A 72,089-nucleotide genomic window follows, 5' to 3' on the forward strand; every position below is an offset into this window, starting at 1 on the left:
TGGGAGAAGGTCCTTGGGTGGTTGGTTTAAAAAGTGCCTTAAATAGGTACTTTAAAAAAAACACAAAACCAAATATTTGAATTGATGCTTATGTCCTCTGGAAATTGTGATAAGACTTTGCACCTTATTTAATTTGTTTGATTAAATAAATTGTCTGTTGGAACAAAGTTGGGTTATGACTCTTTTAAAACCAGGTTTGAGATTAAATTAATTCAAGCAAAAGTTTTGGACTATGGAAAGGAAAAGGCATGGAGGGGAAGCAAGCATGAACCAACCACAAGAACCCCCCACTGGTCAGCTTGAAAAATCTGGGTCTTTTCTACACCTGCCTTTTTTCCCCCCCGGGATCGTTCCTGTGCATCCAAATGACACACAAGTGATCCCGGGAGCAGGCAGGGACGACCCCTCCATTTGCCTGGGATAATCCTTAGGTGTAGAAAGGGCCCTGGCTACACCTGGCATAAAAGGTGAGGTCACGTGATTTGGCTAACCAGGCACATTCTCAGGCCACTCATGGGGATGGGGTGGCGGCACATGCTTGATTTCCTAGTACAGCAAACCAAAGAGGGCAGCAATTGAACAGAAACTAGGGTGACCCTATGAAAAGGAGGACAGGGCTCCTGTGTTTTTAACAGTTGTGATGAAGAGGGAATTTCACCAGGTGCTGCATGCACACAGATGATACCTGCTGAAATTTCCCTTTCAATGCAACTGTTAAAGATACAGGAGACCTGTCCTCCTTTCCATAGGGTCACTCTACAGAAACACAACACAACTGTATGAAACCTGTTACTGTACAAGTCAGATTGTTTTATACAAGTCAGATTACAGGCATCCATTTTTTGTCCTATTTCGTCATGTTTTGACTTTGTCAGAAAAATAGTTCCGTAATCACCATGTACGAGCAATGCCGTGGGAGTATAGGAGTTTGCAAGCTTCAAATAAACTTCCCATCCTGTTTTTTTAGTTTAAGCCCTCAAAAGGAGCTCTTTCTCCATCCCCGGCAAGTAACCTAAAATGCTTCAACGGCGGCAAGTACTATGAACAGGTGTTCACATCCAGGTTTTGTACAAGGAAAGGCAGAACTGCATTGAGGAAAGAGCCATGAAACAGTTGCGTTGCATGCAAAAGATCACAGGTTCAGCCCCTGGGGGGAAAATCACCTCCCCAAATCCCCCACACACACCATTTACAGGCACTGAAATATGGGTGCAGGGGATGTTGCCAAATATTGTCCAACAGTTCAGGGTGGTAGTCCTGTTCAAAAAAGCTTGGGGTACATCTTTACAAGGGGAAAGCCCTGGGGTGGCTTCACAGTGGCGCTAGTTCATTTACATGATGCAGCCAGCATTGCGGAGTCATCCCAGGGCTTTCCCCTGAAATTCCTTGGCTACTTACCCCGACGTTTTTGGCTTACAGTGAGGTGACGGCGGCATCTGCCATCTGTCGACTTAATTCGGAGCTTCAGCTGGTGCTGACCCGTGACTTGTCACATCGGCTGGACAGGACAGGGTGGGCGGGCCAGCAAGCGTGCTCCCCAGAGCTTTGCATTGAAAGGAAAATTAATAATAATAATAATAATAATAATAATAATAATAACAACAACAACAACAACAACAACAACATGTAAAGCTCCACCCGACAAGCGTTTTATTACACGCTCGTTCCCGGGCACTCACGGAGTTTGCTCAGGTCCCTCCCATGACGTCGTCTGCCTCCCGCACCCCTTCCGCCCCTTCTGGCCTTCCTTTCGCCACAAAAAAACCCTCATTAAGTCTGATGTATTTTTAAACTTGGAATTGCTGCTCTCTCCTGCTGTGTGCAGGAGAAGCAGCGCCATTAGAGCAGCAGACTCAATGGGCCTCGTGCTCGTTGGGTACTTCCTCTTCTTTTGAAAAGAGGGAGTAACTGAGGAAGGAAAACACGGGCAAAGAAGCGAAGGTAGGGAGCGTGTTAACCCCCGCTGGGATGGAGCTTGTAGAGAGGCACTGGGTTGCCGGGACACAGGGAAGGGGTACCCAGTTTCACAAAGAAAACAAAAATGAAAAAGAAAGTAAGGATTTATAGCGAGGTGCTAGCATGCGCCAGGACACAGGGAAGGGGCACACAGCTAGCTGAATGGGCGCTGGGTCGCCTATGCGTGATCTTGCAATTGCACACTTACACCCAAATGGGGGCGGAATTTAAAAAAACGGTGCACGGCGTGGATCCCTTACAATCCCCACACTTGCGTTCCTTGTTGTCGGGATGTGCCTGAAGAAGGACAAATGCGAAATGTGGAATCATGAGGCACCAATGTGACCTCGTATAGACATGGCCTTGGTCAATGTTTCTTTGGCCATTTGCAGAGTGCGAGGGACAAAAACAAATCATCCCAGAAAAATCATAGAATCATAGAATAGCAGAGTTGGAAGCCTACAAGTCCATCGAGTCCAACCCCCTGCTCATTGGGGAGAGGGGAAGATTTCAGGGACATTTTGGGGGAGATCATCCCTGTATTTTTCTTTAATCCTCACACAGCACTAGAGTCAGCTTCCCTGGGCACTCAGCACAATGGAATAAAACGAATTCCTTTTTACTTTTCTTTTGTGTGTGTGTGGGTGGGAGGCCCCACACCCCTTTCACCACTCTCTGGTGTTCCACTGACAGCCTTCCTGGCCGACATGGCGTCCTTGAATGGCCATAGATTCCATGGGAGGAGGTCATGACATAACATCCTCCCATGAACACTCCAGGAAAGACGCTATCTGGGGAAGGTGGCTGCAGCAGTGCACTGTGCAAAGATTCCCTTTTTAAAAGTTACACATGCCTCCAAAATTCTGCTCTATCGAGAGAGAAATCTTTGGCTGGGAAAGGGAGAACTTTGCAGAAATGGTTGGTGGAGTTTAGCACAGCGTTAGTTCGGGGGACGCTTGGTTAGTTCTCAGGAACTGAGAAAAATGTTCCTGAGAAAAGTTTGGTGTAGCTCTACTCCAGCTGCCAAAGACTGAACCCCTGGAGAACAGCTGCTGATCAGTTATGATCAGACTTTCCCAGCCTTTAGATGTGAAGATTGGATTACAATGCTCTCCTAACCATTGGCCATGTTGGCTGGGGATGACGGGGTCTGTAGTCCAACACATCCAGAGGGCACCTGGTTTGGGAAGGCTGAACTACAGAACTGAAATGACTTTGTTCCCTTGTGGTCACCTAAAATTTATCCATTGCTTGCATGCAGCACCTGGTGAAATTCCTTCTTCATCACAATAGTTAAAGCTGCCCTCTTGACCAGATACAAAAGAAGGCAGGGCTCCTGCACCTTTAACCATTGTGAAGAAGAGGGAATTTCACCAGGTGCTATATGCATACAAATGACACCTGCTGAAATTCCCTTTTCTATACAACTGTTAAAGATACAGGAACCTCATCCTCCTTTCCATATGGTCACCCTAGCTTTGAATTGACACAATCTTGGCTCACTGACTTGTGCTCACACGCATAGCTGCCTACCAGCCAGCCAGCCTGTCTTTGTCCACTTCTCCAATATTATCGGTCTGGTTCTGCCTCGCAGGGCTGGTTTGTGTTTCTGGCTTTGCTTTGACTCAATTTCTGTCGCTTGGCTCCCAGCCAGGTGATATGTGTATTCAAGGCAGCCCCCTTTCCCTGATTCTTCTCTGAATGGGAAGAGCCTGAGGTTGTGTGCTTCAGAACAAACAAAAGAAAACTGAAGTAGTTTTCTACTTCAAACTGAAAACTGGAGATGTGCTCTTGAAGGGATAGTGTGAGCTTGAATACACACACACCTAAATCACTTTGAGTGGCTGCTGTGTTTCCTTGAAAAATCATATTTTTAGCAGTGGACTACAGGATAACCAGTTCACAAATCTGTCTGAAATTTGGTAGACATCAGGTCTCAAATGTTCATATGTCTACCTTGAAAAATAAAAAAGTTATAGGCATTTATTTTTTCCAATGCAAGTCTATGGGGAAATGAAAAATCGAAATAATTCAGACATCCAAATCTCAATTCAGATTCGGATCCGAGGTGAGGCGGACTGGGTCCAAAACAATTCAAATCGAATCGGGATGGATTCAGAAAGTCCAAATCGGGATCTGAAGCGAATCAGAAGGTCCGTGCACAGCCCTACTCAGAACTGGATGGCAAAATTCAGAGAAGTTTAAAAGTCTGAAGGATAGCTATTTCTGATGTACAGATAAGCCCAAGAAGAGTAAATTAGGCCCATTTGCTTAAAATTGCAGTCCAAATGCAGTCCCATTGTTAATAAACTAACTTCATATCCTCCATATAAATGATTTTTCACATAGACGCGGTGTGATCTGCCATTTTGCTGCGTAGTCACCTATGAATAAATGTGAGTTGGTGTTGCCAAAAGGAACATGGAGCCAGATTTTGTCTGCAAGTCATAAGAAGGGATTGGTTGAGGCTTTTGATTCCTCTGATTCTCCTTATGCATACAAAATCTGGGCTGAGAGTGACATAGAATCATAGAATAGCAGAGTTGGAAAGGGCCTACAAGGCCATCAAGTCCAACCCCCTGCTCAATGCAGGAATCCACCCTAAAGTCAGAGCGGGTGATCTCAAGAGGAACTGGTAGTTGAGCTCAGAAGCTGGCAGGCAGTTAAGCATGTTATTTATTTATTTGTTAATATCTCATTTATTTATTTATTTATTTATTTTATTTAATTACATTTATATACCGCCCCACAGCCGAAGCTCTCTGGGCGGTTTACAACATTTAAAAATAGTAAACATTAAAAGTATACAATTTAAACACACACACACACACACACATAAAAACAGTATAAAAACAACAGTATCCATTTTAAAAACAACAATTGTGGGGTCCATTAAAAACAAACTTAACGTTGTTAAATGCTGTTAAAATGCTGTTAAAAATGCCTGGGAGAAGAGAAAAGTCTTGACCTGGCGCCGAAAAGATAACAATGTTGGCGCCAGGCGAGCCTCATCGGGGAGATCATTCCACAGTCGGGGGGCCACCACTGAAAAGGCCCTCTCCCTTGTTGCCATCCTCCGAGCTTCCCTTGGAGTAGGCACTCGGAGGAGGACCTTAGATGTTGAGCGCAGTGTACGGGTAGGTTCATGTCGGGAGAGGCGTTCCGTCAGGTATTGTGGTCCCAAGCCATGTAGGGCTTTATAGGTTAAGACCAGCACCTTGAATTGGGCTCGGAAACATATAGGCAGCCAATGCAAGCGGGCCAGAATCGGTGTTATATGCTCAAACCTCCCTGTTCCAGCTATCAATCTGGCCGCCGCATTTTGCACAAGCTGCAGCTTCCGAACCATCTTCAAAGGCTGCCCCATGTAGAGGGCATTGCAGTAATCTAATTTGGAAGTTACCAAAGTATGGACAACTGAAGCTAGGTTATCCCTGTCCAGATAGGGGCGTAGCTGGGCCACCAGCCGGAGTTGGTAGAAAGCACTCCGTGCCACCGAGGCCACCTGAGCCTCAAGTGACAAAGATGGTTCTAGGAGAACCCCCAAGCTATGAACCTGCTCCTTCAGGGGGAGTGCAACCCCATCCAGAACCGGTTGAACACCCCCCATCCGATCAGAGGAACCACCCACCAGCAGCATCTCAGTCTTGTCTGGATTGAGCTTCAGTTTATTAGCCCTCATCCAGTCCATTGTCGCAGCCAGAGAGTGCTTAAGGTAGTAAATGGGTGAGAGGTAAGCTGGCACGGCCTGACTAAGAACCATACTAGGTGTGATGTTAAACGCATCTTCGTGAGCATCTGGTTTTGACTATGGATATCAGAGGAATCTGTTTTGGGAGCAGAGTTTGGTGAGTTTTTGGCAGCTCACCCCCTCCACCCCCTCCCCCACCCCAATGCCAGCCTCTGGATCCCTGAGCTGTCTTGACTCGGCACATGCTGAATCAGGCAAGCTCATGGTTCCCCACCTTTTCTTGGCGCATACCCTGATTCGTGCAAATCACAATTTGTGCAAATTCATGGCTGGGAGCAGCATTTACGAAATCACAATTTGCACAAGATTTCAGCTGTAAATAGTGCGATTTGAGCAAAATTGCAGGCACAAATGCTCCTTTATGCCTGCATTTTTACGGAAATTGCGCTATTTATGGACACAGTTTTGTGCAAAACACGATTTCCGTAAATATTCCCAGCTGCGAATTTGCGCAAATTGCAGCTTGTGGACAAAAAAATAAATTAGTGCTCTCACTGGGCAACCATGTGGCAGCTCACCCCGCATGCACACCAAGGTAGCGCCACCAGCGGGAGTCCAGCAGGCAGTGCGCGAACAGGATTTGGGGGAGTTCAGCCATCCCTATTTTTTATTATACTATTTTTATTGATTTTCAAGTAAGAACACATTAAACATAGAGAGTAAAAGAAAACACTCAGCAACAAATGTTCCTGCAGTACCACTGTAAAAAGCATGGGTGTTCACATCCACTTAGCACTTAGGCTATAGCTAGACCTAAGGTTTATCCCTGGATCGTCCAGGGGTCAAACCTGTTCATCTAGGTGACACACAGGGGATCCAGTGCTCAGGCAGGGGCGAACCCTGGATGATCCCAGGATAAACCTTCGCTCTAGCTGTGGCCACAGGGGATCCAGTGCTCAGGCAGGGGCGAACCCTGGATGATCCCAGGATAAACCTTAGGTCTAGCTGTGGCCTTAGTAAATATAGAAATCTTAACCAAATCTATACATTCTCGTACAGAAAAAGATGCAGGTTAAGTTAGAACAGCCATCCCTACATGCAAACTGGATCTCCTGCTGGGGGGTGGGGTGGGGGGCTGACCAGGATCACAGCAGATGGGGAGGGGGAGGAAAGACATGAGTTTTCCTCCCAGTGAAAATAGCTGCTTCAGAAAAGTGGCTTTCAGCAGGACTGCAGCAGTGGAAGGATGGGTTGAGCGCTCTGCTCCCTCCCTGCCTGCCTCCACAATTATCATCTCCTCTCCCACATCTGCTATTTGAGATATCTATCTATCCCACCCATCCATAGATAGATGGTACAGAATGCAAAAGTGCATTTGGCATCATGTCTACTTTGGCCCTCAGAAACAAGTTGTTCAGAATGAGAAGCCAGGCCAGAAGCAGGAACTATATACGATCAGATGGAACGCTATTGGCTTCCTTGTGTCACCTGACCCTGCTGAGCCAGTATCTGCACTACTGCCCTCTGGCCATGCACAGTGGTGGCGCTGGTGGGCACTAGAGGGCGGGTCTGCAGCTCCCTCCCTTGAGAGCTACCATGGTGGTACTGAGAGTAGAGGTACCTCACCTGGTCCCTGCTACCAGATTCACCTGTTCGACATGATCCATCAGGCTCTGAACCTCCAGGAAACAAAGGCCAGGGGGATCGAGGCACCCCGGAGTGGCTTTAAATGGTGCAGGCACCCACAGCCACGAGTGCCTTTTGTTTGCTTTGGCAGGTGGTCCAGTGGGGCGTGGGGCTACCTCTTGGCCACTGAGTGTCTGAATCCACCCTCAGTTAACATTCTCTTAGCACAGTGGGGCTTCGTGGGGCTGCAGAGCTCGTAGCCTTGGCTTTATCTTCGACTCCTCGCTCTCCTTTATTCCTCATATTGAGGCAGTAGCTAAATCTTGTGGATTTTTCCTGTATAATATTGCCAGAATTCGATCATTTTTGTCTGTCTCTTCCGCCAAGACGCTTGTTCATGCACTGGTTATTTCACGGTTGGACTACTGCAACCTTCTTCTCTCTGGCCTTCCTTCTTCTCACATCAGTCCGTTGGTTTCTGTTCACCACTCTGCCGCAAAGATCATCTTCTTGGCTCGCCGCTCCGACCATGTTACTCCGCTTCTGAAATCTCTTCATTGGCTTCCAATTCACCTCAGAATCCAATATAAACTTCTCCTGTTAACCTTCAAAGCTTTTCACGGTCTAGCTCCTTCCTATCTCTCCTCTCTCATCTCACACTATTGCCCCGCTTGTGCTCTTCGCTCCTCTGATGCCATGTTTCTCGTCTGCCCAAAGGCCTCTACTTCCCTTGCTCGGCTTCGTCCATTCTCTTCTGCTGCCCCTTACACCTGGAACGCTCTTCCAGAACATTTGAGAACTACAAGTTCAACCGCAGCTTTTAAAGCTCAACTAAAAACTTTTCTTTTTCCTAAAGCTTTTAAAACTTGATGTTGTGCAGACTTCTACTGTTACTTTCTACTGTTAGTTTTACCCTACCCTGTGCCTGCTTACCCTACCCTGTACCTGTTTGCATTCTCTTCCCCTCCTTATTGTTTTACTATGATTTTATTAGATTGTAAGCCTATGCGGCAGGGTCTTGCTATTTACTGTTTTACTCTGTACAGCACCATGTACACTGATGGTGCTATATAAATAAATAATAATAATAATAATAATAATAATAATAATAATAATAATAATGATGCTGTAAATACCTACACTGGATCGAATGTGCGTCTATTTGCAAAACGTGGGCCAAGGGGCAGGGTTTCCGAATGTGGTGATGAAGCAGCTTTCCACAGCTACCTTTCTGCATGCCAGGCTTCCGCTAAAGGCAGCGGGTTGGTGAAAAATTCCCCACCACACGCACCTACATACTAACGAGACCCCGTTAATCTAATGTTGCTAATTGAGGGGTAGCTGGCCGTGGGACGTGGAGTTGTAGAACCTGCATTTTACACCTCCTGAGGGGCAAGGGGCAATCCTTCTAAATGCCATCCTTCTGAACCCTCTTTTATTTCCCTTCTACCTGCGCTTGGCTTGGATATATATAAGGTCTCCTGCACCACAGCAGCAAGAGATAAGAAAGCCCTGGAGATCTATTTGCAAACATCAAAGCTTCCCAGGTAAGAGCTGTAAAACTCTTCTTCTCCTTCTGCCAGGCAGCTTTTTGCTTTGAAAGTGCAAATGGCCGTTTTCTTGGGAATATCTAAATTGAATCCAGAGGGGAAATATATACATTCTAATGGAGCAAAGCGGCAATGCCCTGGGTCCTTCGTGTTCTCTTTCAGAGTCATGGAGGTTGCTGTAAAAACAAAACTAATATAAAATGAACAACAGTCAAAAAGTCAAAGTATTTAGAATGGGTTTCGGCTGTTTTAGTTTTGATTAGTTTGTTAGCTTTGATCATGAGGGCAACAGAATTTTTGGCTCTTTAAGTAACATTTTCATAAAATACGATTTCAAAAATGCACACGTTAATATGGAGCCAGCGGGCTGATTCAAAAGCTCCCCTGCTACACATGGATGAATGTGCCGGTATTTTTAATGGCATTTTTAAAGTGGGCAAGTTTAAAGTGATGACGTTTTTAAATGCCAAATATGAGATATTTTCTTTTGCCTTCTTAAAAAATAATAATACATAAACTAACTGCCTCTTAGAAAAGCTGGTGGAAACAAGGGGAGTTTTTAGATAATCAACATGGTCTGGAGCGATATTTTAAAAAGTGCCTCGCCCACACCATCATCCAGTTCTTTCAGAACTTTTTGCACCCCTGTTGGACATTTAACAGTGGAGGCTGGTGGCTCCAATATCAGTGGGGCAGTGAATCCGTTCCGGGTTTCAGTCAGAACCAGCTGGAACTCTAAAGCAGCTGTGCACCTTGCATAGCTCTTTTAGAGGTCTGACTGAAACCCGGGGCAGATTCACTGCCCCACTGATATTGGAGCCACCAGCCTCCACTGCTTTTAAAGCATTTCCTCTGGAATCTCAGATCAGGACACAGGAGGCCTGCAGGTTTTGTGCATTGGAGCTAACGCCACACAATATTCTGAGGAACCGCTGGAGAGAAAATAAATGCTTGAATAGGAGATTGCTTTCAGTATGAATCCCTGTACTTAAACTCAACCGAAATTTCAAACATGAGAACTAATGAAAATGCTTGTTACACCAATACCATTTTGGAGTTTCTAATATTTTTTAAAACTTGATTTGCACACGTGCACACGCTCACACACACTACTGTCTTGTATGGTAGTGAAACAAAACAAAAAAGTGGGTCATGAAACCAAACGTCGTGGTGTGTCTTCCTCACCTCCTAGAAGGACGGCTTCCATCCAGGGTTCTAGATAGCCAGCCAGGTAGGTAGCTAGGTAGCCATGCTCGCCTCCAGGAAACTCATGGGCTCAAACAGACCAGTTCACTTCCCCATCTTGCTGCCACCATTTCCTGTTTTTTCTTTTCTAACTCACAGTATTACCTGGCTCTTGGAGGCCACCGGGCACGTTCGGTTCTCACTGGGGTGTTTGAGTGATTTTTGCCCCCCATTTAAACCTGTTGGTTTGCATCCTACCCTCTGGAGAAATTGAAAACAAATTTGCCTCATTAAAAGTTTCCTTCTTAGCAGTGTCATTTTGGCTCCAATTATTTTGGCACTCATCCACTTGGGTTCATTACTAGAGAGACTGATAAAGTTTGCTGAAACGATACGTCCCACTGATGAAAAATTAGCAGAAAGTTGATTTGATTCTCAGCCTACTTAAAGGAGCACGTCTTCTTTCTGTACCATCTCAGAAGCCTGGGTCTGGAAGGAGACCGTGAGGTCACCCAGTTGATAGCTGTGAAGGAGTCTATTATTATTATTATTATTATTATTATTATTATTATTATTATTATTATTATTTAAAGCCCTCTGTGTATAATTGACACAATTAATTGAGTAGAAATGGTCAGTGCTGATTTCCACCCTGAATAGCTTCCCAACGTCTCTTCTCTGCAGAGAAGCTTAAAAGATTCTAAAGGCTGCAGCTCATTCTTGTGCTGTGCATGTCTCTGAAAGAGATGCCAGCAAATCCTTTTGATTTTATTTGACATAATTCCCAATCGAAGGCTGCTCGCGTCCTGAACTTTCTCTCCTTTTCAATAATCCCGAGGCCTGGCGCTGAGCCCGGCTACGTGCTGATCAAAGGGAAAAGGGAAAAGACATTCTAGCAAATTAAAATCTCATTTAATCGTGCCACGAACTGTCATAAAGAGGGATAGCCTTAAGCAATAATGGAGTTATATCCAGTATGACCTAAATCATTTTATTCTGCGGTGGTGGAAGTTTGAGGCAGGCCTCATCTCATCCTTTGGTTAGTTATCAAGAGAATGAAAAGATAAGTTTGCGCTTTTTGGAAATGTTCCCATAACCTGGGGTGACCATATGAAAAGGAGGACAGGGCTCCTGTATCTTTAACAGTTGAATAGAAAAGGGGATTTCAGCAGGTGTCATTTGTATGCATGCAGCACCTGTGAAATTCCTTATTCATCACAACAGTTAAAGCTGCAGGAGCCCCGACCTCTTCTGTCTCTGGTCAAAGGGGAGGGCTCCTGCAGCTTTAACTGTTGTGACGTAGAAGGAATTTCACCAGGTGCTGCACACATACAAATGACACCTGCTGAAATTCCTTTTTCTCCAGTACTGTTAAAGATACAGGAGCCCGGTCCTCCTTTTCATATGGTCACCCTACCATAACCCCAATTTCTCATCCAAACAGATTTTGTGATTTTGGAAGGAAGCTGCATTCTGTCATGCCAGGCTCTTGGTCCAGTGAGTTTGCTGTTGTGTGCACTGATGGGAGAGTTGATCTCCAGGCTTCCAGACAGGACTTTTCCCCAGCCCTACTGGGAGATGCAGGAATTCCTAGAGGGCCACATGCTGGCTGATGGATGAGGCTGGAGCCCCCCACCCCCACCTCCACCCCCACATATTCTGTCACTCTCTTTCTCTCCCACTGGGTCCAGATATACTCGTAGGTCTTCCAGGTGAAAGCTAGGTCATTCTAGATTAGGATGACCCTATGGAAAGAAGGACGGGGTTCCTGTATCTTTAACAGTTGCACAGAAAAGGGAATTTCAGCAGGTGTCATTTGTATGCAGGCAGCACCTGGTGAAATCCCCTCTTCATCACAACAGTTAAAGCTGCAGGAGCCCTGTCCTCTTTTGTATCTGGTCACTCTAGTATAGCTCTTGCAGCTTTAACTGTTGTGCTGAAGGAATATCACCAGGTGCTGGATGCATACAAAGGACACCTGCTGAAATTCCCTCTTCATCACAACTGTGAAAGATACAGGAGCCCTGTCCGACTTTTCATATGGTCACCCTATTCTAGATGGGGTTTTTTTTTTAAGGATTCCTGCATGAGAGCCATGGGGTGAAGGAGGCAGGCCCACGTTCTAGGTGATGGAGCAGCTGGCAGGGACAGGAATGCTCCCCTCCCTTGGGAGTTTTCTTCAGTTCCTTCTCTTTCATAGAATCATAGAATCATAGAATAGCAGAGTTGGAAGGGGCCTACAAGGCCATCGAGTCCAACCCCCTGCTCAATGCAGGAATCCACCTTCAAGCATCACTGACAGATGGTTGTCCAGCTGCCTCTTTCCACTTTTAGGTTAACATTTACAGCCCACCTTCATGTCTAATTCTGTTTTGAATTTCTCTAATTGGTCGATATGCTGTGTTTTTATTTGCATTTGGCTAATAAGGAAATTATTTCGGAATTTTGACCACCAATCTGCTTCGTTTGGCTTCTGCAGCAACTGACTTTCTCAAGGCAAGGAGGTCTGTTGTCTAAAGGCAGAGGAGCCTGGTTAAAACATTTCATTTTAACAGTTGGCATTTGGGGAATTGTCTGAGGAAGCTGAAAAACTCACTCAGCCTGTGACAGCGGCAAGCTTTTTTCCCTCCATGCGTGCTTTTTGGGTGAGTGCTGGAATAAAACTAAAAGGTTCAAGTTATTATTAGAGGCATGCCTCAAGGAAGAGTGCTTTGTGAAGCCTTGAAATAAGGAGCAGATATGCTGTGGGGTGGGCAGCCCTCCCAATTCAAGGGATTCGTGGGGGGCAAATCAAACTTTTGACACACCTTAATAGGGGGTTCTCACACCCCTTAGAGGGGCTCAGTGGTTGAATCAGCTGCTTAACAGCCAGAGATTCAACAGGTAGAGCTTCTCCCATCACTGCACCTTTGTATTGGAGAAATGCTGTACCTGTTGCTCTAACAAAGCCCTATGCTGTAACAAACCCCTGTGAGGAGAGACTGAAAGAACTGGGCATGTTTAGCCTGGAGAAGAGAAGACTGAGGGGAGACATGAGAGCACTCTTCAAATACTGAAAAGGTTGTCACACAGAGGAGGGCCGGGATCTCTTCTCGATCCTCCCAGAGTGCAGGACACGGAATAACGGGCTCAAGTTAAAGGAAGCCAGATTCTGGCTGGACATCAGGAAAAACTTCCTGACTGTTAGAGCAGTACGACAATGGAATCAGTTCCCTAGGGAGGTTGTGGGCTCTCCCACACTAGAGGCCTTCAAGAGGCAGCTGGACAGCCCTCTGTCAGGGATGCTTTAGGGTGGATTCCTGCATTGAGAAGGGGGTTGGACTCGATGGCCTTAGAGGCCCCTTCCAACTCTACTATTCTATGATTCTATGTTGCAAATGTGTTAAAAGCACAGGGAGCTTAATTTCAAGCAGGGAAGATCTTTGGCTCAAACCTGTCTAGAATTCTCTCCTAATCCTGAAGATCCATCCTTAAGTACTCAGAAGGGGATCTGGGTGCTGGGGAAACAACATGGAGAGTCTGCATTTTTTTTCATGATTCAGTGGCAGTGAAGGTTGTAGTGATTCTATGGTGGTGGGACAAAGGCATTCTGCACATGCTCAACGGCACCTCTTCCTCTTTAACATTTACTTGCTCCAATGTTACTCTTTAACATTAATGTTAGTAGTATTGCACTGTAAGTAAATCAATGGATAAGTAACTTTCTGGAATGTTAACAGTCCATACAAAAGCATCCTGTGTAAACTTCATATCTGCAGTTTGATTTCATTTCATTTACCTCTTCTAAGCATTTTGGTCTGTCTTTCAAAAGGGGATGTGCTGTGTGTGAATTTCACTTGGAGGCAAGGGATTCCCAGACTGGCAGCTATGTGCCACCGGTGGCCATTCAGGTCACATCTGGTTTTTGTTCCCTTTCTTTTCTGTGGAGGTGCCCTTCGTTCGCTCATGCGGCTTTTGTTCACTCTCCTTCAGCAGATACCCAGAGGATGAAGACCTTGACAATGGGGAAGGCCTGGTGCATCGCCATCTTCTGGGCCTTGCTGGTTCCATCACACAGTTTGCTTCCGTTGGGCACTCTGCTTGGTTCAGGCTCTACGAAGTCTGGAGGTGGTGAGTTAAAATGCAGATGGAGGACATCAGGGCCTGCCCAAGTATCAGGGCCGCCTCCCAACTTCTAAAGGGTCATGTGTAGCAGCATTAATATGCAAGACTAGGAGGCAGCGCTCCCCCCCCCCACTGTGAAATGGAGCTGGCCACCTTGATGTATGGCTTTGCATGTCGAGAAGGGCTAAGAGGGCAGACCCCTTTGGGGCACATCTGATGGCAACTACCATGCAGTAGGTGTGTGAGTAGGATCTCACACGCAGAGGAAGGGAAGGCGGCCACATTGAGCACGGGATTTTACATGCTACTTGGAATGTCTAAATCAGACTGATTTGACCTAGCATAGGCATTCTTCCCCTGGAAGGTCTCCTGTTCAAACATCATTGAAAAGCACAGCTCCTGTTTGCTTCGAAGAGCCTTGAACAGAAGAACCTTGAACTCTCAAAAAGTTAAAGGTTAAGGGGAGTTGGAGATTAAAGATACTAGGGCTGTGCTCCGCTTCACATTGGAGCGTAGAAGCAATAGCGAGGCGGCCTGATTCGCCTCCGACAAAGGCAGAGACGAAGCGGATTGGGGGGGGCTGTGGATCGAGGCGAAGAGGATTGAGACCAAGCGGATCCTTTGCCTCGATCTGGAGCTCCAAAAAAAAGGTAACTGGGGGCTTACCTGGCACTGCTACAGTCTGTGCAGCGACAGCGGCAGAGCCAGGTAAGGGGGCAGAGGGGAGGGGGGCTTACCTGCCTCTGTCACGGTCAAGTGGCAGCTTCAACTGAGGCTGAGGCTCAAACTGGAAGACCAAGCCGCAACCGCTTCAACTGAGCCCAAGGATTCAAACCGGAAGACCAGGCCATGACAGACACAGGTAAAGGGGGAGGAGGGAGGGGGCCTTACCTGGCGGCGCCGCCACCACCGCAGTCTGTGCGGTGACGGCAGCAGAGCCAGGTAAGGGGACAGGGGGAAGGGTCTTACCAGAGTCTGTCGCATTCCGGAAGCAGCTTCAACTGAGCCCGAGGACTCAAACAGGAAGACCAGGTCGCCAGACCGCGACGGATGCAGGTAAGGGGGGAGGAATCATAGAATAGCAGAGTTGGAAGGGGCCTACAAGGCCATCATGTCCAACCCCCTGCTCAATGAAGGAATCCACCCTAAAGCATCCCTGACAGATGGTTGTCCAGCTGTCTCCTGAATGCCTCTAGTGTGGGATAGCCCACAACCTCCCTAGGTCACTGGTTCCATTGTCGTACTGCTCTAACAGTCAGGAAGTTTTTCCTGATGTCCAGCTGGAATCTGGCTTCCTTTAACTTGAGCCCGTTATTCCGTGTCCTGCACTCTGGAGGGAGGGGGGCCTTAACTGGTGCTGCCCCCGCTGCTGCGGAGCTCCGATACAGTGCAGTGGAGTGGAGTGGACCATAGGCGGATCAACGCGGGGTGGAGTAGGCCCGATCCAGAATTTGCGGTTCGTGTGCGAAGTGGATTGCACAGCCCTAAAAGATACAGTTACTTAAGATAGAATTAGATTATTGAGAAGTATTAAAATGTGCATTCAGAGGTTTGAATTGACGCTTGTAATAAAAAGTGTTAACTAACAGTAAGCATTTACAATGGTAATATTGATTCATATGAACAAATAGTTCTAACTATTATGTCAAATATATAAAAAGAAAGGACAGAGTGTGTGTGTGTGTGTGTGTGTGTGTGTGTGTGTGTGTGTGGAAAATCTGGCAGTGAAGAAAAGCGGGAGGGAGACAAGAGATGAGTTTGCACCATCACCACAGCCCATCATGGGTTATTTAAACCATGGTGGGTTGCAGTGCCTGCTGGTGGCCATTTTAAATATCATAGAATCATAGAATCATAGAATAGCAGAGTTGGAAGGGGCCTACAAGGCCATCGAGTCCAACCCCCTGCTCAGTGCAGGAATCCACCCTAAAGCATCCCTGACAGGTGGCTGTCCAGCTGCCTCTTGAAGGTCTCTAGTGTGGGAGAGCCCACAACCTCCCTAGGCAACTGATTCCATTGTCGTACTGCTCTAACAGTCAGGAAGTTTTTCCTGATGTCCACCTGGAATCTGGCTTCCTTTAACTTGAGCCCGTTATTCCCAGTCCTGCACTCTGGGAGGATCGAGAAGAGATCCTGGCCCTCCTCTGTGTGACAACCTTTTAAGTATTTGAAGAGTGCTATCATGTCTCCCCTCAATCTTCTCCTCTACAGGCTAAACATGCCCAGTCCTTTCAGTCTCTCTTCATAAGGCTTTGTTTCCAGACCCCTGATCATCCTGGTTGCCCTCCTCTGAACCCGCTCCAGCTTGTCTGAGTCCTTCTTTAAGTGTGGAGCTTAGAACTGGACGCAATACTCTAGATGAGGTCTAACCAGGGCTGAATAGAGCGGAACCAGTACTTCACTGTTTTACTGTTTTACTCTGTACAGCACCATGTACATTGATGGCGCTATATAAAATAATAATAATAATAATAATAATAATAATAATAATAATAATAATAATAATAATAATAATAATTCACATGATTTGGAAGCTAGACTTCTATTAATGCAGCCCAAAATAGCATTTGCCTTTCTTGCAGCCATATCACACTGTTGGCTCATATTCAGCTTGTGATCTACAACAATTCCACGATTCTTCTCGTTTGTAGTATTGCTGAGCCAAATATCCCCCATCTTGTAACTGTGCATTTGGTTTCTATTTCCTAAATGTAGAACTTGGCATTTATCCCTATTAAATTTCATTCTGTTGTTTTCAGCCCATTCTGTTGTTTTCAGCCCAGCACTCCAGCCTATCAAGATCACTTTGAAGTTTGTTTCTGTCTTCCAGGGTATTCGTTATCCCACCCAATTTTGTGTCATCTGCAAATCTAATCAGCGTTCCCTGCACCTCCTCGTCCAAATCATTAATAAAAATGTTGAAGAGCACTGGGCCCAGGACTGAGCCCTGTGGTACCCCACTCGTTGCCTTTCCCCAGTTTGAAAAGGTTCCATTGATAAGTATTCACACCTATAACAGCTCATGGGTTTTTGGAGGCTTGTTTCTCGTGTGGCGCAGAGCGGTAAAGCACCAGTTTCTGCAGCTGAAACTCTCCCCACGGCCTGAGTTCGATCCCAGCGGAAGCTGGTTTCAGGCAGCCGGCTCGGGTCGACTCAGCCTTCCATCCTCCCGAGGTCGGTAAAATGAGTACCCAGTTAGCTGGGGGAAAGGTAATAACGGCTGGGGAAGGCAACGGCAAACCACCCCGCTATAAGGCTTGCCAAGAAAACGTCAGCGAAAGCTGGAGTCCCTCCAAGAGTCAGTAATGACTCAGTGCTTGCACGAGAGGTTCCTTTCCTTTCCTTCTCCCTCCAACAAGCTATGCTGCCGGGGTTCAGATGACACTGCAAAATATTCAAAATGGCTGAATGTTCAAAATGGCCATTGGCACGTGCCGCAACCCACTGGGGCTTAAATACACCACATTGATTGTGTGTACAGGGCAGGGACTGAGCTGGACACACATGGAGTCCAATGATGGAAATGGGAAGGAGGTTCATCTGCAAATGCGGGAAGCTGAATGGGAAATGTTTAAGCAGGATTTGGGATCCCAGCCATCAAGGATCACAGTGGGAGCGAGAGGCTCATTTGGGATAAGTATAATGGACTTCCCAGGCATGGAAAATGGTTTTGGAAGGACGGAGGCTGGTTGTAGCAGGAAGGGGTTGAGACCAGGCTGATAGATGGACAACGATGGGGACCAATGAGGGGAAAGGAGATTCTTGCAAATGTGGGGAGACCAAGTGGGGTCTGGGTTACCTAGGTTGACCCTATGGAAAGGAGGACAGGGCTCTTGTATCTTTAACAGATATAAAAAAAGGGAAATTCAGCAGGAGCCCTGCTGTCTTGACCAGCTACAAAAAGGGGCAGGGCTCCCTCAGCTTAAACTGTTGTGATGAAGAGGGAATTGCATGGAAATGACACCTGCTGAATTTCCCTTTTCTATACAACTGTTAATGATACAGGAGCCCTGTCCTCCTTTCCATAGGGTCACCTTAGGGTTACCCTTTAAGTGGGGCTTGGGGCTTCTTGGAAGGTGGGAAAAAGGGGGTTCTGGAACAATGGCAGAAGAAGGAGGTTAGCAATAAGCAATAAAGAGGTTACTTTTTTAGAAGGCATGGAAATGGAGGTCCACCAAACTTTTGCTAATTGAAATTCCAACATCAAAACAAGTAAGCACCCCTTTCTCCAACTTCGAAACTGAGTTCAAGGTTCTGAGGACTGGGCTAGTGCTGGAAAGATGATGTGACATGTTTCCTTGCAAAGAAAAATAAAATAAGTAATGAAAATGTATTTGGAACAGGAGGTCTACTTGGCACGGGGATTGCTGGAGAATCGGGCCTCCTGGGCACAGGCCTTCTTGGCACTTCTGGTGCAGCCAGCGATTCCGACAAAGGCAGCGATTCCGGCAAAGGCAGCGATTCTGGCAAAGGTGGCCTTCTCGGTACAGGCTTGCTTGGAGGAGGTGGTGATGGTGACAGTGGCTTACTCGGTGTTGCCGGCGGTGGAGGAAGTGGTCTGCTCGGTGGTGGAGGCCTCCTCGGTGGCGCAACTGGAGGTCTTCTCGGAGGTGATGGCGGTGAAGGCGGAAGTGGTGGTCTGCTTGGTGGAGCTCTTGGTGGAGCCCTTGGTGAAGACGGCCTCCTGGGCAAAGATGGCCTCCTGGGCAAAGATGGTCTTCTCAGTGGGAACTTACTTGGCCTGGGAGGTCTCCTCGGCAGTGAACAACCCAAGGAGCCATTCAAATTGTGAGTTTATATGAGCAGGATAGCAATCATTATATCTGATAGGCCATGTCCCCAACCGGCAAAGAAGAGTGTAACTCCATCAGTATCTCTAGTTCTGTACAGAGTTACATTATAGACCAATTTGGCCCTCCCACTAACCTGAAGACGGCGTGTCTCCAGATGTACCTTCCTGGATCTAATCCCCATTCCTCCTATGTATCTATCAGATATTCAGAGACCCTTATTGGAGTGCCTCGACTACCTGCAGTGCAGCAGGTGGCTTCCGGAGCAAGGGCCTTCTCAGTGGTGGCACCCAGGTGGTGGAATGCCTTTGCGAGAGAGGTTCACCTGGTGCCTATCTGGGGGTCATTTTGGCACCAAAGACCTATTTATTTTTCCAGCCATTTCATTTGCTCCAGGTCTCATCAATTTTTATCTTTGCCACTTGTTTTATGCTGCCTTTCTATGTTGTACGTGTGGGAGCTGCTACAAGCTGGTTTAGTGTCTCCTCTTTCCTGGCTGGAGTGCTCCTGTACAGGGTTCAAGCCAGCCTTTCTGTACAAGCAGGTCAATCTACCCCCCCCCCAAAAAAAAATCCCACCCCTGGTTCTGTTTTTCTATTCAAATTTCACTCTTTACATCCAGAGCTTCAGCTATGGGGCAGTATAGAGATGATGATGATGATGATGATGATGATGATGATGATGATGATGATGATAGGGAAGGGGGTTACCCCACTTTTGTGCTTCTGCAAAACTTGAGGTTACCTGATACACCTGTTGATATACTTCCCTTCCCTGTTGTTATCAGGGGTCTCCTTTGGTTACAGTCATAGTGACACTCACCACCTGAGTCTGCTTTTAGAAGGAGTGGTTGTTGGCCTGTTTTAAGGAAGGACTTGGGACATCAGAGCAGAATGGCTTACAGATGTTTATACACTTTTTCGCTTCTACTGCCCTGTGACGTACCTCATCCACTGAGGCTTCCTGTTTTGGGGTGCTGCTCTTTAATGCCAAGTCAGTCTGCCATAAGACTGCACTCATTCACATCTTAATTGTGGATAAGAAGGCTGAGGTGGTGTGCATTACTGAGACTTGGGTAGGTGTGGTGGGGTTGACTGACTCAACTCTGCGCACCTGGGTACTCAGTGCAGGACAAACATAGGCTGGAGGGCCAGCCAGGGGGTGGGGGTGGGGTCGCTGTAGCTCATAGAACCTTCATTGTTTTCACCAGGAAGCCTTGAGGGTTTGCACCTGGTGTTGGGCCATAGAGACAGATGGGGGATGCTGCTGGTGTACTACCCACCCTGCTCCCCAGCATCCTCCCTGACTAGGGTGACCATATGAAAAGGAGGACAGGGCTTCCTGACTGTTAGAGCAGTACAACAATGGAACCAGTTACCTAGGGAGGTTGTGGGCTCTCCCACACTGGAGGCCTTCAAGAGGCAGCTGGACAACCACCTGTCAGGGATGCTTTAGGGTGGATTCCTGCATTGAGCAGGGGGTTGGACTCGAGGGCCTTGTAGGCCCCTTCCAACTCTGCTATTCTATGATTCTATGATCTTTAACAGTTGTATTCAAAAGCGCATTTCAGCAGGTGTCATTTGTATATATGGAGAACCTGGTGAAATTCCCTCTTCATCACCACAGTTAAAGCTGCAGGATCCCTGACCTCTTTTGTATCTGGTCATGCTAGGCAGGGCTCCTACAGCTTTAAATGTGGTGATGAAGAGGGAATTTCCCCAGGTTCTCCATATATACAAACGACACCTGCTGAAATCCCCTTTTCTATGCAACTGTTAAAGATACGAGAGCCCTGTCCTCCTTTTCATAGGGTCACCCTATCCCTGACTGAGCAGGCAGAGATGGTCCTGAATGTGGTGTTGGAGGAACCCAGGATGGTGGTTCTGAGCGACTTCAACTTCCAGGCTGAGGCCATCTCTGGAGCTCCAGCTTGGGACTTCATGGCCTCCATGACAACCATGGGGCTGTCTCAGTTTGTCATCAGCCCAACACATGAAGCCGGGCATAACCTTGAATTGGGTTTTGCATCCTTGTTGTGAGAATGGTAGTCTGAAGATTGCTGGTGTGTGTGTGCCTTCCAAGTATCCTCATCACCAAGGTTGGACCATTTTCAGGTGAGATTTGAACACACAGTGCTACTTCCCTCCTGCAGGGGTGGGGGACCCATTTGGATGGTCTGCCCCAGCAGACTGAAGAAATCCAATGGATTTCTGAATGCTCTTAGGGATTTTCCAGTGGGGCCAGCTCTACACCAAGTGGGATATAACATTTGAAAAACGCTTTGAAAATGTTATGTTGAATGTGTCCTAAGCCTGAACAGTTGTCAAAACCATTATAAACCATTATAAAGCAGTAGTATAGGTCCTGCCCTGATGATTCAGCCACAGCCTCACTGTGTTCCCTTTGAAGTGTTAATATTGCCCTGAGATGCACTTTCATTTTCTCCTTCCAATACACATTTTATTTCTGATGGATATATATTAAAATTAGGGCATGATCCGATTTGGTTCAAAGTCAGCATGCATAAGGTCCTATGTGGAAGCTATCATGGTGCCCAGCTACATGTCTTTAACTGTAAAAATGACGGAGATGAATGCAGTTTTGTAAGTGGAGGGGGAATTTTTAAAAAAAATCAGGGGATGATCTGATTTGGTTCAAAATTGGCATGACTAAGTATCTATTTAGAAGCAATCACAGTGCCCAGTTATATGTATGTATCTTAAAAAAATGATAGCGATGAATGCATTTTTGTAAATCGGGGGGAATGGTTGGGGGTTAAATTTAAAAAAAATCCCTAAAAATCAGAGGATGATCCAATTTGCTTCAAAGATGGCATACATAAGGTCCTATGTAGAAACTATCATGGTGCCCAGTTACATTTGTGTATTTTTAAAAATGAAGGAGATAAGTGCAGTTTTGTAAATGAGGGGAAACTTTTAAAATGTCCTAAAATCAGAGGATGATCCAATTTGCTTCAAAATTGGCATGACTAAGGATATATTTAGAAGCTATCATGGTGCCCAGTTATATGTGTGTATCTTGAAAAATAAAAAAGTTATGGGCTTTTTTCTTTTCCAATGCAAGTCTACAGGGGGGGAAATTCGGACTTCCGAATCTCGCTTCGGATTCGGATCTGAAGAGGTTCGGAGGAGGTCTGAATCGACCCTAACCAGATCAGGCCTGATTTGAAAAGTCTGAATTGGGATCTGAAGCGGATCGGGGGGGACTGTGCACAGCCCTACTGGCATGTCTTGGGATTGCATTCTTCAACCCAGGTGTTGATGCTTGTGCAATATGGACGCTTGTCAAAAAGATGCAACATGGATGGGATGCAACATGGAAAGTACTGTGGAAACATGTTGACGGTCAGTTCTTACCATAAGTGAACTGCAGAGGTGTCACTACATCAAGACCAGATTAAAGGAGAGGGGGAAAGCTTACAGGAACCAGCCTGTGTAAAGCAAATGGCATCTTCCAAAAGCTCTGGCCTTTCTGAGCCAGTCTGGGTCACCAGACTGAGGCAAGGCCACAGCTCAGTTATAGAACCCTGTTTGCTCATGCAGAAGGTCGCAGGTTCAATCCCCGGGCTCACCAGGTGGAGCTGGGGAAGACTCTTGCCTGAAGCCATGGGAAGCCACTGCCAGTCAGTGCTGACAACACTGAGCTAGACGGACCAGTGATTTTACAATGGAGGGGAGCTGACTATGTTCCCATGGCGCTATCTTCCACTTCTTTATCCTCCTTTGTGTTATTCGCTCCACAGCTTTAATGCCTTGAATCTTGAGATTGTCCGAGGATCATGGAAGGTCTTACGTGCGTCGGAATTAGTGCTCAACTTGCAGGCAAGAATCACCGTTAATTTACCAGGGTGAGTCATGACAAGTGAGGACGGCTTCCTCCACGTTCGATGTCTTCTTCGGAGTCGGGGTGAGAGGCCCCAACGCTGGTGTGGGGTCAAGCATATTGTTGACCTGCGTACAGTAGAGCCGGTCCACATATGGTCCTTTTCAGTTCCACACGTATTTAGTCCTAAGTCTGTTCCATCCAACTTCTGCATCACTGTGCCCTTTTGTCTTTAAAGACACACACACATTTCGTTTCATACGCAACATTCTTCTCACATTTTCTATGCTGGTATGCTGTAGTGGTTAGAGTATTGACCTGGATTCCGGCTCAGGCCACAAGGGTTACTGGGTGACTTTGGGCCGGTCACTGACTCTTTGCCTACTCAACCCTTCAGGGTTGTTGTGGAGATAAAATGGAGAGGAGGAGGGCCATCTAAGCCACCTTGGGCTTCTTGGAGGAAAGGATGTAACAATTTTGTACTCATCTTTCCCTAATGTGTGGATTTTTTTGTACATACTTTCTCCTAAAATACATGTTTCGGCTAGTAATTTTGGAGCGGAGAACTGCATCACTGATGCACATTGGCACTAATGCGTAGTAGCGCAAGTGGAGCTAAATTTTCATAAATTCGGGGGGGGGATCTGATTCTATCAATGAGCAGACAATGGAACGAAAAATGCCTCTGCCAATCCACGAAACAGAGACGGAATGAATTGAACAAAATCCGTACATGCCCAGTTCAGCGTGTTCTAGATTACACACTCGGCTCATGGAGGGAAACACTTGGAGGCCTAACAGCCCTGCAGCCATTGTTCCACGTGAACCAAGAGCACACCCAGAATATTCTCTGCCCCCTAAATGCCTCACTGTGCAAGAGTTCTTCTGCAAACAAGTTGGTATGGAATTTGCTCCCTCAGTAAAGAAAGCTTGAACACCATAGTATTAGGGGTATGCCAGGAGTTCTGACCCTTTGGCTTTTAAAAATATTATCTACAGAAATTCAGCAATGGACATCTGCATGGGTGGGTGTAAACATGCAAGTGTTTTACTATTTCCTCTGGCACCATAGAATCATAGAATAGCAGAGTTGGAAGGGGCCTACAAGGCCATCGAGTCCAATCCCTGCTCAATGCAGGAATCCACCCTAAAGCATCCCCGACAGATGGTTGTCCAGGTTGTCCATTTTCCATATCAAAGTCTCACATGCATTCCAACTACTATTTGTAGGCACTTATGTTTTATTTCCTTTATGAAGCAAAGAACAGCGGGTGTGGGTGGGAGGGGCATGGATTTTGATTGGGAAAATGACAGCAGAGAACTGCCCTGCCTCTAGTGTGAACAAATCCCCTCTCCAAAATGGCGACCACTTTTCTGAGATGCGGGGAATGGGACGGGACCTTGAGCTATCCATCATAGATCTCCCAGTGCAATCTGTAATTTTGCCCTTAGCAGCAGTTATTCTTTTAATTTTTTTTAACATTTTTATACCGCCCAATATCCGAAGCTCTCTGGGCGGTTCACAAAAAATAGTTATCTATCCAAGGTGGTGCAGGAAGCTTTCAGAGTGGGCCTCTAATTTATCCAGACAACCTTTGGGATGCTGTATCATCAGAAGCATGCAGGAGGAAGAACTGTGTGAGCTCAGGGGCTCATCTACACCTGCAGCCCTTTGGGGGGCGGGGTGGGGCGATCACAGAGTTTTCCACTTCCGGGATCATCCTTCAGGGGCCACACGCCAGCGAGTTGTCCCGGAAGTAAAGAGGGACATTCTTGGGTGCCATTTTTTTTTTTAAAAAAAGAGGAGACATTTGTGCAATTGCATGGGCACCATCCCAAAGATGGTGAAAATGTTCTCCCCTCACTCCCGATGCCCATGGACACCCCTTGCACAGTTCCATGTCCGTTTCCTGAGCCTTGCTACTCGTGGGGAAGAGGGAGGACCCCGGGAGGGAGAGCCACACTGCCTGCGGACCTCGGGATAGTCCCGAGACAGGGGGGGGGGGAATGGAACAAAAGCAGCCATTAACAAAAGGGTTAATAGCCAGTCTGATGCCCACCCCAAAGATCTCCTGCTATGACCCTTCTCTTAAATTAAGGGGATGCTCCAGTTGTTTTTCTATACACAGAACTGTCAGTGGCAAAGCAAAGCAGCCCGCAGCGTCATTTCTGAATGTTAAAAGTACACCTCCCCGCCCCTTGTGTGCCTTAGTGCGCTCGCTTTCCTGAGTGGGACTTCTGTGGATATGAACATCACCTCCCACCTGGCGGTCACCCAAGACAAACCTGGAGATCTCAAACTGGTGCTTAAAAATTGCCCGGACCTTGTTGCTGGCTTCACCGTCAAGCTGCCCAGCAGGTGAGTCTGCAGGGAATTCGGGCTTCTCTTGTCCAGTGAGAGCTGTGGAGTTCTCAAGACCTCAAGAATGGTCATAGAATCATAGAATAGCAGAGTTGGAAGGGGCCTACAAGGCCATTGAGTCCAACCCCCTGCTCAATGCAGGAACCCACCCTAAAGCATCTTTGACAGAGGGTTGTCCAGCTGCCTCTTGAAGGCCTCTAGGGTGGGAGAGCCCACAACCTCCCTAGGTAACTGATTCCATTGTCGTACTGCTCTAACAGTCAGGAAGTTTTTCCTGATGTCCAGCTGGAATCTGGCTTCCTTTAACTTGAGCCCGTTATTCCGTGTCCTGCACTCTGGGAGGATTGAGATCCTGGCCCCACTCTGTGGGACAACCTTTTAAGTATTTGAAGAGTACTCTCATGTCTCCCCTCCATCTTCTCTTCTCCAGGCTAAACATGCCCAGTTCTTTCAGTCTCCCTTCATAGGGCTTTGTTTCCAGACCCCTGATCATCCTGGTCCATGGAGCCTGACTCAGGGGGATGCTTCTCTAGAAAAGACCCTTGCTGACGAAGTCTTCTCAAAATGAATCTCTTCATTTCAGTCATGAAACGGGATGTATAATGTTCCACTTCCTTCCACTAGGAACAAGACTCAGTAATGATACTTATTTTCTTTCTTATTCAGGTCCACCCCCTGTCCCTTAAACTTAAATTGTATTAATGTGCATACCTGTGCAGGTAGCTGGCAAACAAATGGGGAGAACTGCCCCCTTCCCCTCTTCTCCAACTTTTCCAAGGCAGTGCAGGCATGTAGCTTGCTGTGAAGCCCGCTCCCCCTCCCACTGTACCAGGGCCTATTCCTGCTTCTCAGAGCCCGTGGCCTCTTCGAGAACCACCCTCCACTGTTTAAATATGAGAGCGGAACTAGTTCTGTCTTCTCTTCCTCACTAGATTGGCTGCAATTCCACTAAATGTCCAGTTTGAATCGCTTCCATTCTTTCCTCCGTACTTTATTCAGGAGTTTAGGATTGCTTACCTCCTCTTCAGAAGAGCAGGCAAGGGAGCAGAAGAATCCCTGTGTAAGCAGAGCAGGAGAAAATGGATACCAGACACCCCCAAACCAAGTCCAAAGTAGCCCTAAGCAACCATCCTAGTCAAGATGGAGGAAAATGCAAATCCCCCGAGGTCAGGTGGCTTCACGGTAAGGTCAGAAGACACGTGTTGGAATTCTGAAATCCAAATCTGAACTGGAATTGTTTTGTACCTTTTCCTCCTCAGCCTGATTGCAAGCCTGGTAAATGGTTTTATCAATACGGGTATTCGTACCATCCTGCCTACAATGGTGAGTGGCTGATTATCTATATCTGCATAAAAGGGTGGCAAGTGGACTGGAAGGATGGAAAAGAAACGTGGCCGATAATTTCCCCCGAAGTCTGCAACAGAAGAGTTCAGAACAACGTTCTACCTGGTCCAGCTTTCTGTTCTCACAGTGGCCAAGCAGATGTCCCAATGGGAAGCCCTTGAGAGAGGCATGAGGGCACTACCACCCTCCCGGTTGTGTTTCCAGCAAATGGTATTGAGAATCATAGAATAGCAGAGTTGGAAGGGGCCTACAAGGCCATCAAGTCCAACCCCCTGCTCAATGCAGGAATCCGCCCTAAAGCCTCCCTGACAGATGGTTGCCCAGCTGCCTCTTGAAGGCCTCTAGTGTGGGAGAGCCCACAACCTCCCTAGGTAACTGATTCCATTGTCGTACTGCTCTAACAGTCAGGAAGTTTTTCCTGATGTCCAGCTGGAATCTGGCTTCCTCTAACTTGAGCCCGTTGTTCCGTGTCCTGCACTCTGGGAGGATCGAGAAGAGATCCTGGCCCTCCTCTGTGTGACAACCTTTTAAGTATTTGAAGAGTGCTATCATGTCTCCCCCCAATCTTCTCTTCTCCAGGCTAAACATGCCCAATTCTTTCAGTCTCTCTTCATAGGGCTTTGTTTCCAGACCCCTGATCATCCTGGTTGCCCTCTTCTGAACACACTCCAGCTTGTCTGCGTCCTTCTTGAATAGTGGAGCCCAGAACTGGACGCAATACTCTAGATGAGGCCTAACCAGGGCTGAATAGAGAGGAACCAGTACCTCACGTGATTTGGAAGCTAGACTTCTATTAATGCAGCCCAAAATAGCATTTGCCTTTCTTGCAGCCCTATCGCACTGTTGGCTCCTATTCAGCTTGCGATCCACAACAATTCCAAGATCCTTCTCGTTTGTAGTATTGCTGAGCCAAGTATGATCATAATGAGGCCCAAATCTCCTCCTCCCCACTCCATAGTCACACTAGAAGTGGGCATTGTGTGTATACCTCCAAGAATGGTTGCTCTTCGATGCCGTCCTCGTTGAGATTCACTGTTGGTCTTGTCTATTGTCCAAGTTGGAAGCATCATCCATTGTGACTACACACAGGACCCATGGTTGGTGCCATCTTTGTAGTACCTTCTCTAGAACTGTCAATGCTGGAGGAGAAAGCTGAAAGGAGCCTGTGTGCATTTGTAGGAATGAGGGCGGGGCACAGCGAAAGGGTTGTTTTCACACAGAGGACCTGTCAACAGTGAAATTGTGCCTTTGTTTCATATCCACCTGCTATCAGGCCAGTTTAGAAGATTTATGGACCACAAAGCAAACGTAAGGGCCTCCCAGTTCCTGTCTCGTACGTGCTATAGTACTATTCTTCGTGGCGTCTTTCCTGGCTCTTACGGGATCCTTGCTCCCCAGGAACACATTGTGCTCAAGTTGGCCCTTTTTTTCCCGGGTCCTCCATCCCTTTCCCCCCCTTTTGTGTCATGTCTTTCAGACTGTAAGGCTGAAGGCAGGGATTAGCTTGTTTTTATAGAGCTGTAAGCCACCCTGGGAGTCTATTTGGCAGAATAGATGGGCAAAAACATTTTAGATAATACATAATCCCTCCCTGCAATGGCTGGAACTTCCAGTTTCTCCATCTTACTTGCTGTCTGGGTTTATCCCCGAACGTCACAGGTGGCAACGCCCTGCGCCCCTTCCCAGTCAATGGCCAAGCTTGCCTTCCTCTGGGATTCTCTCCCTTGCTGCCCCGCCACCTCTCAAGTTGGGACCAGTGGTGAATATTGCAACATTCCCTAACATCTCTCAGCCGCTGAACTTATTGTTCATTGCAGATGTGCCCATTGTTTCAAATCTGGTTCAGCATGATTAACATACAACTGCACGCTCTCAATGGTAAGCTTCATTTTTGTATGTCTTTCATGTTCCTCTTGCTTCTTGGGTGACCTCCCCCTCTGTCCTCCTAGGCTGGTGACACAGCCCCCAGAGCAAAGTCACAGAGGTCCAGAGGAGGCATTTTAGCACTTTCTATAGAATTATAAGCCATGCCGTGGCTTATAATTATAAGCTTACAAGAGCTCGGGTAGGGTAACCAGATTCTCAGGAACAAAGAATGTTGCACAATAAATCAATAGGCATTAATGAATAGTAAGATTTAGTCTTGGTGACAGTCTGCTTCTTGAGTGCTCAGCGTGCCCATTGGCAGGGCCGGTGCTACCATAGAGGCCACTCAGGCGGCTGCCTAGAGTGCCAAGCTAAGAGGGCCGCCGGGTGCCACAGCACTCATGCGTGTTGTTGGCTGTGAGCCGACCCGGCCTGGCCCGAGGATTCAGCTGGGCCTGGGCGGGTGAGATGGAGCCCCGCGCCCGCCCCACCGAAGCGAAGCCAGGGACGCTGGGGTGGGGGGTGGGTGGCTCCACGTTTAGACTTCTGCCTGGAAGCCGCTCTCCTAGAGCTGGGAGGCTGCCACCAGAAGAAGAAGAAAAAGCACGTGGCGAGCTCGACCCTGGCCCAAGCCAGCCTCTGCCTTACTCCCGAGGAAAGGGCACTGGGTCACCTCGCCTCTCTCCTCAAACAGGCTGCAATGTCCAGGCAGGAGGGCAAGCGGGACTCCCTCTCCCTTCCCCCAGGAAAGCTAGGGACTTGTGGACTCCTCACAGGGCAAACTCTCCTGCACGCGTGGATCAACGGGACTTGCATCCGAGAAAGCGTTGCACCGGGAGGCACCAGTGTGGCCTGATCCGCCTATGCCTCCTTACTCGGAAGCCTTAATCCCCCCAGTAAACGTGCAGAGGGGATCGGGACACCAGGCTGCATAGCGGGTTGCGTTCGCACGGAAGTAAGTCCCGGTGAATTCCAGATGGCTCAGTCCCAAATCGAAGTGAGCCAGTCCCAGCTCTCCACTCGGCGCACACGTTTGGACTTCCGCACAATTTGGGATGTGTGCGTGTGCAAGTAGCTCGCCTTGCCTAGGGCACAAAATAGTCTGGCACTGCCCCTACCCATTGGCTGCTTATGGAGAAACAATGATGGGGGAAAGATTCACCTGGTGACTTCTCTGCCCATTGTACAGTTCGTTGCTAGTAGCACAGAGCTTCTGTCCAAATAACAGGAGCATCTCCACTGGAGGCTGCTCTATATTGAATCAGAGCATGGGTCCATCTAGCCCAAAGATAGGAAAACAGCCCACCCCACCCCGATGTCCTGGACTATAGTCTCCATCAGCCCCAGCCAGCATAGCCAATGTTTGGAAATTCATGGGTGTTGTAGTCAAACATATCTGGAGAGCATCGGTTTGCCTTCCCTGGGTGTGTCCACACTGGCAGCAGCGGTCCAGGTTCCAAAGTAGGGGGTCCCTTCCCTGTCATGCAGCCCCTGTCATGATCCAGCGCATGCTCCCACCCACCTGGGAAAGACAGGGTGGAGCAGGAGTACCAGATGCCACTACCCAAAGGGCCTCTGTGTGGACGCTCCCTTCCGTTCAGCCGTTCCCTCAAAATGTCCAACTGAGTTGGGGGCATTAGTTGCCATGTCCTGAAGGCACCCGCTCTGTCGATGTGTCTGCTGGGTAGGGATGTATGCGGAATAAATTTATTTCAGTTCGCCTTTGGACAGGATTTCCCAATTCACACCTCCTGGGCCTGTACACAACCTCTGGTTGAAAGCCCCTGCATTTTTGAGCTTGCGACGTGATTCGTGGAACAACTTGTACTTTGACTCAGGCAGGAAAATGTCGTCCTTTCACTCGGCCTTTCCGAGGGCAGAAGAAGAGAGAGAAAGAAAAGAGGGTGACGGAATCTAATGTCTCCTTTTCTCTACACCCTCCTCCCTGCTCTGTCCAGATTACGTCTTCTTTGGACTCCTTGGGAAAATCCACACTGTGCTCTCCAGCGTGCCGGTTTCAACAGGACAGTTTTCCGAGCTAGATCTGAAGGTGTGTCATCATCCCCAGGAAACCCATTCGGCGCTTTCTGCTCCTCCTCTCATGTGTTAGGAAACTCCTCTTCTCCCCCAGCCTCTTTCAGAAAAACTCCCCCCCCCACCCCAAAGCAACCTGGCTGTATAATACAGTTGATGCCATGAGGTCCCAGATGCAAAGGACTTTCCTGGCCAAAGGTGCTTCGCTTTTTACGACGCTGTGGCCCTGCCTCATTCACAGAGGTTTACGGGGTTCCAGGCGGCATTCTCTTCCGCACCTACCCCTTCCCACTGCTTCTTCCATCTTTTCCCCTTACTGCAGGAAATGCATTAATGGAAAGAAGGTGGAATTGATGCACAAGGCCTTGAGGCTGCTAATTCTCGGAGCCCTCTGAACATTTTAATTTCAGACAGTGAAGAATATGGGGACAGAGATGCCCAGAGCTGAATGTCCCCACAGTCTCATGCTCTTTGCCTTTCTGCCTCCTCTCTGTCTCCCACAACACCTGACAGCTCTTTTCATAGAATCAAAGAATAGTAGAGTTGGAAGGGACCTACAAGGCCATCGAGTCCAACCCCCTGCTCAATGCAGGAATCCACCCTAAAGCATCCCTGACAGATGGTTGTCCAGCTGCCTCATGAAGGCCTCTAGTGTGGGAGAGCCCACAACCTTCCTAGGTCATGGGTCCCATTGTCATACTGCTCTTACAGTCATGAAGTTTTTCCTGATGTCCAGCTGGAATCTGGCTTCCTGTAACCTGAGCCCATTATTCCATGTCCTGCACCCTGGGATTATTATTATTATTATTTATTTATATAGCACCATCAATGTACGTGGTGCTGGATGATCGAGAAGAGATCCTGGCCCTCCTCTGTGTGACAATCTTTCAAGTCCTTGAAGAGTGCTATCATGTCTCCCCTCAACCTTTTCTTCTGAAGGTTAAACGTGCCCATGTATCACTTCAGGAAGCAGATAGGGGACAACATGACTCAAAGGTTACCTCACCAAAATCTCTCTGACCATGGAAAGCTAGCGTGATGGCAAGAAGTGTTTTAGCCCAGTCTTCTAATTTACTGTGTGCAGTGAGTTTTGACATAGGAGAGTGGTCATTTATAATATCCTCTGCATGTATTCTGAAGTGGCATGGTCCCAGGAGTTATCACCCACTCGAAATCAGAGAATGTGTGAACATAGAAAGTGACAAAACGTCAGACCTTAGAAATATGCCATCAAAATATAGTAACATTTGGTAAAGTAACATTGCATGTAGTACAATAGTAGCAAAAGGGTGAACAGGAAAAAATGGGAGAATCACGGACAAATCCCGTGACTGATATGCAACAAGGATTCCTCTCCAGAACCTTAATCAAGTAACAAAGTCTCATGACCTACAATAAATTTCCCAGTTTCAGGGGAGGCTGCTCCACTGGTCCATTTCCGATCGGATTCTTTGTCATAGTGCTTGTGCTTTGGCCTGTCCCTGGTGCTCTCCAGATGTGTCCTCCATAATGGGAGTTGCATCCAAGACATCTGGAGGCCACCAAGTTGGGGCCTTTGCAAGAATCTGAAAATCTGGAGGTTTAGCGGGCTTCTGGTGGGATTGTTTTTGTTTTGTTTTGTTTTTTAAAAGCAGGAACATAGGAAAACAAACATTTGATTTTAGCATTGGGGACAAAGTGAGATGAATGGGTGATAGAACTCCATTTTCAGAAGAAGCTTCTGCCCCTCAGTCCATGGACTGTTTGAACTGAGAAAGCATGTTGAAGGAATGTATGAAACCAGAATGGCCTTCTAGATCCTTGGCCTACTTGTTGTTATGGTCCCAAGAGGATTAGTCTAGTTTATGACTCTCCTTTTTCCTTTTCTCTAGGATAATCCTTTCCCTGGAGCCTTCATCAAGTGGCTTCTGAAGTGTAAGTTCCTTCTCCTTCCTTTCAGTCTAAACCACCCTTCCCCAACCTGGTGCCCTCCAGATGTGATGGCCGTCTTGGCTGGGAAAGATGGGAGTTGTGATCCAATACATCTGGGGGGCACCAGGTTGGGGAAGCCTGGACTGAAGCATCAGGGGCTTCCCGTTGAGTGGAATCAGGCATAGCTGTCTAGAGCTGAGGTCCTACCTAGGCATCACGAGGGCAATCAAGTCTATTCATTCACGTATTTGCCTCATTCATACACAAAGTGGGGCGAACAGGGGAGGAGACTGATGGTCACAACGAAAAGGAAAGGATCCAAGTGGAAACCAGTGCTTGCGCAATGTCAGTAGCGCAAATGACATTATACATGCATTGTAAGCATAACTTGTCCGTTCACTCAATACCACTATATAAAGCAGTAGCGTAGATCCTGCCTTTGTTCCATTACTTCAGTCACATACCTTGACAGTAGGTGGGGAGGTTACAGATCCTTCCCTCTCACACACACGCAAAGCTTTTTTTGCGGGTGGCAGTGGTAAAACTTAGATAATCTCTCTGCTTTAGATGTCAGTGGGGCAGACAAGTGAACAATTAATTTGATTGCCCCATCACCACTAGTTGGGCGACACATATGTATTGTTCAATATATTTATTAGGGCTGTGCACGGACACACACCCCCAATCCGCTTCTCTTCCAGATTTGCAAATTGCAGATCGGGCCCGCTCTGCCTCGATCCGCCTAGGGTCCACTCTGCTCCGCTGTGGAGCTCCGGCTCTGAATCAGAGCTCCACAGTGGTGGGGGGCGGCACCAGGTAAGGCCCCCCTCCCTCCTCCCCCTTACCTGCTTCCGTCCCGGCCCATCTCCAGCTTCACTAGAGCCCGTGGCTCAACCAGGAACTGTAGGCCCCGCTTGCGGCCTACACTTCCGGGTTGAGCCGCGGGCTCTAGTGAAGCTGCTGATGGGCCACGACGGACCAGGTAAGACCCCCCTCCCCCCTGCCCCCTTACCTGGTTCTGCCGCCATCACTGCATGGGCGGCGGCGGCAGTGGCAGGGCCAAGTAAACCCCCCTTACCTTTTTTGCGGAGCTCCAGATCGAGGCGAAGGATCCGCCTTCACCTCGATCCACTCCACTGCTCCACCGATCTTTTTCGCCTCCGCCTTAAGGGGAGGTGAAGCACCCCGATCTGCTTCTGCTTCTCCGGTCCGAGGAGAAGTGGAGCACAGTCCTAATATTTATGTCCTGACTCATCATCAGGTATCTCTAGGCCTAAGGGTCTTTGCAACCATATTCCTACCACATCCTAGACACCTATGATGAACAACACACCTGGGAAATATCCACCAAGTAGCATGGGACATCTTGGGCAATGGAAGAAATTATGTAAAACGAGGATAGAGACATACATGCATCGATGATACAGATATATATCGTTTACTTATATGATGACAGCACACCGCCTTGGTCACATTCTTTCTCCATGTCATGTGAGGCTTGCAAACATTATGGCGCCCACATGTTTGTTTGCTTATTACATTTCTAATCCATCTAATGACCAATGTTACCTGCAGCTATGCCATGCAGAATAGGTTTGCCATTCATGCTCACCCACCCACTGATGGCATAAAGAATTAGCATGAAGTGTATGCTTCGTCTGTTTATATACAAGACTGATACACAATGTAACTAGATACTTCAAGCAAGCTTTAGAGATGAAGAACTGTGTGCACATACTGTATGGTCTGTTGACTACCCAGGAACTGGGCAGGCTTCATCGATACAAAATCAGAGAGACAAAGGTGGAAGGTGGTGATGATAGTGGTGGTTGTGATGTTGGGGCTACAAAACTGGGAATGTCTTTACCTAGGGTGACCATATAGAAAGGAGGACAGGGCTCCTGCAGCTTTAACTGTTGGGATGAGGAGGGAATTTCACCACGTGCTGCGCACATACAAATGAGACCTGCTGAAATTCCCTTTTCTACGCAATTATTAAAGGTACAGGAGCCCTGTCCCCCTTTCCACAGGGTCACCCTACTTTACCAACTTACTTCTCTCCAGCTGTAGGTGCGTTTGGTAGCCCGAAGACTTCCTGATATGCTCCAGCAAGCAGCCGGTGGGTGTGGATCACTGAAGCCTTCTGCTCCCCCACTGCGTCTCCTGAAACCCACAAGATCCCAGCTTCTCTCTGTGGCCTTTGCAGGACTATGGTTTTACAAGGAACCACAGCTGCCTGCCTGCCCGCCCAGCAACCCCAGAGCAGGGCCTTTCTCTACCACAATGGCTGCCAGCACCCAAAGGATGCCACTGGGAGCCAGCAGTTGCTTGAAACAGCTGGCACAACAGGTCAGGTTGGGGCTGTGTTGGGGTCTCCCAAAAACATCTGCTATGAATCCTTGTCCAGCCGTCATCTGTGGAAACACAACAATTCATACAATCTCCTTGGAGGAGGAGCTCATTAGTTCAGTTTTTCTCTACCTGGTGTCTTCCTGATGGGTTGGACAAGAACTTCCATCATCCCTCAGCCAGCCTGGCTGGGAATGATGGGAGTTGTTTTCCAACCCACCAGGAGGACACCAGGTTAGAGAAGGCTGAACTCATTTGTTAAATTGCTACTGATGTTGAACTGAGAGTAATGTACCTTGTGTTCCATTCTCTGCCTCCCCACAATTCAAACCCATCACTTCAGCTCTTCTCATCAGTGTATGGCAGAGCAAGGTCCTTCCTGCTTCTTCCTGTTCCTCTTCTTCCTCCTGTTACCTTTTTAAACATATAGAATGTCCTTAGATGCCCTCCCCCAGCCGTAACCTTATTTTCCGTAGGATCAACGTCAACAGCAGCTCCTTCCACTTTTCTGCGCACGATAACCGGTGATTGCCTTTAAATGCACTTCGGGACAATATCCAGTTTGTCAACACCCTTCTGGAAGTGACGGGGGAGTGAAATGAGAGAACAACACAGACCTTTTCTACGGCTCCTCAGATATTCCCTTCCCGTCCCCTCCATGGTGTGAATGGATTCTATTTCTCAACTTTTTATGGCAGTGCTCCAAATGCCAGCACGTCTTCCTTAATCTTGTTTATCCTTGGCTGAATGAAGACCTTAAAATTTGTACTGTGATGAGAGCACTACGCAATCTAGCTCTCTCAACCGGGGGTGGCTTGGAGTGGATCCTGCGTGCCTGGGCAAGATCCTCAGTTCTCCAGTCTGTAAAATGGGGATAGCAGTGGCCTATAGGGTTGGTGTGAGGATGGGTGCAGTCAGTCATAGAATCATAGAATAGCAGAGTTGGAAGGGTCCTACAAGGCCATCAAGTCCAACCCCCTGCTCAGTGCAGGAATCCACCCTAAAGCATCCCTGACAGATGGTTGTCCAGCTGCCTCTTGAAGGCCTCTAGTGTGAGAGAGCCCACAACCTCACCAGGCAACTGATTCCATTGTCGTACTGCTCTAACAGTCAGGAAGTTTTTCCTGTTGTCCAGCTGGAATCTGGCTTCCTTTAACTTGAGCCCGTTATTCTGTGTCCTGCACTCTGGGAGGATCGAGAGGAGATCCTGGCCCTCCTCTGTGGGACAACCTTTCAAGTATTTGAAGAGTGCTATCATGTCTCCCCTCAATCTTCTCTTCTCCAGGCTAAACAGGCCCAGTTCTTTCAGTCTCTGAAAATAGGGATTTCAGGGATAAACAAGAAATTTGTTCAAGTTTGCAAATGGAAATTTGTCATCAGAGGGTTGCCCTTTTTGCAGTTGAGGTGGCCAGTTTAAGGGAAAGGAAAAACGTCTCCTTAAACAAGATATATAACAGCTTTTAAATCATGTGGGGCCTCAATAGGAGCATAAAAACTCATTATTGTCAATAGTTATATGTATATATCTCCTCCATCTTCTCTTCTCCAGGCTAAACCTGCCCAGTTCTTTCAGTCTCTCCTCATAGGGCTTTGTTTCCAGACCCCTGATCATCCTGGTTGCCCTCCTCTGAACACGCTCCAGCTTGTCTGCATCCTTCTTGCATTGTGGAGCCCAGAACTGGATGCAACACTCTAGATGAGGCCTAACCAGGGCCGAATAGAGAGGAACCAGAATCAATTAGAAAGGTCCCATCCTAGCCGTGAAGGTGGGTGCATTGGGCCTTTTGCCCCCTCTACACTTTGCATGGGAGGAAAAACCAGGCCATGCTCAGTCTTCCACCTCAAGTATTTGTCGTGTGACTCTCCTCCCAGGTGCCGGACCTTGCATGGCTGTATCGTCATGGTGTAAGCTGAGACCCAAGCAAAGTGCTGGACTGAGTTTCTCTTCTTGTGTCTGCAGAATTGCAGGCAACTATCACAACATTCAGTCCTTAGCAAAGGGCGTGAGAACCTTGACAACTTCCAAGTGCAAAATGTCACTGCATTGCATAAGATCAGCCTTCCCTGACTTGGGGCCCTCGAAATGTTTTGTACTACATATCTCATCAGCCCCATCAAGCCAATGCAAAAGGATGGTGGGCATTCTAGTCCAGGTGCGGATTGAGAGACTAGTTCTGGTGCCGATAAAAGTGATGAAAATCTTTAATAATTCTCATCTGTGTCCAGAATGCTCGACGTTTCAGATTAAAAATAATCCTTCCTCAGCAGCTGATGCTGGAAACCTTATTCTTATATGTAAAATATTTTCTGGAGCCTTTTTCCCTTTTTGAGCGTTCGGCTGAACTGCCTCTAATCAAAGAGTTCTGGCTCGTAGCTGCAACGTTCAGCCGAACGCTAAAAAAGGGATAAAGGCTCCAGAAAATAAAATAAGGTTTCCAGCGTCAGCTCCTGAGGAAGGATTATTTTTAATCTGAAATGTCGAGCATTCTGGACACAGACCAGAATTATTAAAGATTTTAATCACTTTTATCAGCACCAGAGCTAGTCTCTCAATCCACGCCTGCACAGTGGTGCCTTCTTACCCGGGCATTCTAGCCCAAAATCTCTGGAGGGTACCAGTTTGGGAGACTTACTTCATGGTTATAATCTGGGGGAAATCCTCGATCCTCCCAGAGTGCAGGACACGGAATAACGGGCTCAAGTTACAGGAAGCCAGATTCCAGCTGGACATCAGGAAAAACTTCCTGACTGTTAGAGCAGTATGACAATGGAATCAGTTGCCTGGGGAGGTGGTGGGCTCTCCCACACTAGAGGCCTTCAAGAAGCAGCTCGGCAACCATCTGTCAGGGATGCTTTAGGGTGGATTCCTGCATTGAGCAGGGGGTTGGCCTTGTAGGCCCCTTCCAACTCTGCTATTCTATGAAAATGGGCTCCATAAGATGGCTGTCTTTGGTGCAACACGCCCTCGTCACAAGTTTGGCATAATTGGACCGCCTTTAAATATTTGCTCTTCTGAGAAAATCCTCAACAGGCTTTTATTATCTGGAAAGGTTCATATTTGTGTATGTTAACCACAGGGGGGGAAAGAGCAAAAGCAAACTCACTTTGTTTCAGAGAAAAAGGCAGGAAGGTTCTGAGTTGAAGAAAAGAAGTGTGCTTCGAATATTCAGAAGGGAAACTGGAAGGAAGGAATAGCTGGCAGAGGCCCTCTTTCATTGGCCGAAAATCCCAGGCTCAACATCTCTTTGGAGGGGATCGCCCCAAATGGCCAAAGAAGGGCGCTGCCTCCTCAACGCGTTCATGACGCATTCATTTATTTATTTTTTGCTTCTTTTAAATTTTGTTTTAACTGTTTTATTCTGTTTTTGTTTTCATTTTATCTTGTACACTGCTCCGAAATTTTTCAATGGGGAGCGGTATATAAATATTCTAAATAAATAAATAAATAAATGACAAACACATTGCCCTTCCAGCTCAATGCTGTACTTCAGTGATGCTCTTTTGGAGGAATTGATTTTATTTTAAAGAAAGGGAATGTAATAGAAGAACTTTAAATCAATCGAAAATGATTCCCCACATTGCTCCAAGACAAACATCTCAGACCCCATTGTATAGCATATCTCTCCTTCTCCCTCTCCCTCTCCCTCTCCCTCTCTCTCTCTCTCTCTCTCTCTCTCTCTCTCTCTCTCTCTCTCACACACACACACACACACACACACACACACACAGTCATTTTCCCATTCTCTGCTACCCTGGGAGCCTGCTGGCTCTGAATGCACAAAGCTAAGTTCAACAACAGACCTGGCAAAACCCCACAGGCCTACACTGACTGTGGTCACCGAATAATAAAGCTGTCTGGGGGACCCCAATCCTGAGGCTCAGGGGCTCCAGACAATGCGCCCCAGCCTGGCATTATGGTGGACTGAGGTGTCTGAGGAGACCCTGACCGCTGGGAAATGGAACACACTAGACCACATGCTGACGCAACTGGCTCAGGCCGCCCTTCACTCAGGACATTAGCCAAGGTAGGCAGCAACCTGGTTGCCAAGGTGACAGGGATGTAACACGGATGCTCCTGCTCAAGGACAAGGCCCCAGATGTCCCAGGGGACACATGCAGTGCTCACCCTCTCCCAACTCCACCATCATCTCCAGTGCTTATCAAATCCCACTTACAGACGTGGCTCAACTGTACAAGCCACCAACCCTTGGAGCTGGTTCACACAGATGTGCTCTTTCATGTCTGCATGCAACATAAGGAGCTGCCTTATACTGAGCCAAGGCCACCAGTGGTCTACCACAGTGCCGTCTGCATTGACTGGCAACAGCCCTCCACGTTCTAGGCAAAAGTCTTTCCCAGTCCTACCTGAAGAGGCCAAGCATTGAACCTGGGCTCTTCAGCATGCATGGAAACTGTGCGCGCTCCCCTATCACAGATTGAGCATCACAGGCTTAGCTTTAATCTCCCCCAGCATATTGCCTCCTGAGCCATGCTTTTCAATAAAGCCAATTCACACATGTGGCGCACAGCTATGCATGAGCCAAGAGTCATGACCCATAACCCTCTGGGATGGTTTGAAGGCCCTGGGATCACACGCCCTCAGATTTGCAGTGCAGCTCTTGGAATGGCCCATGCCTTGCTGGCATTTTTTTATCTGCGCCAGCCCGTGTTTAGTTTCAGTGGCTGAATCAGGACAAAAGGCTGTATACACAGAACAGGACATTCAAAGGAAGGCCACGCCAGTGTGCAACCGTCACGCCACTTACCAAATGTAAATACCTCGGCCAGTTATTGACAAAAGATGTTCGGGGGGGAGGCGGAATGTTTAAACAAATGAACTTTATGGGCTGAGTGGCCAGGAGAAGTTGTGCCAATTGCCTCCATTAGAGGAGGTGCCAGTGATAGGTCTGACAGCAGGAGATAATGAACACTGGGGTGCCAAGAAGGCCTTTGAATGCTACTCTTTGAATGCTTAGATAAGTATCGCTTACTAAAAGTCAGTTACATAACTAAGGGAAAGGCCTGGATCACCCCAAGGTTCTTCTAGTCCAGATGTTTATGTCCAGAGGTTTCTAGGGAAGTGGCAACCCAGCAAGAAGCTGGTAGTGCCTCCCCCTTCCCCACTGGTCAAGCATTGGGCAGGCATAATAAGCACATTGGCTCTGAACATGGAGCTCTCTTTGAGTTTTTTCATGGGTTACAGGGACTGGAAGACAGGTCCTCCACCTAAGCTCATGGCCATTGCCCAGTCTTTGGGTGTGCCCAGGGGGTAACATCTTAGAGGGTGCTTCTCCGTGTTTTCAGCACTGACTAACTAAAATCCAATAGATATGAGGAAGAACTTCTCCAAAACTGAATTCAGTTATCAGGCTGAAAGGGGTTCCTCACCGTTGCAGGCAAGCCGATGAGAGTCAAACCCCACAGCTAACTTGCACACTCCTCTGTAAGTCCTAGTAATGGGAGCCTACACGCTGGGACACAGCACTTCAACCAGAGCCATACCCTAGGAACAGAACCTGTAGATCCTCTAATGCATCTCCAGTGTCCAGGTTAGGGTGTGCCACAACCTCAAGCATTCCTACTGTGTTCCATCTGCAACATTTTGTTTGAGTACTTCCAAAAAAGAAGAGTCCTCCATTTCCCTTTGTGGCCTGTTCCATTATGGAACTGCTCTCTGAATTAGGCAGTTTTCCCGAATGTTGACCCTAAATCTCTCTCTCCTTTCTAGTTTAAAGTCATTGGCTCTAATCGTCTCTCTACAGTTGTGATTAACATTGATCCCAGTTCTTTGGGGGGTATTTGAAAATTGCCAACATGCAGCCTTGCAACTTTCTGTACTCAAGGCTAAACAAACCCAGTATATTTACTTATTTTATTTATTTGAAATATTTCTTGGGCGTCTTTCAGGGCAGAACCCCCACGCCCAAAGGCAGCTTTATTTATTCTTTATTTTATTTATTAAGACATTTGTATCCCACCCTATATCCCTGGGGTCTCAGGGCAGTGTACAGATAAAATCAGAACAATGCAAACATAAATAATATGCACAGCTTAAAAAGTATTAAATTGTTAACAAATTAAAGCCAGTAGATTTTTTTTAAAGCAATAAAAATAATTAAAAACAATTAAAACTATGTGTGACCATGGCAGATTTAGCCCTTAATGGCTTTGATAAAGAGCCATGTTTTAACTTGGGGCTGAAGTGAAGTCAGTGGCGGTGCCAGTCGGGCCTCCAAGGGGAGGGTATTCCACAAGCGGGGCGCCACAACAGAGAAAGCCCTCTCCCACGTCCCACCATAATGTATGTCTTGCGTTGGTGGGATGCAGAGGGGGGGCTCTAGGAATTTGCACTCCGCCCCAGAATTATCTGGTAACCGCGAACATCCATGGAACATTCGATCTTCCAGAGCAGAGACTGGCCTCTTCCAAACCCATCGATTAATATCAGAGCCTTTGTGGTCATGAGTCCTAGGTTCTTCCCAAAATCTGGGAACATTTTGCATAATTTTCTATTTGCACAGACAGAAATTTGCACAAATTGCTACTGCAGTTTGCATAATTTGCCCAAATTGTGGCTAAAATTTGCACAACTTATGGAACTCTCTATTTGCATAAATAAAATATATATGAAAAATCTACAACCTGGCCTGGCTCAATGCAGATTGACTTGGGCTAGTTTGCAGGAAATGGAACAAAATCTGGGGGGCTGAACCAAGGGAAGTATGTTGAGCTACACCCCCAAACAGATTTCTTTGATATCCCTAGATAAGGCAGCCTTCTACATATTCATGACACATGACTCACCTGCATTTTTTTCCAAAACCTGTTGATCTTCCCTGACTTAGCAGCCTATCCTAAACTCAATTTTCCATCCATACTTCTGATAGATGAACCAAAATGGTGCTTAACCCTGGTCAAGCTGCATTGCATAAGAAAAAGCCTTTCTCCCATGTGCTGGTATGGGGCAGTGAGGAAGGGCTGCAGTGTTAAAGCATCACTGTGTTACCTACCTCCAGTATCTGAGGAAGTAAGCCTATGTACACCAGTTGCTGGGGAACATGAGTGGGAGGGTGCTGTTGCGTTCTGCTTTGTCATTTTTTGGTTGAGAGCTGGTTGGCCACTGTGTGAACAGAGTGCTGGACTAGATCAAAGAATCATAGAATAGTAGAGTGGGAAGGGGCCTATAAGGTCATCAAGTCCAACCCCTTGATGAAGTCAAGATATATTATGTCCACAGCATTCCCGCAGTCCGCAAGGGAGGTTACCTGATCAAAGAATGAGATCAGATTTGTCTGGCAGGATTTGTTCTTGACCCTCAGTCTGATCCAGCATGGTACTTCTTATGTTCTGATCCATATGTAATGGAATTGTTTGCATGTTCAAGCTTTTTGGGAGGCCGTATTTGATATTCTCTGAAATATAGTCCACAATCTATATAGCGAAGCCCTTTGACAGCGCTCCTTTCTATTTTTGTTGAAAATCATAAACACCATCTTCATAAGGACCTCATACAATTTGGATAAGTAGCTGCTAGACAAAAGACCACCAGGCACTGAAAAACAATTGCATGATACACAATAGACAGGGAATCACTGAGAGTGAGGAAAATACAAAATAGTATTGCTGGAAGGACTGACACACCAAAGTAGACTGAACAGAGAAGTAACACAAAATGATTTATTTACAGAAACATACTTTCCTCTTATTTTGTAATTGAACAGTGTGCTTCAAATCTATGCCATCAAGGGTCTATGCTTCTGTTGAGAGAGGACTGCAGCTACAAAAAGAAACAGGGTAGAGAAACATTGAACAACAATAAAAATAGTTACTCGTGGTGACACCACGGCCAACAGTTGGCTAGACAGCTGTGTGGGGTTTTTTCCTCTCTCTTCTGTGTACTTGACCTGATAGTTGTTGTTATTTTGTTGTTGTTATTATTTGTGTAAAAAACCCAATAAAGAAATTAAAAAGAAAAGTTTGTGTTAGCTACATTTTAATCATGTAACGTGTATGAATGGCTGAAGATAAGGTCACTTGACTTTGTTCTCCATGAACACGTCTAGACAAAATAAGTACACCAGAACTGCAAAAACAGCCCCCAAAGTGATGGTGTGCTTCAGATACAAGTCATAAAATGGGTCAATTTTTTTTCTAAATTAGTGCTTTGAATGATAGTTTTCTGCCACATGACTTCATGAAACACTGCTGGCTCCAGGTTTTGGAGTTGTGCTTTGGCAAGACACCCTCAATACTGCTGCTCCCTCACAGTGAATCTGTCTTCTCACTGCCATTGTCACCGGTTGCCTTTGCTCCTTGTCTTCTTTCTCATCATGGGTACTGCTTGAATCATAGAATAGTAGAGTTGGAAGGGGCCTACAAGGCCATCCAGTCCAACCCCCTGCTCAATGCAGGAATCCACCCTAAAGCATCCCTGACAGATGGTTGTCCAGCTGCCTCTTGAAGGCCTCTAGTGTGGGAGAGCCCACAACCTCCCTAGGTAACTGGTTCCATTGTCGTCCTGCTCTAACAGTCAGGAAGTTGCTGGGTGGGATAGTAAGGGGATCTATCGTTTGAGAGACTTTTTAATCAAAGACCAAATAATTACTGATAATCAACTAAAAGACAAGCTAAAAGGGATTAATCTCTCTTGGCTCCAACTGACACAAGTCAGAACATTCTTAAACCGCAGATTCAGTAACGAAACAGATCTTCGCCCTCTCTCCCCCTTTGAGCATCTATGTGTAAGATCCAAAGGAAAAGATAAAGGCGTGACCTCAGCAATTCATGACTTATAGCTTGAGAGGGGTGATGGCTTCTCCCTGGCTCTGAGGAGCATATGGGAAACTGATCTACATATACAGATTGAAGATACAAAATGGAAACAAATTTGGATAACTCCCCCCCTTTGAACAATATCGTCCCACATACAGGAGTCAGCCCTCAAGGTTATATTAAGATGGTATATAACTCCAATTCAACTCTCGCATGCAACGACTTCAGTCTCCCCGTTGTGTTGGAGAGGATGCAACGAAAAGTGCTTTTACTTACATATGTGGTGGGAGTGTAAGGCTCTGAAGCAGTTCTGGGAAACTATCTTCAATATACTTTCTAAGGCCACTGATCAGATAATCTTGCCAGAACCAAGCCTGGCCCTGCTGGCCCTGCCCAATGCTCTAAACCCCTCCCTTACCCATAAAGAATTGGTATTTATCCTCCTTACAGCAGCTCATTTAGAAATAGCCGAAAATTGGAAGGATCCGAAGGGCCCTACACTCACGGGATGGAAAGGGAAAGTGTGGGATATAGCCTGCTCTGTAAAATTAACCTACCACCACAGAGTTTCGTTGGGCCAACTTAGCTATGATCCATTCAATGAAATATGGTCTCCTTTTCTCGATTACATCAATGGTACAGATGTGACATCCAACTCTGGTTTAACTAATCTTCCTTTGACCATAGTAAATTGAAGGAAACAAGCTCGGTTCGGCATCTACAGAAATCGTGAGGTCTCTGTTTGTGTCTTTATTACGAACGCTGTCTGACATATATATATATATTAACTGCTTTGTTAAATAGAGTTTAATAAAGTTTTTTTTTAAAAAAAAAAAGCATCCCTAACAGATGGCTGTCCAGCTGCCTCTTAAAGGCCTCTAGTGTGGGAGAGCCCACAACCTCCCTAGGTAACTGGTTCCATTGTCATACTGCTCTAACAGTCAGGATGTTTTTCCTGATAGAATTTATTTATTTATTTATTTATTACATTTTTATACCGCCCAATAGCCGAAGCTCTCTGGGCGGTTCACAAAAATTAAAACCACAGTAAAACAACCAACAGGTTAAAACACAATTACGAAATACAGTATAAAATCATAGAATAGCAGAGTTGGAAGGGGCCTAGAAGGCCATCGAGTCCAACCCCCTGCTCAGTGCAGGAATCCACCCTAAGGCATCCCTGACAGATGGCTGTCCAGCTGCCTCTTAAAGGCCTCTAGTGTGGGAGAGCCCACAACCTCCCTAGGTAACTGGTTCCATTGTCATACTGCTCTAACAGTCAGGATGTTTTTCCTGATAGAATTTATTTATTTATTTATTTATTACATTTTTATACCGCCCAATAGCCGAAGCTCTCTGGGCGGTTCACAAAAATTAAAACCACAGTAAAACAACCAACAGGTTAAAACACAATTACGAAATACAGTATAAAATCATAGAATAGCAGAGTTGGAAGGGGCCTACAAGGCCATCGAGTCCAACCCCCTGCTCAGTGCAGGAATCCACCCTAAGGCATCCCTGACAGATGGTTGTCCAGCTGCCTCTTGAAGGCCTCTATTGTGGAAGAGGCATTCTCCCACACTTGCTTGCTTGAGAGGCAGAAAGTCAGAGAGTTAGCAGGCAGGGGTATCTCCTGTTCCTCCTTCACACTGCAAAAATAGAGACAAGCTCTGCTGCTCGTGAAAATCTTTATCTTCAATAATTTCTTCAACAGGCTCAACATTTCAGATAAAATTCCTTCCTCAGGAGCTAAAAGAACAAAATAAATACAACTTAAACATAAACGAAAGGCAACACCCATGCCAAAAGAATTGTGCATACTTTTAGAAAAACAATTGATGACATTAAACATTACGATTAATAAGGAAAACATTGAACATACTTTTTAAAAAAAGAACGTATCGATAATACTGGACACTGCGACCAACAAAGATATCTCTCTCTCTCTCTCCAATACATTAATAAATGGACTGACCTGAAAAAAGACGCAAGCTGCTACCATGTACGCTAATAAAAAATGATAGTAAAAGTTAAACAAACCTCAGCTTTTTCTTTCTCTTTTGGGTGTCCCCGCCAAGAGCTGTGTTATCTGAGAGGATTCCTGCTGGTCCTGTGGAGTCAAGGCCAGGTAATGGCTATTGAAGTTAATTACAAAGCAGCCCGCAGCCGTGATAGGGTTGTGTCAGCAAGGTCCTGTTCCAACTTAGCTGTGGCTACACGGATGTTCTTTTTTAGGAAAAAACAACAACAACCCTTCACTAAACAGTAAATATGCATTTCATCCTGTTTTCATTATTTATATGTACTGAACTCCAAAGAGTCATTCAATCCCCTTGGTGCTAACGATTCCAAGGACAAAATCCAGAAACGTTCTCTTTTACTTAATAATGTCTTGTTTCCAAGTTCTACATCTAGGAAGTAGAAACCAAATGCACAGTTACAAGATGGGGGATACTTGGCTCAGCAATACTACAAACGAGAAGGATCTTGGAATTGTTGTAGATCGCAAGCTGAATAGGAGCCGACAGTGCGATATGGCTGCAAGAAAGGCAAATGATAATTTGGGCTGCATTAATAGAAGTATAGCTTCCAAATCATGTGAGGTACTGGTTCCTCTCTATTCGGCCCTGGTTAGGCCTCATCTAGAGTATTGTGTCCAGTTCTGGGCTCCATAATTCAAGAAGGACACAGACAAGCTGGAGCGTGTTCAGAGGAGGGCAACCAGGATGATCAGGGGTCTGGAAACAAAGCCCTATGAAGAGAGACTGAAAGAACTGGGTAGGTTTAGCCTGGAGAAGAGAAGATTGAGGGGAGACATGAGAGAACTCTTCAAATACTTAAAAGGTTGTCACACAGAAGAGGGCCAGGATCTCTTCTCGATCCTCCCAGAGGGCAGGACACGGAATAACAGGCTCAAGTTAAAGGAAGCCAGATTCCAGCTGGACATCAGGAAAAACTTCCTGACTATTAGAGCAGTACGACAATGGAATCAGTTGCCTGGTGAGGTTGTGGGCTCTCCCACACTGGAGGCCTTCAAGAGGCAGCTGGACAAGCATCTGTCAGGGATGCTTTAGGGTGGATTCCTGCATTGAGCAGGGGGTTGGACTCGATGGCCTTGTAGGCCCCTTCCAACTCTGCTATTCTATGATTCTATGAACTCCAAAGAGTCATTCAATCCCCTTGGTGCTAACAATTCCAAGGACAAAATCCATAAACGTTCTCTTTTACTTAATAATGTCCTGCTTCCTCTCACCTTTTCTATTGCCCAAAACACTGTGGACTCCTTCACACCACCAGAGTTGTCCAGCCCAGAACAAGAGGCAGGTGAACAAGAAGGCTGCAATGAGGAGGAGGAGAAGGAGGAGGAGGAGGAGGAGGAGGAGGAGGAGCAACCCCCTAGCGGGGTCTTCTCAGTGGGCCCCTGCTTCAGTGTGGGTCCATGGCAGACTGACATATTGGATTCTGTTTCATTTTAATATGAAAATGTGCCCTGAAGATTAAAGTAGAACGGAGTCCCACAGGTTCTTCTTCTCTTTCTTGGGAAAGCCTTTCAGTCCCACCGTGGTCTGTGACCATCAGAACTGGGAAACAGACCCAGTCTAGGGGCAGAAGGAATCAGAACCACAATGTGTCTGGGCCCTGTAATGTGCCTGGACTGGAACCAATTAGAACCGCAGATCATGTTGGGTCTGAGTGCCACGTTTCCCAACCTCAGATGGACTTAGGCCAGCGGACACCTTGCCTTTGATACATGGCAGACGTCAATGAAGCCTTCACTGGGCACTTTCCATTGCCAGAAAACCCTAATTCCAGTCCAGGTTTGGTACATGCATTTGAATTTGAAACCTGCTTGTCGGGCTGATTAATATTTGTTTATTCAGGAGGATTCTATATACAAATATTTGATTATGATTCAACAGATGAAACAACTATATACATAGGCCTTCATTTTTTCCTCCTTGGTGGGGTATATAAGAGCAATTACCCAGTTTTCTAGAGATATACAGAGGGAAAGGTGAAACATCGTTACCTTCTACGGAATCTAGGTAAGAAAGGTCCAAGTGTACCAAGATTATGTCAGATTTTTCTCCCAATATTGGAGCGCAAGTTCTAAATATTTCTGATAGTGGGGATCGTAAAATAATTCCACTTCCTTTGCTAGTATGCAATTCTTTATTTTAAACCAAGAAAAAGCAATTTCAACTCCTGGCTATCGATATTAGTTTTAATGTTCTGAATATAGTTGTTCCATTTTTAGCAACTGTTACTTTTTTTGTTTTTTGAGGGCCTAAATTATTTAATTTTTCTCATACCAGTTTTTATACTGCCATCAAATTTCCTTATAAGTTCCCTCATATAAATGGAGCAAAAAACGAAACGCTATCGTATATAGCATTTCAAAATTTCAGAATTTTGAAATTCTGAAAAAGAGGGAATTGCAGTCTGAATTTGTATCATGCAAATTGGTCGATGGATGAGGTTGTAGTATCATCTATATGTAAAGATGTGTTTTGTACATATCAGGAAATGAACAGCTGTGCCTTATATGTTGAGCGGTAGTAAGAACTAACATGACATTTCTCATACATTTCAAATCGTGCTGCATTTTTTAGTTTTCAACCTGAAATTCTGCTAGTTTCACATTTTGAAATTTGAATCTTGATTTTGAGAGACAGATTTTCATAAATCATGCAAAACCTTGCCTTGTTCATTTAGTTTAATGCTATCCTGTTAAATCAATTGTTTTTACCCAGTTTTTTCTAGAACCCCTAAATTTGGCTAATTAACTAGCTCTTAGTACCATTGCAGAAATCATCATCATCATCATCATCCAATTAAGAGTATATAGACTTGGGTTTTTTGTACGCACATTCAAGTAAGGAGAATTTGGATGGAGCTTTTTTTCCTTCCAAGTTCCCCAAGGTTCCTCATAGGGTACATCAAGCACCAGAATCCCTGAAAATGGATTTCTTGAACTAAGTATATGAAGCTGATTTGCCCACTGGTTGTCCCTCCATGCCTGCTCTGGCTGGCAGCAGATACCAGGGTGTGCGGCTGAGATCTTCTCCAGTGTGACTGCCCGCCTGGCATCTTTAACTGGAGGTGCTGGGGATTGGCCCTGGCCCTGCACCTGCATTAATCACGTGCTCCAGCTCTGCCCAATGCAGCACATGAGAGCGAACAAGTCAAGAAATATCGCATCCCCTTTCCACGACGGGACTGATGGGGTTTCATTTAGTCTATTCCCAGACTCAAGGTGATTTTCATTCCCTAGATTAGGGATGGATGAGAAAAAAAATTGGGTTCACATTTTAATGTGATTTTATCAAATCTGCAGTTCCCCAACTTGCAGAACGTAGTAGGGTGACCATACAGAAAGGAGGACAGGGCTTCGGTATCTAACAGTTGCACTGAAAAGGGAATTTCAGCAGGTGTCATTTGTATAGATGGAGAACCTGGAGAAATTCCCTCTTCATCACACCAGTTAAAGCTGCAGGTGCCCTGCCCTCTTTTAAATCTGGTCACTCTAGTATAGCTCCTGCAGCTTTAACTGTTGTGATGAAGAGGGAATTTCACCAGGTTCTCCATATATACAAAGGACACCTGCTGAAATTCCCTTTTCTATAGAACTGTTAAAGAAACAGAAGCCCTGTCCTCCTTTCCTTAGGGTCACCCAATCTTGCTTGTAAGAAATGTGCTAGGAGATTTTATCTGAGAATCTCTCTGCCCTCCACTCCACTCCACCACCAAAATTCAGTGGTACTTCTTCTAAGACAGATGTATTGCTTTGCTTCCATCACTGCCAAAACAGAAGTGTAGTTGTTGTGCAGAAATCCGGTGACATTTGCAAGCGTGCCAGGCCTTTTCTCCTAACCCTATACAACTGGATTCCACATAGCCCAAGGAAGAAAAGAGGAATCCAGTTGTACTTGCTGTCATTTTCTCTCTAGGCAAAAGCGATCCTGGCTCAATGTGTCAGTGTGCTTGACTTTCTTTGCATGCTCTGAAGCGCTACAGGTATCAAAACAGAACAATGAATTTTTTTTTTTTAAAAAAAAACACACCTCAGGGCCTCTCTCTTAGAGCCACATTAAGTTTTGGCTTTCATGGTTGAATTTTTTTAGTGAATGACCTGCCCTGAGCAGGGGGTTGGACTCGATGGCCTTATAGGCCCCTTCCAACTCTACTGTTCTATGATTCTATGAAAGCAGAGGGGCTCTGACTGTTTGCCTGGGCCATAGCCCCCATTCCAATTGCCCCCTGCACCTGCTACTCACAATGGGAAGAAAACTTCAATGGGTGCCAGTGAGAACCACTGTGGTGTTGTGGTTCTCATTGTGTTTGACTGGGATTGGGAGATCTGGGTTCTAGTCCCCACTCAGCCATGGAAGCTCCCTGGGTGACTTTGGAAAGTCGCTGACTCTCAGCCTAACTATCTCACCAGGTTGTTGTGAGGATAAAATGGAGAGGAGGAGGGGCACCTTGGGTCCTTTGCAAGAGGGGAAAAAATGTCAGATATAAATGCAATAATAAAAGAAATGAATAAACTTTCCTCCTATTGTGAATAGCAGGCATAGGAGGAGGAGCTTTAAGTGGAATCATGGCAGGCGCAGAGGGGCTGTGCCGTAGTCCTGATGCATCTCAGCCCTTCCCGTGCTGGTTATTTGTTGTTGTCATTGTTTTAAATCAGCCACACAAAGCCAAGGAAAGGAAAGGAAAGGAACCTCTCGTGCAAGCACTGAGTCATTACTCACTCTTGGAGGGACGCCAGCTTTCGCTGACATTTTCTTGGCAGGCCTTATAGTGGGGTGGTTTGCCGTTGCCTTCCCCAGCCGTTATTACCTTTCCCCCAGCTAACTGGGTACTCATTTTACCGACCTCGGGAGGATGGAAGGCTGAGTCGACCCGAGCTGGCTGCCTGAAACTAGCTTCCGCTGGGATCAAACTCAGGCCGTGGGGAGAGTTTCGGCTGCAGAAACTGCTGCTTTACTGCTCTGCGCCACACGAGGCTCATACAAAGCCAAAGGACGTGGCAATACTCAGGGGGACCAAAGGTTTGATGCCACCAGGAGGCACTGAGAGTCTCCCTGCAAAGTGAAAATGTCTGCCTTGTCGGCGTCTCCATGTCTCCCTTTTCAGCGTCCTTGCTCCTCTGTCTGTTTTCCTCTCTTGCGATCCTTCGAGGGCTGACAGATCGTTTCTCAACAGGTCCAGGAGCAGAAGATGCTTCCACTTGTGGTCCTCGCCATCCTCTGTGGTGCCGCCGTGGCCCAGCATGCTCAAGTACAAGCCTACCCTCAGGCCATTGTGAATTACAGCCCACAGTTGCTTCAGCACTGTAAGTCATTTGTTTGCGCCCCCCCCCCCCCGCCGGACACATGCGTCTTTAGCACGGCAACAGGGACACTTGCTTGGAGACCTCCTCCTGCCCAGGGCTTGCCTGCTTTCCTTCCCTGCATTATCCCAGATGAGGTGCGGATGCTTTGCAAAGAGCAAACGGCTATCCAGGACCAACTTTCTTGTCTTAACTGCCAGCTGCAGCAAGAGCTTCCAAAAGAGCTTTTGGACTCATGAGGAAGATGATACCTATCTTGCCCCAGCCTAGCCTGGGCCACAGGTCATTATCCTTACCTGCCGGCCTCTTCCATAGCCACCAATTATATTGATCTGTTAGGTAGCCCGTCCGCTTTTGGGTACCTGTTTCCTGCCATATCTGGACAGGGATAACCTGGCTTCAATCGTCCATGCCCTGGTAACCTCCAAATTAGATTACTGCAATGCCCTTTACGTGGGGCAGCCTTTGAAGACGGTTCGGAAGCTGCAGCTTGTGCAAAATGTAGCAGCCAGATTGATAATTGGAACCAGAAGGTTCTAACATATAATACCGATTCTGGCCTGCCTGCATTGGCTGCCTATATGTTTCCGAACCCAGTTCAAGGTGCTGGTTTTAACCTATAAAGCCCTACATGGCTTGGGACCACAATACCTGACGGAACGCCTCTCCCAACATGAATCTACCCATACACTGCGCTCAACGTCTAAGGTCCTCCTCCGAGTGCCTACTCCGAGGGAAGCTCGGAGGATGACAACAAGGGAGAGCGCCTTTTCGGTGGCGGCCCACCAATTACGGAATGATCTCCCTGATGAGGCTCGCCTGGCGCCAACATTGTTATCTTTTCGGCGCCAGGTTAAGACCTTTCTCTTCTCCTAGGCATTTAACAGCATTTAACAACATATGCTAAGTTTTTTTTTAATGGCCCCCAGAACTGTTGTTGTTTAAAATGGATACTGTATACTGTTGTTTTGATATCTTTTTGATGGTTTTAAATTTTGTATACTTTTTTAATGTCCACTGTTTTTTCACTTTTGTAAACTGCCCAGAGAGCTTCAGCTATGGGGTGGTATAAAAATAAAATAAAATAAAATAAAACAAAATAATAAATAAATAAATAAATAAATAAATAAATAAATAAATAAATAGAACTTGCATGTAGCCATGGTTGGGTAGAAGGTCCCTTTGCTTCTTTTACCTGTTGGATCTGCCTTGCCCTCAAGGCAGCATCAAGCGGTAGGCACGCTTGGGCACCTGTCAAGAGTCCGCACCACATCGAGGGCCCAGTGATAAGAGTCACTGCAACCGCCTGCCTGTGCTCCTGCCTCTTGCTCTGGCCCAGACAGCAGTGGGGCTGAGATGGAGGAGTAGGAAATGCCCCTGCCTAATGGCTCCGTGGTTCTCTGCCTCTCAAGCAAGCAAGTGCTATCAATTCTGTCTGTCAAGCATAGCACTCTTCAAATACTTGAAAGGTTGTCATACAGAGGAGGGCCAGGATCTCTTCTTGATCCTCCCAGAGTGCAGGACACGGAATAACGGGCTCAAGTTAAAGGAAGCCAGATTCCAGCTGGACATCAGGAAAAACTTCCTGACTGTTAGAGCAGTACGGCAATGGAACCAATGATCTAGGGAGGTGGTGGGCTCTCCCACACTAGAGGCCTTCAAGAGGCAGCTGGACACCCATCGGTCAGGGATGCTTTAGGGTGGATTCCTGGACTGAGCAGGGGGTTGCATTCGATGGCCCTTCCAACTCTACTATTCTGTGATTCTATAAGACTCACTAAGGGACTGGGCTCATTGGGGGTGTCTTGTCCATGGGCCCTCCAAAACCTGGAACTTGCACTGGGGGGAGGGGGAGGTAACATTGTTTAAACAAACAAACAAACAAACATGTTAACATCCATAATCTAAGAGAGCTATGAACCACGATATTGTATGTAATCTGTTTTTATGCTTTTTATGGTTTTAAATTCTGTATATCAGGTTTTAATGTTCAGTGTTTTAATCTTTGTAAACCTCCCAGAGAGCTTTCGCTATGGGGTGGTATATAAATGTAAAATAATAATAATAATAATAATAATAATAATAATAATAATAATAATAATAAATCATCATCTTCATCATCATCTTCAATCTCACCTCAGGTGACCTTAGACACCACCACAACCACCTCACGCGCGCTCACACTAACCCAGTGAATACCCCTGTTGGCTGTTTTTAACCCACCCTTTCGCCTTCACTTCCAGTAATTTCGACTGGGATGGATGCCCATAATTTGAAGAACCGTCTCCTGAATCTGCCCATCGAGGGATTATTGAAGACCGGCATCAAGCAAGGTGGCCATGGGGGCTTTCTAGGGGGGCTCCCAATCGTTGGAGGCCTGGTGAACAACCTGATTGGCAACATCTTAGGGTGAGTTCCTGAGAAGGGCAACAAGTTTCCTGGCTGTTAGAGCAGTATGACAATCGAACCCATTACCTAGGGAGGTTGTGGGCTCTCCCACACTCGAGGCCTTCAAGAGGCAGCTGGACAACCCTCTGTGAGCGATACTGTAGGGTGGATTCCTGCATTGAGCAGGGGGTTGGACTCGATGGCCTTAGACAGCCCTTCCAACTGTACTATTCTAGGATTCTAGGGTTCTATGATCGGGGGGGGGGGGACAATAACATGACACTTTCTGCCAAAGCCTCACAGCCCCTGTGTGCACATATTTCTGCAGTATCCGTTCCCATGAATTGCAAAGGATTGGCATCCCCATACTGATAAAGCCGTGGTGGGGAATGTGTGATGCCATTGGTCTGCAACTCCCATCAACTCTTCCTGGAATAGCCAATGGTGAGGGATGCCGGGCGTTGCAGTCCATGAACATCTGGGGGCCCATACATACCCCATTGCTGCCCTAAAGGAAGGATAATGCTGCGGGTGGCACAGCTGGAGGAGCCATGTTCATGGTCTGGGATCGAAGAGGACAAAGAAGTCCAGAGAACCTTGCAGGTCAGGAGGAGGAGGACTTCACATTCCGTCCAAAAGAGGACAGAAAGGCCATGTTGGGATGAAAGGAGATGCATCTCGTGGCTGGAGGAATGAGCAAAGTGAATGGCTTTGCTGGCAGAATTCTGGAGTTGAGAAGATCCAGTTGAGGCAGCAATGGGAGGCCAGGAAAGCCGGGGATGACCACTGGAGTTGAGGTGGAAGAGACCGAGGGCACGAATGACGGGAGAGAGAAGGGCCATGTTTTTGCTATGCTGTGAAGACAGAAGTGGCACAACTTGGCAACGGACTGAATGTGGTGAATAAGGAATCCTAGAAGAATCCTAGACTAGTAGAGTTGGAAGGGGCCTGTAAGGCCATGGAGTCCAACCCCCTGCTCAATGCAGGAATCCACCCTACGGCATCCCTGACTTGTGGCTGTCCGACTACATCCTATTCTCCTAGTCTCTGTTGAGTCTGAAAGGGCTCTTCTGGGAGGACTGGGTGCACACGGCTCCACGTGGCTCCTTAGAAGAGGTCCCAACGGAAGGCTGTGAGGTTAGTTGTTCAAGCCCCCAATCCCAGAGGCCCCGGTGGATTTCCATTGGAATCCGTCTGGACTTGCAGCCCTGACTATGCTGACTGGGGCTGATGGGACCTGTAGTCCAAAACATCTAGAAAGCACCAGGTTGGCGACAGCTGGAGAAGAGGGGGGGATGGGTTGAGGAGGAAGGGGCAGGGTTCAGCAGGAACTTGAGGAAGCAGTAGGCAGTGAGGGGTGGTGGATCTAGGGCCTCAGAGCAAGGGGCTGGCAGCAATGGGTGGAGAAACTGCCCTGTGGTTTTGGCCAGCCCCGTCAGAGCCAAGCCAGTGGCAGCCTTCGTCTTTGGCCTGGCCAGTCAGGGTTTCCCTTACTAATGATTTGGACGAGGAGGTGCAGGGAACGCTGATCGAATTTGCAGATGACACAAAATTGGGTGGGATAGCTAATACCCTGGAAGACAGAAACAAACTTCAAAGTGATCTTGATAGGCTGGAGTGCTGGGCTGAAAACAACAGGATGAAATTTAATAGGGATAAATGCCAAGTTCTACGTTTAGGGAATAGAAACCAAATGCACAGTTACAAGATGGGGGACACTTGGCTCAGCAATACTACAAACGAGAAAGATCTTGGAATTGTTGTAGATCGCAAGCTGAATATGAGCCAACAGTGCAATATGGCAGCAAGAAAGGCCAATGCTATTTTGGGCTGCATTAATAGAAGTACAGCTTCCAAATCACGTGAGGTCCTGGTTTCTCTCTATTCGGCCCTGGTTAGGCCTTATCTTGAGTATTGCATCCAGTTCTGGGCTCCACAATTCAAGAAGGACGCAGACAAGCTGGAGCGTGTTCAGAGGAGGGCAACCAGGATGATCAGAGGTCTGGAAACAAAGCCCTATGAAGAGAGACTGAAAGAACTGGGCATGTTTAGCCTGGAGAAGAGAAGATTGAGGGGAGACATGATAGCACTCTTTAAATACTTAAAAGGTTGCCACACAGAGGAGGGCCAGGATCTCTTCTCGATCCTCCTAGAGCGCAGGACACGGAATAACGGGCTCAAGTTAAAGGAAGCCAGATTCCAGCTGGACATCAGGAAAAACTTCCTGACTGTTAGAGCAGTATGACAATGGAATCAGTTGCCTGGTGAGGTTGTGGCCTCTCCCACACTAGAGGCCTTCAAGAGGCAGCCTGGACAACCCTCTGTCAGGGATGCTTTAGGGTGGATTCCTGCATTGAGCGGGGGGGGGGGGGTTGGACTCGATGGCCTTGTAGGCCCCTTCCAACTCTGCTATTCTATGAGTCTATGTACCTGCCCTGGGTGCTGAAGTTGGAGCTCCCTTTGCTGCAGCTGCTCAAATTCTGCCTGAGGAAGGTCTTGGGTTGTTGTTGTTTTATGCTCCAGCCAGTCTGAGAGGTCGGGAGACAGAACCGTTGCCTATATCCCAAATGTACTACTGCCTCCCTGCCTCCCTATCCCTTCCCTGGTTATCCAGTGGGATTTAATTTAATCTCGCTACACCTTCTAGGCTTTAATGCTGAGCTCTGGAATATGACATGTTAAAATAAAGACAAGAGTACCACTGAGCATATTGCAAAAGCGCTTTTCTTTTGTATACTGAATAACCAAAACTAACCCTCAACTCATCTGAGGGCTGTCCAAACATTGTCTTTGCCCCACGGTGGTTGCGAATCAGCGCTGCGTCAGTTTTATAACACAGCCACAAATTTGCTGCCACCGTGGGGAAAGGAGATGAAGATGAACTGCGGAAAAGTGAGGGACGTACCCCGACTTTTCCTGCTGGAGCAAGGTCAGCACAGCTCTTCCGCCGTCTGTCCTTGCTCCAGCTCCATGCCAGGGGCGTTCCCAGGTGGAAGGTGACTTCTCTTGGGTTAGGCTAACCTATTGCTCTTCACTTTTGCTTCTTCTTCTTTATGAGCAGAGTGAGAATCAAGAATGTGGAACTCCTCAGACTTGACATCAATTTTGATGAGAGACAGAACTATATTTTTGTGACAATTCCAGCAGATCTGGAAATTGAATTACATCTGTAAGTAATTTTCTGTTTTTCTTTATAAGGGTGACTGGGTGGAATAGAAGTCACTGGGTTTCCAAGCATGGTAGAATTAGAAGATCCAAATGAAATGGTGTGTGTGTGTGTGTGTGTGTGTGTGTGTGTATGTGTGTGTGTGTCAAGAGGGTGTATGTTCACTGAGATTTCCCACAGAATGTGAGTTGTCTGAGAGATTCTGGAGTAATGTCAATAATGGTAGAAAACACTGGACCAATCCAGTATAAGTGCCAGTTGATACATGTCATATACATCACTTTATTTCTCACCATCTGATAACCTAGGGTGACCCTGTGGAAAGGAGGACAGGGCTCCTGTAACTTTAACAGTTGTATAGAAAAAGGAATTTCACAGGTATCATTTATATGCATGCAGCACCTGGTGAAATGCTCTCTCCATCAGAACAGTTGAAGCTGCAGGAGCTATACTACAGCGACCAGATTTAAAAGAGGGCAGGGCACCTACAGCTTTAAATGGTGTGATGAAGAGGGTATTTCACCAGGTGCTGCATGCATGCAAATGACACCTGCTGGAATTCCTTTTTCAATACAATGGTTAGAGATACTGGAGCCATGTCCTCCTTTCCATTGGGTCACCCTTCATTAACTGTGCCATGAACCCAATGACCCTTCTGTCAGCTTCAACATATGCCTTAGTGCAGTGGTTCCCAGTTAGCTAAGTACTGAAGACCCCTTGTTTTACAAATGCCAAGCCATGAAAAATTGTTATCTCTATGGTAGTTACCTGTGTGAAGCGAGTTTTTGGAGAAAATAAGGGGTAGCCCCTAATAAGAAAAGGATTTTAGGTATACTAAAAAAAACAGACCATAACATTTGTGATATTACCACGCAAAAATGGCAATGATTTAGCTAGGAATATAAAGACGAATTTAATTTAACTAACGTCTAGTTTACAATTGAACAAATTATGACTTTTCTAGCAGCTACTAAACCTAAATGTGATGGGAGAAATCATGCCTCTTTTTGTCCTGAACAATCCCTTCCACATCCGGTTCAATATTTCCTACTTTTAATCTCAAATCTGGATCAACATTGACCCCATTTCTATGCTTGTACTTCATATAACAAAATGTCGAAAATGTTTGTTCACAAAATTATGTGGAACAAAAGGGAACTAGATGTTTCAAAGCCTTTTCATCTAACTTCTTATAATCAGGAAAAACCTTCACCCAGAATTGGTCCAGTCTATATTCTTTGAAAAATGATTTCAATGAACCATCACAAGTCACGTCAACAAGTGCATCTTGCTCTTCCGCAGAGAGAGCTGTTAGTTGTACATCACCACTTTCAAAAGGATTCCTTATCCGTGAGTTTTCAGGATTAGGTGCAGGGAAGTAATCTCTGATGCTAGTTGCTAAATCATTCAGGTGCTCGGTGAGGTTATATTTTACTTCTGGTAGGAATTCGTCATCAGTGGACTCCAGAAATGAATGGTGAAAATGTGAATGGTGCCACGGACCCCCTGGGTGGGTTACGTGGACCCCCTGGGGTCCACGGACCCCCAATTGGGAACCACTGCCTTAGTGGGCTGCTAAGTGTGTGCTGCAATCAGCATTTCTACTCACCTTTGCTTAGGGATACTTGACACATTCAATATTTGCACATCCCAATTAGGAATGGACAAATCAATTTTGGTTTCTCTCAATTTCTCATTCTTCTATCTTAAATTCAGTTCATCCTGAACTTTAAGAATTTCTTTTAAAGTTGTCATGAAGATTTGTACACATTTTTGTATGCATTTCCCTGATACACAATTTTGTACACAACTGGGCCTGATTTATGTTTTTGTCTCCACTTTTCCCTATTATACACATTTTCCTATGCATTCTGTGATTGGAGAAGTGTGAATTTTGAATTACGACTATGTTTCAGTTCACATATTGGTTCAAAAGGGCAAAATTAGGTAAATTTGCATTAAAAGGTAGATTGAGCAAATTTCTGCCCCATTCATAATCCCAGTATGAACTGACCTGATTTACACTTTCCAATAAAAATCTGGATTTGAGGGAAGTGGGTGATTTACCTAAAATATGTAAAAAGTACTCCGTTATGTACCTTTTCTTTCTCCTTTTCAGGCCACTCCACTTGGGGCAACTTCTTCGTCTGAAATTGTTCCTGGACATCCGGGTCGGAGTCCATCTCTTCAGAGACCCGAGGGATGGTCTCATTAAACTGGTCCTCGGAGACTGCCATAATAACCCTGGCCATCTCAGACTCACAGTCCTCGACAAGTGAGTAATGCAGCCTTGCCCAGCATGGGCTCTCTAGATGCACAGGATTACAATTCCCATCATTCCCATTTGGCATTTTGGTCGGGGCTGAAGAGAGCTATAGTCCAAACTCTTACAGAGGGTGCCTCCACACTTTGGCCTTTTTATATCTCGAACAGTTAAATTTTGATCGCAAGGAACATGACTGCATGGATAGTATGGAAATAGAAGGCCTAAAATACTAACACCAAAATCGAAAAACAATGTGGTGATAATGAGCTAGTATGTATCTTTATATAGGCATGAATATTAGGGCAGTGCTCCACTTCGCTTTGGTTCAGAGAAGCGATAGTGAAGCAGACTGATTCGCCTCCGACAAAGGCAGAGACGAATCGGGTCAGTGGGAGCTGCAGATCGAGGCGAAGTGGTTCACCTCGATCCGGAGCTCTGGACGCAGGTAAGTGGGGGGGGGGGTTACTTGGTGGCAGCGGCAGCGCAGTCCTTGCAGGGATTGCGATGGAGCCAGGTAAGGGGGCAGGGGAGAGGGGGGCTAACCTGCCTCCGTCGCAGTCCATTGTGGGCTTCAGTTGAGGCACCGGCATGAAGCTGGAAGAGGCCGCAGCCTTCTCTTCTGGCTTCAACTGGGCCTCAATTGAAGCCCGTGATGGGAGCAGGTAAGGGGGCGGGGGGTTGGCTTACCTGGCCCTGGCGCCAGTGCTGCCATCCATCCGGCAAAGATGGCGGAGCTGGATCTCGCTCTGTGGAGCGGGGGACAGGCAGTTCGGGCCTGATCTAGAAGTTCCGGATCAGGCCATGAATTGATTCGGGGGGGGGGGTCCGTGCACAGCCCTAATGAATATATCCCACAGTATTACCAAAATATATTAGGAAACAGGGGTATAAGAAGTATAGATAGAGTAACAACAGAGAGATTTCAAAATATACTTAGGCCATAGCTAGACGGGGCGATATCCCGGGGATCACCCTGGGATCGTTCCTGTGCGTTCACATGGGGTCCCGGGAGCAGGGAGAGGTGATCCCTCTCTTTCCCCGGGATATCGCCCTATTTGCGTGCTTTTTCCACATTTGGGATGAACCCAAGACCGCAGAACATGTGGGCGGGGCGTCGCAGTTTGTCCCAGCTCCTCACGAGTAACTGCCAGGAGCCGGGTACAGAGCTCCTGTGGCCATCGGGGGTGGGGTGAGGGAGGACAAGGTTTTTGTTTTTTTAAAAAAACCCTCCCCATTTGCGCACAAGCGCCCGTGCGCTCCTTCTCCTTTAACAAACAAACAAAATGGCGGCCACAATGTTGCGCGCCGTGTGTAGATCAGGGCGACAATCTCGCGATCATAAAATCGTGAGTTCGCCTCCCTCCGCTCCCCTCGTCTAGCCGAGGCCTTAGTGCTAAACGTTTCAGCTTCCGCTGTCAGCAGTAGCCGTGATGTTGAATGGATACCAAGAGTGGCAGTTTGGGATGCTGGGAAATGAACTTTCCTAAAGAGAACAAAGCAGGTGTGAGTGGTATAAAGTTCGTGAACTGTCTCCTGATTAAGGCCATAGGGGTTAAGAGTTCTGAGTCTCTAGATCCAGAAGTTTTCCTTTCTGTCACGCATGTCGGTGCCCTTTGTTGGTTCAATTGGAAGCAATTGCAAGTCTGAGATACTACGTGCACGTGAGGTACAATGTCTTGCAACGGGCTGGCATCTCAGCAACGCAACTGAAAGCCATCGCCTGGTCTGGGGGACTTTGTATTTGGGCCTCACTGAAGGTGACCATCACCAAATCTTCCCCATTTGTTTCAGCTCCCGACCTCTATTCCAAGCTGTAAATAACCTTCTGAGAACAGTGACGGACGTTCTTGAGAAGACGGTCCCCCATCTCCTGCAGAAAGAGGTGATTCCAGTGCATGGCTTCCTTCTCCTGGGTCAGGCCAGCCATTTACCTCAGCCAGGATTCTGACTGTAACCAAGGCAGTAAGCCTATATGCACCAGTTGCTGGGGAACAGGGGTGGGAGGGTGCTGGTGCACTCATGTCCTGCTTTGTGGGTCCCTGGTCAACAGCAGGTTGGCCACCGTGTGAACAGAGTGCTGGACTAGATGGACCCCGGGTCTGATCCAGCCTCAGGGCTCTTCTGATGTTCTTAGGACTGCTGGCAGTGGCTCCACAGATCTGTTTAGGCCAGGGACTTATGTGCAGATTGTGACAGCAACTCGCACCTCTGGGGCATGGCTAGACGAGGAGGGTGGAGGGCGACGATCTCACGGTTTTGTGATCGCAAGATCGTCGCCCTTGTCTACACGTGGCACGTGACGTCCCAGGGAGAAGAGGACATCACGGCCGCCATTTTGTTTTGGTTTTTTGAATGTGAGAAGAGTGCAGGAGCGCTCCTGCGAAAAACGTAAGGTCTGTTTTTCGCTTTTCTTTTTTAAAAGAACCTCCCACTCCCCACCCCACCCCCACCCCCGATGGGCACAGAGGAGCTCTGTGCCCGGATCCTGCTTACCTGCAAAGAGCCAGGACAAAACCACGACAGCCACCACACATTCTACGGTCTCGGGATCAAAAATTGGAACTATACTGTAGGGTGATATCCCGGGCCAAGGGAAGGATCGTCCCTCCCTGCTTCCGGGATGCTCTGTGCATCATGTGGACACACAGGGATGATCCCGGGTGATCACCGGGCTATTGCCCCGTCTAGCCATGCTCCTGGTTGTCAGTCTTTAGCAATGGCTGCTCTGCCTTTCAAAACAGAAAACCAGAGCTCTGCTCACGCATTCTAAGGCCTAATCTACACCAAGCAGGATATTGCACTATGAAAGTGGTAGCGATATATAAAAGGCAAGAGCCACACCAAGCAGGATATAGCCGTATGAAAGTGGGAGATGGTCTATGTCAAGGGGACCCCAGCAATTGTCAGTGCACTTCAGTACCTGCTTTTATATACCACTTCCATTGTGCAATATCCTGCTTGGTGTAGATTAGGCCTAGAAATTACTTATAGTAAAATGCAAGGGAGGGGAACGAGAAGGAGCCCACTCGCGCTGTCTCTCCTCCCATCACTGTTTGGGATGCCCTTCACATTTTCATGTGAACATGTGCATTGAGGAGTCTTTCGTATTCCCAGAGGCACTCCGTGCGATGTCGAACCTTGATCTTCCCTAGAGTTTTTGACTCTGGCTTTTAGTTATGTGTTATAATACCAAGAGCCTCGTGTGGCACAGAGTGGAAAAGCAGCAGTTTCTGCAGCTGAAACTCTCCCCACGGCCTGAGTTCGATCCCAGCGGAAGCTGGTTTCAGGCAGCTGGCTCAGGTTGACTCAGCCTTCCATCCTCCCGAGGTCGGTAAAATGAGTACCCAGTTAGCTGGGGGAAAGGTAATAACGGCCAGGGAAGGCAACGGCAAACCACCCCACTATAAGGCCTGCCAAGAAAACGCCAGCAAAAGCCGGCGTCCCTCCAAGAGTCAATAATGACTCAGTGCTTGCACGAGAGGTTCCTTTCCTTTCCTTCCTATAATGCCTGTTAGTGCAGCAGTGGACTTCTAACCATTTTATGGCTGGCTTTTATTATTGCCTGTTCCATTTATATACCCCAGTATGTTTTTGTGCAACCTGAGATCTTTTTGTATCAGGCATGATACAATCCAGCTAAATCAGGCTGCAATCTGATATCCATTCACCTGGGATTAAGTCCCATTAAACTCAGTGAAACTTACTTCTGAGTAAACATTGTTTGGTAAGTCTGCATTGCACCTCCTCCAGTCTGCCTGAGGCTTGCAGCCTGCAGTTTTCCATCACGCTCAGCACAACAGAACCTTTCTCTCCCCACACCACGCGCTCCAACTTATTTCTTAACATCCAGCTTGCTGAAGCATTTTGACGAACTTAAAAGCTTGCTCACGTCTTTGTGGCTTTTTAATTAGCCCCTACAAAAACATTGTGATAGTATTAATGTTTAGAATTGTTCCGGTCCAGGCTGATTGCAGGTCCTTTTTCCCTCTGGATCACATGTGATTTTTTGTTTATTTATTTATTTCCAGCTGTGCCCAATCGCAAATGCAGCAGTGCAAACTGTGTTGAACTTGCTTCAAGGTGAGCTCTATTTCCAAATCCTCTATATTTCCTCTTACTTCTCTTCTTTTTTCCATATTCCCAAATTCTACCCATGGAAAGTATCAAGGAAGACTGAGAGGAGACACTTTGCACTGTCAGGGAGCTAGACAATAACTTTCACATAATGCTCAATCCCCTGCAAGAAACACCTGATCCCACCTCCAGATGCAACCCACCCAGAGACTAACCTATATAATGACACCATCCACATGCAAGCAAATCAGGGATGCTACCTTTCTCTTACACCCTCATTTTCTATATTTAAAACATTTAAACACCATCTTGTTGCCCATTTGAGGCACTTATTTATTACATTTATTTATTTATTTATTTATTTATTACATTTTTATACCGTCCAATAGCCGAAGCTCCCTGGGCGGTTCACAAAAATTAAAACCACAATAAAACAACCAACAGGTTAAAAGCACAAATACAAAATACAATATAAAAAGCACAACCATGATAAAAACCATGTGGCAAAATTGATAAAAGATTAAAATACATTGTTAAAACAGTAAGATTTAAATTTAAGTTAAAATTAAGTGTTAAAATACTGAGAGAATAAAAAAGTCCTCAGCTGGTGACAAAAGGAGTACAGTGTAGGCGCCAGGTGGACCTCTCTGGGGAGCTCATTCCACAACCGGGGTGCCACAGCGGAGAAGGCCCTCCTCCTAGTAGCCACCTGCCTCACTTCCTTTGGCAGGGGCTCACAGAGAAGGGCCCCTGTAGATGATCTTAAGGTCCGGGTAGGTACATATGGGAGGAGGCGTTCCTTCAAATAACCTGGCCCCAAACCATTTAGGGCTTTAAATGTCAATACCAGCACTTTGAATTGGGCCCGGACCTGGACTGGCAGCCAATGAAGCTGGAAAAGGACTGGCGTAATGTGATCTCGCCGGCCAGTCCCTGTTAGTAAACGGGCTGCCCTGTTTTGTACCAGCTGAAGCTTCCGGACCGTTCTCAAAGGATACATCTGTATCCTGGCATTTGTTCTCCTTAAGGAACCCAACATGGCATATATAATCCTCTTCCTCTCCATTTTAACCTCACAACAGCAACAACAACCCTGTGAGGTAGGTTGGGCTGAGAGTCTGTGCCTGGCCCAAAGTCACCCAGTGAGCTCCCATGGCCGAGTGGAGACCAGAGCCAAGATCTCCCAACTCCCAGTCCAACCTTCTAGCCACTACATTTTTACATGTCCTGACTGAAAACAAGCAACACTGTGAGCCGTAGGTCACAAATGAACAACACAGCTTTGGCTCTTTAAATAAGTGAGCCCTGCATCCCAGCTGAAGGTTAGTAAAAGGGTGCAAAGCAATATCTAATCTGCAAACTCGTCCCAGAAACTTGGGGCTGCTACAGATAAGGCCCTGCAACTGCCTACTGCCCTGGTCTCTCCAGATGATGGAAATCTGCCTCAAAGGCAATTGGCAAGGGAGCACTCAAGAAGGGGCATTTTCATCAACAAAGCTCCTATTAAGCAGCTAGCTGGTATGGCAGGGGGATGTAAATAGATGTGTTGGGAAGTTGCTCCCTGACAGTAGGACATCCTTTCCCCGGAAACTGTCCAAACCCAAAGCTTCAGCATTTCTCTCAGAAGGATTGTAAGACCTTGGGGGGTGGGGGCGGGGGCGGGGGCGGGGTGGGGGCGGGGGAATGGGAACTGGTGTTTTGTCATATTTTAAAACCGGCTGTAATTTATATTTAGTTTTTCCAGACTGATTTCACTATCTATTTCACTATCTATTTCTTCACCTATGTCTCTTTCTTGCTCTTGCTCTGAGGTAGCCTTTCCTAACCTGGTACTCTCCAAACGCATTGGACAACAACTCCCACCTTCCCCAGCCATGCTTATTGGGAAGACAGTAGGAATTTCAGTCCGCAGCCAACTCAAGGCAGTTTTCCCATTTAACTGCACCATCAACCCTCGTAGGTTGGTTGGGCCAAAAGAGAAGTTATCGACACTCCAGGAGTTTCATGGATTAGCAAGGATTTGAGCCTGCATCTCCTCAGTCCAATACTGGTTCTGTTTTTGATAACGCTATTTTTATATTTTGATACACATTGAGCCCATGGAATGGGTTCACTCAAATTTGAAATTAATAATAAAAAAATGAAGTCTTGATTAGCTCCCCCACCCCCTCCATTGAGACGAGGTTATGCCATCAAACCCCAAAAGCTTTCTCAGATATCTTATGGAGAGGCCAGGCAAAACTTCATTAAACAAAGATTGAGGGGAGATGGAGGGGAGACATGAGAGCACTCTTCAAATACTTAAAAGGTTGTCACACAGAGGAGGGCCAGGATCTCTTCTCGATCCTCCCAGAGTGCAGGACACGGAATAACGGGCTCAAGTTAAAGGAAGCCAGATTCCGGCTGGACATCAGGAAAAACTTCCTGACTGTTAGAGCAGTACGACAAGGGAATCAGTTACCTAGGGAGGTTGTGGGCTCTCCCACACTAGAGGCATTCAAGAGGCAGCTGGACAACCACCTGTCAGGGATGCGTTAGGGTGGATTCCTGCATTGAGCAGGGGGTTGGACACGATGGCCTTGTAGGCCCCTTCCAACTCTGCTATTCTATGGTTCTATGATTCTATGAAAGAATGTAGTGGTGAGAAGTCTGTATTCAAGTAGGAATAGCAGTATTATCTTATTCCTTGTCAGGCATTTTTCCCTGCGTTGACCAGCTCTATCTTAGGTCCCATTTAGTCCTATTCTAAGTAGGACTAACATTGGATACAACCCAATGGTTGCAATACTTCAGGAAGACCTCCTGCACAAGCTCCATTGAAAGGAAGAAGAGCTTCCCTTGGCTCCATGGATTTCCAGAAACTTCCCGAAGAATTGTGTCCTTTATATCTTTCTTATGAGCTGCTAATTTCTTCCTTTTCCGCTCTCCTGCAGGTGCTATCTCGCCAGAAGTACACGGAGAGAGAATGCATCTTTCTTCCAGTTCCTTCGCTTTTCCCAATGGTGCCATGCAACTTGGTTACCAAGTAAGTACAGGGTTTTGCCGGGGGGGGGGGGGGGGGTAACATCTTGAAGGAATAGCTCCAAAGGCCGGAGCCAATGCAATTCAATCTCTGGGTCTTTTGTTTTTATCTGCACATAGTTTTCTTTATAATTGCAATCATACAAATGTAATGCTACATGGGGATTTGAGCCCTGGTCTGTTTTTGAATTTGACCTCTGTCTAAAAGATGATATTATCCAATATTGCTGCCTCCCACCTTTCTTCTGCCGTTTCCCACCAAAAGGTCTCTGACCTTGCGTGCCAACGGTTTTTGTTTCTCTGCTGAGCAATTGGAATATTTATAAACTTTCCATACCACCTCAGCAGCTGAGCCAATAGTTGGAGAGGGTTCAATTCTGATTAACAAACTAGCTAAAAGTGGGCTAGATGGGACAACTATTAGGTGGATTCACAGTTGGCTACAGAATCAGACTCAAAGAGTGCTTATCAATGGAACCTCAAACTGGGGAGAGGCAACAATTCTGGGGTCTATTAAAAAAAATGGTTGGTTCTGCTTTACTGACATTATAGTTGCATTTTGAGAATGTTAATGGGACTTAGAACAAAATGTTCAGGGTTCCAGCCAAGTCCCTGTCTAGAATATCCCAACCCGTTTCCTCTCCTTTTCTGTTTTTATTTATTTATTTACAATATTTATTTGTTTATTTGTTTATTATACTTTTATACCACCCAATAGCTGAAGCTCTCTGGGCAGTTCACAAAAATTAAAACCACAATAAAACAACCAACAGTCGAAAAACACAAATACAAAATACAGTATAAAAAGCACAACCAGGATAAAACCACGCAGCAGAAATTGATATAAGATTAAAATACAGAGTTAGAACAGTAAAATTTAAATTTAAGTTAAAATTATGTGTTGAAATACTGAGAGAATAAAAAGGTCTTCAGCTGGCGACGAAAGGAGTACAGTGTAGGCGCCAGGTGGACCTCTCTGGGGAGCTCGTTCCACAGCCGGGGTGCCACAGCGGAGAAAGCCCTCCTCCGAGTAGCCACCTGCCTCACTTCCTTTGGATATTTATATACCGCTCCCTATTCAAAATTTCAGAGTGGTGTACAAGATAAAATACAATAAAAACAAAATAAAACACTTTAAAATAGATTTTTAGAAGAAGCAAAATGAAAAGTGAACCGTGTTTTCAGGAGGCACCGAAAGGAATACAAAGCTGGTGCCTGCCTGACCTCCAGAGGCAGGGAATTCCATAGGAGGGGGGCCACCACGCTGAAGGCTCTTCCCCTAGTGGACTCCAGTTGGAGGATGGCTCCAGGGCCAACACCAGACTATTTTGCGCCCTAGGCGGGTGCACCGTACTAGAGCCGCCCTGTGCCCACTCTGACGTTGGGGGGTGGGGGGTGGGGCTTCAAAGTGGCGCAACCGGAAGTGGCTTCCAGGCGCGCCATTCTGAAGCCCAACCCCAACCCCAGCGTCCTGGCTTCGAAGCCAGGAGCAGCTCCCGGCCAGGTGCTGGCTTTGAAGCCAGGTCGCTGGGGTTGGGGGGCAGCCGGGTGGGGGGGCGCAGCTTTAGAACAGCTTGCCTGGAAGTCGCTCTAGGAGAGCAACTTCCGAGTGTGCTGTTCGGCGCCCTTCTTTGCTTGGCGCTCTAGGCCACCGCCTGAGCTGCCTCTATGGCCCTGGATGGCTCTATGTGGAACTGCCAGGTTTTCCCTCCTCTGACTGCCATCCAGCATTCTGTGGCCACTGACCATGGGACTATTATGGGTCTACTCCACCTTTCTTGACATAAGATGTCCTTTCAAACTTCTTCAAAATGGATACCTCTTGTGTGTTTTGACTGCATAAGGATCCACACTTAGAGAATGAGTTTGCGATTAGCGTATAGGATTTAGGCTTATAACACGCTCAGTTTCCACCATGCTGTTATTTTTGCTTGTCCTTCCTTTCCAGGGTAACACCCAACTGCCTGGAGGTCAGATGCAGATGATCCCCCCCATTTCCCACCCACTTCCCAATATCCCACTGGGAAGCTCTTCCTTGAACATGCTCCTTAGTGACCACTTACTCAACACTGGTCTGCTCGCCTTGCTGCCTCCCCAGGCCATCAATATCGACAGTCAACAAGAGGTGAGATGGGGATTTCATCAACACTCAAATCAGACATCTTGAACGTGTTTAGGTACTCAGTTTGCATTTTGATGCCTGAAGTGTACGATTTTGGAAATGGATGTCAAAGGATACCTTTAACAAACGGAACTCTTGAGTCTTGTTGCCATCTTTCGAGGCAATAACTTGGGTGTAACTTTGCCAAGTTCAGTACTCAATCCAAGGCCACAGCTAGACCTAAGGTTTATCCTGGGATCATCCAGGGTTCGCCCCTGCCTGAGCACTGGATCCCCTGTGTGTCACCTAGGGACTTGGTAGACCTACCTGTTAATCCGGTGGGGAGTAGGGGCGAGGCCGCGCTGCAACTAGCGCGGCCCCAGTCTACACGTGAGACGCATTGGGGTAAGGGAAAGCCCCATCGCGGTGGCCATTTTCTTTTCAACTTAAAGGGGCCATGTGCGCAGGAGCGCACCAACGATAAGGTAAGTCTTCTTTTTTTTTTTAAAAAAAAGGGGGTTCCCTACTCCCCCTGCTCCTGATTCCCCCCCCAATGTCTGATGCCCAATCGCCCACTCGCCTGTCTGCCCCCCACTCGCCTGTCCATCCCCCATCTGGCCCCCCGCTTGCTCGCCCGCTTGCCCTTCTGCCCGGCCCCCCCACTCGCCATGTTCGCTCACCTGCTCGTCCACCCATCCGCTTGCCATGTCCAATGCCCCCTCCACGCCCCCAGCCACAATCTCCTCACCCTGGCTCTGCTCTTCCCCCCATCTCTCCTGCCGGGTCCACTCTTCCCCCCCCCCGGCCCCCATCTCTCCCCCCCCCGATTCCACCCCCTGGCCCTATGGAGCGCTGTGGCCCATCCGCTGCTTTCCCTGGCTACTCACGCGTAAGTGCAGTAGCCAGGAAAAGCAGCGGAACAGTCCACATGCCCGTGGTCCTGGCCTCAGCCCGACCTGAGGCTGGGACCGCGGGAAAAACTGGGCTAAATGGGGTTTCACTTACCCCGCGCCCAGGGAGGTTCCACCCCTGCCTGACCCCTGGATCCCCTGTGCGTCATCTGGATGCACAGGGGCAAACCCGGGTGAGCGCAGGGCTAAACCTCCGTCTAGCAAGGCCCCTAGAAGAACAGGTTTGACCCCTGGATGATCCAGGGATAAACCTTAGGTCTAGCTATGGCCCAAGTGTTTGCATAATGCATTTTTCTTCATCTTTCATGATACTAGAACCCAACTGGGGTCATCCCATGAAGATGATTGGGCACATTAGGCACAGATGAAAGGAATGACTTCTTCACACAGTAAAACGATGGACTTTACAACCACAAGATGTAGTGATGGCCTCCAATTTGGATGGCTTTAAAAGGGGGGGTTAAACAAATTCATGGAAGAAGATTAAGCTTCTCAATGGCTACTAGTATCAAAGGCAGTTTGCCAGTTGCTGAGGAACAGGAGCAGGTGTGTGTGTGTGTATGTGTGTGTGTGAATTACACAAACTCACACATGATTTATGTATATGTACATTAGATTTTTTCTTTTAAAAAAACAAATCCATTCCTTCTCAAATTAAGTATTTTATTATTATTATTATTATTATTATTATTATTATTATTATTATTAATAATAATAATAATAATAATATCCTGCCTTTTCCCCAATACTGGGACTCAAGGCAGTTTACAGGATTAAAACATATAACTATAAAAGTTAAAATAGAATGAAAACCACCATAAAATTAAAACTATTTAAAATATTCAAAATATTTAAAAAGCAGTAACATTTTTTTTAAAAAATCCAATACATTAACACAGATCCAGAGTATTTCCAAAAGCCCGCCGGGGGGGGGGGGGGAGTGTTTTGCCTGCAAAGCAGTGCCCTACCACTGAGCTGCAATTTCTCTCCATCTTCCATCCAGAAGCAGCTGGGGTTACCTTTTAGGTTTTAAAAAAGAAACAGGTGCAGAAGCAGGAGCCCCAGCGGGCCTTTGAGGGGCTGGGGTTGGGCGGCGTTCAAATTTCCTAAATGGAAGATGTGGTTTCTAAGTGGTTTTTATTTGGTCTCTTCATAGATTGTTGCGTTCAGTCATGAGATGGCAACTGTTCCTGGTGCTGTAATACCTACGGTCAGTATGTTTGGTCCAACGTACGCAGCTTTCTTTTCCAGGCCTTCTTGTGTCCTTCAGGGTTTCCCCAGTGAATTCCCTGTTTGCTGATCTCACGGCCTCCCTCAAATAAATGCCACTTCTCTGTTTGCTGATTGCTTTAGCCACCATCCGGAAGGCCAAAGGAGTCATGATGAGGGCAGCCGCTTCACCTGTACTAGGGTGACCAACTGTCAGGATTTCCCCGGATTTGTCCTGGTTTTTGTTCTTTCCATGGTGTCAGGGGGGATTTTCTATAATTTTCAATTATGTCCTGGAATGACACAACTTCCCCTTTAAGGCTGCCATTAGCACGGCAGGAGGGAGTGACATGCTTTCTTGAGGCACATCATTCCCCCACCCCAAGCTCCAATTGAGGTCTTAAAGGGGAAAGTGGGTCATTCGTGGACATTATAGAAAAGGCCCCAATTGGAGTGGATGGTGGTGGTGCAGAAAGAAATCCTTTCCCCTCCTCCACTCCAATCGGGTTCTTTAAGGTGGCGGGGGAATGACGTATTTTCTGCAGGACTCAGAAAGCTGCTTCCCCACACACACACTAGGTGTCCTCTTTTTTGGTTTCCCAAATATGGTCACCCTAACCTGTACACCTGAAGGGGAGGAGGGTTCAGAGCGGGGAATGTGCAGTGTCCGCATGAGGAGGTGGGCCTGGCTGGGGGTGCCAGGAAGCTGACATTGTTGAGGCCATGTGGACCTCGGTGGGAGAACATTCCACAATTGCGGGGCCACCACCAAGAAAGCCCTCTCACTTGTTGCCTGCCTCAGAACCTCCCTTGGCCCTTTCTTCCCAGGATGATTCGCTCCTGGAGCCTGCTCACACTCGTCCAGGGTTTTAAAGTATGATCTGTGAGCTTTTGCCTGCTGCTTTTCTTTCTGTCTTTTGTGGTTCTTATTGGGGCTCTGTGTTTGTGTTCCATTTAATTGTTGTGCTGTTGTGAGCCGCCTTGGAATCTTGGTGAAGAGTGGCATATCTGTATTTTAAATCACAAACAAACATCACCCACACTTAGAAGGAGGAGAGAAATCCTCAGGATTGCCTATAAGTACTGTTATAAGGAAATAAGGGTCCAGGTCCCTCCCCGTCATGACTCTTGTAGTAAATAGTAGAACCACCACCACCCAATTTCAGAGATGAGTGGGGCAGGTGCTTGAACAGCCAATGTGGATTTCCCCCGAAGCTTTGGTTTAAACAACTCAGGGACTTAACATGGCTTTTTCCTGTGAACAAGGCACAGACGTGCATTTGTAGTCTATTGCCTTGCTCTGGTGTTGTGACGGAGGCGTGTCCCAGCCAATAGCGACCCCTGATTGGTCACCCTCGGTGGCCGGGAGAGGGGGAGGGCCAGCGAGGCGAAGGCTGCTGAACCAACTCTGTGCCTCGCAGCACCTGTGAAGCTTTGCAGCAAAAGAAAAAGATTTTTAAAAACCTAGGAAGAAACTGGAGCTAGGCTCAGGCACACTGGGACAGGGGGTGGGGGGGGCAGGCCACCTCTGCACCTCGCTGGAACTGTGAAGCTTCCCCCCCTCCTCCTCCCTTGTAAACCCCGCGCTAGCTCCTTCTCATGGGGACAACGCAAAGGAGCACAAATGTGGGGGTTTGTGTGCAATGATCATTCGTGTGCACTGATAATTTGTGTGCACTGATTGTGTGCACAATTCAAGAAGGATGCAGACAAGCTGGAGCGTGTTCAGAGGAGGGCAACCAGGATGATCAGGAGTCTGGAAACAAAGCCCTATGAAGAGAGATGGAAAGAACTGGGCATGTTTAGCCTGGAGAAGAGAAGATGGAGGGGAGACATGAGAGCACTCTTCAAAGACTTGAAAGGTTGTCACACAGAGGAGGGCCAGGATCTCTTCTCGATCCTCCCAGAGTGTAGGACACGGAATAACGGGCTCAAGTTAAAGGAAGCCAGATTCCAGCTGGACATCAGGAAAAACTTCCTGACTGTTAGAGCAGTACGACAATGGAATCTGTTCCCTAGGGAGGTTGTGGCTCTCCCACACTCGAGGCCTTCAAGAGGCAGCTGGACAAGCATCTGTCAGGGATGCTTTAGGGTGGATTCCTGCCTTGAGCAGGGGGTTGGACTCGATGGCCTTGTAGGCTCCTTCCAACTCTGCTATTCTATGATTCTATGATAAATGATGTAGCACAACAGTCATACACTGCTTTCATGTTGTTATTTCCCGCTTTTTATTC

This window comes from Elgaria multicarinata, chromosome 1 (assembly GCF_023053635.1).
Source record: "Elgaria multicarinata webbii isolate HBS135686 ecotype San Diego chromosome 1, rElgMul1.1.pri, whole genome shotgun sequence".
NCBI classification, from domain to species: Eukaryota; Metazoa; Chordata; class Lepidosauria; order Squamata; family Anguidae; genus Elgaria; species Elgaria multicarinata.